The sequence below is a fragment of the Chlorocebus sabaeus genome, chromosome 18 (genome assembly GCF_047675955.1).
Source record: "Chlorocebus sabaeus isolate Y175 chromosome 18, mChlSab1.0.hap1, whole genome shotgun sequence".
Taxonomy (NCBI): domain Eukaryota; kingdom Metazoa; phylum Chordata; class Mammalia; order Primates; family Cercopithecidae; genus Chlorocebus; species Chlorocebus sabaeus.
The window spans coordinates 31,205,872-31,277,960 of record NC_132921.1 but is presented as its reverse complement, the minus strand read 5'-3'; the positions used below and the strand labels follow the sequence as shown (position 1 = coordinate 31,277,960).

Here is a 72,089-nt window from a genome sequence, read left to right as displayed (position 1 = left end):
TTTCCTTTTCAACTGTTTAAAAATGTAAAAATCATTTTTTCCTGGTGAGTCTATAAATATGCAGTGCGTTGGATTTGACCTGGGGCCGTAGTTTGCCAATCTTTGATGTTTATCATTAACTCTGAGCCTGAAATATCAATAATTCCCTGGCTATCCTTAGACCACCAAACTACCTTGATTTTCAGGCATGGTTGGAAAAATCTAATCTTCTCCAATTTGACTTACTGGCTAACAGAACATTTACTTTATTGTTTCCATAAGTTTCATTTTACTGCTGGCTGTGAAAAAATTACTTATCCCTTTGCCAGGTTATAGCAGCTGACGCTAGGCTCTTAAGCCAAACCTGGCCTTTTCCACATTTCCTCTGCCTCTGGCCAACCCTAATTCTGCCATGTTCTCGGAGTCCCTTAGCTGCTGCCAATGCCAAGCCCCCAACCTGTAAACCAGTCTCTTCCAATAAGTATTTCCAACCTCTAGATTTTAAAAATACCCAAGTGCCACATGTAGATTCAATTACAAAATGCAGACATGCATCTAAAAGAGAAGGGCAAAAACTGACTGATGTTCCACCAGCAGCCCTTAGGTCACTTGGCAAGAATGACTCCATTCGATTTAAAGATTATGTTAAATGACAGTGTCTCACTTTTCCCAAAGATCCTTAAATTACAGTGTATGAAGACTTCTTCAAATGCCTGACCAGACGTAATTCTGCCATGAATGTTTTTAGTGCTGGCAAATCATCTAGTGATCAGGTCAAGAGATGTATGGAACCTTAATCTCTGAATTTTCTCCTGGCTATGGAATGGTTAACTCTGTATTCAAACTGTCCTCTCCTTAATAGATAGGAGGCTGGTTAGGGAATGTCACAGGTTCCTAGAAATGACCACCTATGGTCCATAATGTGTGCTGTGTTATGGAAAAAAATAGAATTGCTTCTAACTGGCCAAGGGCATATAGAATATCTGACTCTAGAGCTTACATGTTGCAATTTTAGTCTCAGGCTCTTCTAAAGAAAACTGTCAAGCTTGTTTATTGATCAATCTTTATTTATTATATCCCATGTTTAATGTTCTGCAAAGCTACCAGTCACGTGACTGCATGCCCATATCCTATTTAAAAAGTGCCAATTTATGTTACCAATATCTGTGTCCATCCTAGGTAGCACAGTTACAACAAATGCCTGGAGAATTCCTCAAGCAAGTCTTTTCCAGTCATACCTCTATAACTCATTCATTCATTCAGTCTTTCATTCATTCCATCCAGGAATAATCCTGACTTACATATTGTTTTCATTATTTTTGCACATGTTTTGGTCATCCACCCATTGCAAGAGAAGTACTAGACACTGGGGATAAAAAAGATAAACAGACATAGGCCCATGTTAAAAAAAAAAAAAATAGTATGCATAGGCCGGGCGTGGTGGCTCATGCCTGTAATCCCAGCACTTTGGGAGGCTGAGGAGGGTGGATCATAAAGTCAGGAGATTAAGACCATCCTGGCTAACACAGTGAAACCTCATCTCTACTAAAAATACAAAAAATTAGCCCTGCGTGGTGGCAGGCACCTGTAGTCCCAGCTACTCAGGAGGCTGAGGCAGGAGAATGGCGTGAACCTGGGAGGCAGAGCTTGCAGTGAGCTGAGATTGCACCACTGCACTCCAGGCTGGGCGACAGAGCCAGACTCCGTCTCAAAAAAACAAAACAAAACAAAACAAAAAAATAGTATGCATATTTAGTGGTGGGGGAGTAAGGCATTTACAAAATGTGTTATTTAGTGTGCAAAATGGCACAGCAGAGGTATAGACTGGGAACTTTAGGATGAGTCAGGAAAGCAATGGAAGTTTGGAGGCAGGGTAGGTTATGGAAAGCTTCAGAGGTGGCTTAGGAACTGGGCTGTGAAGAATGAGTGGTCCACCAGGGAGAAGATGAGAAAGAACATTCTAGGCAAAGTAGACAGCACAACCCCCTTACTATCCCCAGAACGGGCTTTCTCTTCTACAACCAGGCTGAGTAGTATCCTCACTTTGCCTGTGACGCTCTCATGTCATTCAGCTTCTCTCCCCTTTCTTTGTATGCCTTTTCTCTCTAGGCTGGCATACAATGAACTAGGAGTAACTAGTGGGAGACAAACGTTACATATAGGAAGGGGCTTAAAAGCCAAGTTAGTCATTTTGACTCACAGTAATGGATAGGTTTCTAAGTAGAAACAAGTCAATGTGAGCAATATTTTAGAAGGATTTGCATGGCCATGGCATAATGTGGTTTAGAGGCTGGGTATTAAAGTCACCTAGGATGCTATGTGGGTGATGTATGCATTCTGCCTCCCATAGAGCTGTGCAGGCTGCATTTTGAGGGAGCAACCAGCCCAAAGTGGGCATCTGGCCCCTGGTGGAGGAAGAGTATCTGCATACCTCCGCTATAGTTCTGATAATGACTGAGAACCAGGCAAGGCCTTGGAGGAGAGGCTTAACTTGCAGCTCACTCAGCCCTCCTGAGAAGATCCGGAATTACTTAGCAATCAGGGAAATTTGGCCAACATGGCAGATGGGCAGGAGCAACACTTCTGCTTGGCCTGAGGTTGAAAATGAGGTAGGCTGCCATCATGCTGAGCAGGGACAGGGGAAGCAGAAGCTCACAGGAAGGATGCAGTAAAAGCTGCCAAGGTGCGTGTCAAGCAGGGCTAACAGAGCTCCAGAAGCCTGAGCCAGCAAGAAGTGATAAGTAGATACAAGGTTCCCTGCAGAACCCTGGCAGATAGAAGAGTGCTATCAGGAAATACCCTTTTCTCACCATGATGGGGAAATTTGTTACTTGCCTGGTTCAGATATTTCAAGAGCTGCTTCCCTTGAAGGCATAATCCAAATTAAGACATCAAGTGATGGCAACTCTGCAACACTTCTGTTGAGCAGATAAATAGGCTCCCAAATGATTTTCAGATCTCTGGGAGACAGTGCAGAGAAGTAGGGGTCAGAAGACCTGGCCCTAGCTCAGCTCAGCCCTCTATGTTTTTGTGACTTTGAGCAAGCCATTGAACTGACTGGACCTCAATTGCCTAATGTGTAAAAGAAGTAGTAGAAGAGGCCAGCTAAATCATCTCTAAAATTTCTTTCATATTGCAATTCAAAACATTGTGATTAAGTGTGTGTGTGTTTTAAATAAATTAGTAAATTTAAAGTGATGGAAATATCCAAATCACTGTTAGTGGGAACAAAAATTAGTACAACTCATTTGGAAAGCAATTTGGCAATCTATGTTAACAGCCTTGAAAATGTTCATACGCATTGACTCAATAATTTCTTTCCTAGAAAACTATTCCAAAAAAGTGTTCTGAAATTCAGAAAGAAAACAATGTGCTTTGTATTACGATTTTTTTTTTTTTTTTTTTTTTTTTTTTGAGATAGAGTCTCGCTCTGTTGTCCATGCTGGAGTGCAGTGGTGTGATCCCGCTCACTTCAAACTCTGTCTCCCGGGTTCAAGTGATTCTTCTGCCTCAGCCTCCTGAGTACCTGGGACTACAGGCGTGCTACACCACGCCTGGCTAATTTTTGTATTTTTGGTAGAGACGGGGTTTCACCACGTTGGCCAGCCTGGTCTCATATTCCTGACCTCGTGATCTGCCCGCCTTAACCTCCCAAAGTGCTGGGATTACAGGCGTGAGCCACCGTAACTGGCCTGTAGTATGATTTTTTTTTTAAGTCAAACATTTTCCAGCAATTGGGGGGCAATGATTCATTGACATTCTATACAGCAGATATTTTTTAGTCATTAAAAAACAATTATCAAGGCATATTAAATAATGATTTTTAAGTAGTAAATAGGGAAACTGTTGAAGTAAATAGGGAATTGTTTATTTTATAATATTTAGTTTTAAAAAAGCAGGATTCCAAGACTAAGAGCTCAAAGATTTAAAAAGGCATAAGCAGACTGCAGGAAAATATTAATTTTAAATGTTTGAGATTCTTGATTTAATTTTTTCTCATTGTTCTCTAATATTCTAATAAACATATTACTTTTATTATGATAAAAACTGAAATAACTCAAGTTTGTGATTATTAGTTGGTCATATATATTAAGAAGCTGTCAGAAAAAAAATAGAAATCACCACAATTATAGAACTTCATTTGTTAATAGAGAATGAATTTATGTTCTCATCATTTCAGTGGCTCAGTGGTTGATGGGTTACTGGAAAGCTTCCTGTACTCATAGTCAAAAGCTCTAGATTTAAGTTGTAGTTCTTACATAGCCCAGTTGTATGGTCTTGAGTAAGTTAGTCCCATCTCTGAATCTCAGGAATGTTATCTGTAAAATAGAAATTTAAAAACATTTATTGAATATCTACCATGTGCTAAGTGTTTGTGATATGAAATAGTGATATTGAATTAAGCAAACTATGATTCATGGTAATAAAAGATTCATCAATAAAAGACACATCAGTAGATGTCTTCACTGAGTCTGAACTTGAGCAATGAGTGGGAGTCAGTAAAATGATACGATAGCTAGAGGAAACAGCAAATCCATTATCAGGGACCTCCTCTTGAAGTGTTTCATGCAAGGAAGTGGCCTGACAGCATGGAATAACAGAAAGACTGTGAGTGTGGTGTTCAAATCATGACTTAGTCTCTTACTAGCTGTGTGACCTTGGGGAAGTTGCTCAACCTCTCTGTGCCTCAATTTTCTTCACCTTAAAGTGGGGATTCTATTACTTATTTCTCATGAGTATTGTGTGTAGAGACAACTTTTGTAAAGTACTTGATAAAGCAGTAATCCATGTCTTCAACAATTATGTATTGAATGCCCAGTATGTGTTACATGTGGCCACAGAGGTTGAGAATAAACAATAACCAGACAACTTCCTGTGATCTTCCATTTCAAATACATATTATCATTCATAATCTAATATTGTTCTTGGAAAGAAGTTCTCAGGATTTTCTATGTGCTACATTGTCCCATCAGTTTTCATTACTACTGTGATTTTCGTATCAGATCATGGGGGAGGGAGGTAGAGATCACATGTTGATGGAAAATGCCTCCCCCCCCCCACCCCCTGATACCCTGCTATGCCCTTCCGCTTTCCTGCCCCACTGAGCCTCACTGAGGGGAGAACAGATGTTCCACTGATTGACTGGGGTGAGAAGGATGGGATACCACAGTAGCCTCTTGCTCACAAACCCCTTCTAGCCCAGGATGGCTGTCACCCTGCCTAGAACTGGGGAGGTGGAGGAAGAAAAAAGAGCCAGACAGCAAACTCCTTCCAAAGGGCTCCTTGGAAAAGTAGGGCGGGGGAATAATTATGACAAATGTTTGAACAGCCACAGGAGGAGGTGAAGGGGAAGGAGGGGGTGGTGGAGGGGAGAGTCTGGTTAATTATGGAACAGATGCCCAGCAGCACCTTGGGGTGAATGCATTAAGAAGGGGGAACTGTCATCTCATTCTCCCCCTCAAATTTATTCACAGGCTCCTGCGGCACCCAGCTGGGGCTGGTTTAGTGTGGGTTTTGCCTCAGTTGGAGAGATCTGCAAGTTCAAAGCCTTCTCCTTATTTCCAAATGGGCTCTCCCTCCAGCCTTCTCTCTCTTCCTTCCCCACTCCGCCTCCCCATTGTGACTCTCCACACACCCCACTGTGCTGCCTCTGCCTGCAGATGACGTTCATTGTTTTGCCTGTACTGGTTCAGGAAAGTGCCCTCCAGACCTTCAGGCAAATAGGAGGAGGGGGCTCCTTCCAGGCATCCTCTGCCTTCCCCTGTCTCCCCTCTGCTCCTTGGCCTGGCCATGGCTGGGAGCCAAGTCCAGCCAGCAGAGTCCTCTCATAGAGGGTGCCTGAGGGAAGCCTTCAAAGCCTTGCACTGTAGACCTGGGGCTTCTGCTTGCAGCCCAGAGATATGTAAATCAGGCAGCAGAGAGCAGAGGCTCTTATTCTATTTGGCTTACAGTGCTGTTTGCTACCCAGATACTGCATGATTTGCACCCCAGCCACATGGTCTTGGGGCCTGAGGCAGAGAGTACAGGACTGGGACTGGTTTGTCCTGGGTTCTCCTTTCCTGCCCTTCAGTGTCTTTCCCACAGCTTTCTCGACTGCATTCTCTCAGTCTGCCAAACGGAGTTAAAACCTAAAAATCAAAAGAGGGAAATGACTTGTACTTCACCTGCTTTCCTCCCCTCAGTATTTTCAAGTATGACTCACCTCCCCAAGGGGCCCAGTTCAAGCCACCTCTGCTATGAAAAATACTCCACCTCTGCAGCACCTCTCATCCCTCTCCCAGCTTTATTTTGTCCCTAAGTGAGCACTGGCTTTTCTGCTAACACTTTCATCAGAAGATCTTTTCTCTCTCTGGCTAAATGGTAAATTTCTGAAAAAACTATGCCCACTTCAGAGCCCACCCTGACACACGGTAGATGTGGTGCTCTGGGCATACATCCTGCCCTATTTGGCACATGTTCACCCTATGGGGGATGTTTATGGTTGACCAGCAAAGTAAAATGCCCTTAGTTATCAGGGAAGTCTATAATCTCTAGCACGAGCATGAAGAAAAAGTGGATGGGGAGATAAACAGGTGATAATTTTTCCTATATAAATAAAATGATTGAATACCGTTAGGGTTCAACAATTTTGTTGATTACTGGTGGCAATCCATACAGGTCCACAGCAACCTCAATTCTTGCCTCCTCAGAAGAAAGAATTCGACTGAGGGGCATAAGGCAGAAAAAGAGATCAAGGCAAGTTTCAGAGCAGGAGTGGAAATTTATTAAAAAGCTTTAGAGCAGGGGAAAAAAAGTACACTTGGAAAAGACCCAATCGGGCACTTTGGAGGTCAAGTACAGCGTTTGACCTTCTGACTTCGGGTGTTCTTTACTGGCATACTTCCAGGATATAGTGTCACTTTTCCCATGATTCTTCCCTTAGGGTGGGCCGCCTGCATGTGCAAGGCGCTCCTTGTGCTTGGGAGGTGAGCATGCGCAGTGTGTTTGAGGAGGTGTACGCATGCTCGCCTGAGGCTTTGTTCCCTTTTCCGGTGGAGTGCCCCCAGAAGGTCTTGTGCTGCCATTTCGTCTCTCTTTTTTAAAATTAATTTATTTTTAAAATTATACTTTATGTTCTAGGGTACAGGTGCACAACATGCAGGTTTGTTACATATGTATACATGTGCCATGTTAGTGTGCTGCATCCATTAACTCGTCATTTACATTAGGTATATCTCCTAATGCTATCCCTCCCCCCTCTCCCAACCCCACAACAGGCCCTGGTGTGTGATGTTCCCCTTCCTGTGTCCAAGTGTTCTCATTGTTCAGTTCCCACCTATGAGTGAGAACATGGAGTGTTTGGTTTTCTGTTCTTGCTATCTTGCGATAGTTTGCTGAGAATGTTGGCTTCCAGCTGCTGCATCCATGTCCCTACAAAGGACGTGAACTCATCCTTTTTTATGGCTGCATAGTATTCCATGGTGTTTATGTGCACTTCATCTCTTAATGCGCATGCTTGAGCTCACTCACCCAACTCCTGAAAGCTGCCGATCACCAGTTACAGGTGTTTTTATTATCTGTATAGGGAGACTGCCTTTCTCTGATGCTGGCTGTCACCAATTATTATTTTATAGAGATAGTTAACAACTGCCTGACTCGCACCTGATGGTCACCTGACTTTCCTGGTGCGGGTATGGAGGAGCCCTTTCCTGCCCTCCTCATAGCCTGGCTAGCTACCTGTTGTAACAATACTGTGAGTAATTCAAAGCAGATATCACAAATGAACTCATTGGAAATGAAGCACTTAATGCATTCTTGGCTTTATCCTTGTTCTGTCATTATTCTCCTAATTTCAAGATGTGGATTATCAATGGGATTCAGAAGCGCCCTTCAAAGTTATTTAGTCCAATGTCCTACCCAAAAGATAGTTTTCTGACTTAGCAAAAGCTAAGGTAAAATGCTAAAGCAGTTTGTACGCAGAAACACATAAGGAATGTGAAATTGGTGTGAGGCATTTGTTGTGCTGTGGAGAAAGAGCAGGGTCTGAAACAATGGGATCTGCCTGGCATCACACTCTGCAATCCATACCCTTCCGTGAGAGCATTTAAAGCAGGGATTGCAAATTGGCTCCTGAAGGGTTGACTCCAACCTGCTGAGGTGTTTGGTTTGGCCTGCATATAATTTATTAATTTTTAAATATCAGTCAACATTTATAATTCAGGAGAGTTCACCTAAAACAAATCAGAATTTGAGTTTTTTTTTTTTTCCCCCTTAATGGAAGATCTGGAAATAACAGTCCTGCTATTGTACTTGGAAGCAATTAGCTAAAGGAATTTCCTTTAGACCTGGGATAAGCTTTAGGTTTACCACAGCCCTCACCACACCCTATTACCTCTTTGTCACTAATGTCAGGTGCCAGTTGCCACTTACCCTTATGCCTGTCTTAAAACGTTTTATCCTCCCTTTCTTCCTTCATTTCCTCCTTCTCTCCCTTCCTTCCTTCTTTGATTCCTTTTTTCTTTCTTTTTTTTTAAAGTAAAAATGGGACAATAAAAGTTAGATTAATATTATTTATTCTTCCAAATGCTACTGCATGCATCTTGTGCTTTCTCTCTATACCTCTTGTATTCATATTACTTATTTCATGCCTGCCTTTGCCTCTGGCCTGTGAATTCCTAGTAGTAGGGGACTGCTTGTCTTGCTCACACCCATACCTAGTGCTGTGCCTAACAGTTCACATTGAATATGTAACTGAACAGCAGGTTAGTTGCTTGCTGCATGCAGAGTCCAGTGAACAAGAGCAAGGTATGGTATAAAAAATGTGAGTTATTCTGAAGCTAGCTTAGGGGAAGAGACACAGATGTCCTGCCTTAAATGTGGCACTTTGCTTTTGGAGCATAAAGTGGGTACTTTTATAAGGCAGAGGAGGAAGCAAGCAAGGACAGGGTGTCCCCATGCTAGCTTGATGCCTTACCTATTGGGCAGTTGAGCTGGCACCTTCCTGGGAAGAAATAAGTTGTAAAAGTGGCCAAGTAAGCATGCTTTCAACATGGCCTCCTGGTGAGTGAAAGTCCTGCAGCACTCCCCTGGAGGGTGAGAGTTCCATGGTGGGCATACTTCCCTCTGCAAATCCATTGTCAACTCCAGAGGAGAGCTCTCTCTTGGAGTACAGAGTTAGATGAATGTCCTCTATAGGGAATATCTGGTGAAGGTGAGGCGAAAGGGTATATTTGCATTTCTAAAGGGCTAAGTAGGAAGCAGGGAACAGGGTGAAATGGGAAAGGAGAAAAGAAGAGATAATGATTTTTTAAAAAGTAACTCATTCATTTTTTCTTAGAAAAAAATGGGGGCACTTGGTTATAAATATATATTGTTGAACTGCTATTATATTCTCTTACTCTTACCCACAAGTAGAGTAACAAGATATCTCATCAGTCAGAATGCACTAAACAAGATAACAAGATGAGTGGGATCCAAAAATTCAACAATATAAATGTGGGCAGTTGGGAGGTAGTGAAAACAGTGCTTTTCAGTTGGTCTGTACTGTCACAAGGAGCTGAATGGAGAAAGTCTAAATGGTCACAAATCAGTCACTTCCTCACTGCCTCTTCCCACCAGAAGATAAGAAATTCACCTGCTTCTGTTTGAGAATGGGGATTAGGCACAGCATGGGAGCCAGTCATTAATCGAGATGTCTGAATACCCATTATCACAGCAAATGCTTCCTTGGGACCCACAATCAAAGGCTTTTAGTGGATACTGAAATTCTGACTGATAGTTGTGGAATCAAAACCCTGCATCCTGACTGGCTGTTTTTGAGGTGCTCCTACAAATGCTGCAGTAAACATTATGCGATTTTCTGTATTGTTTTGTTGCTGTTTCCTTCACTTGCTTTTAAGCCTGAGACTCAGAACTTTATCTCCTGCCCCTAACAGAGTGCTGCCCCCGGGCACCTGCTCAGGAACACTTTCTCCTTTGTCCAGTGTGAACTCTCTTGAAGATGTCATTCTCCTGAGACTCAGAACTTTATCTCCAGCCCCTAGCAGAAGGATGCCCCTGGGCAGGTGCTCAGAAACGTTTGCTCCTTGGTCTGGTGTGAACTCTCTAGAAGATGTCATTCTCTACCTGGCTCTGCTTTCCAGCTTTGAGCACTGAGAGGAAGGTTCTGCCTTCCTCTTGGGTCCTGGACACACCCTGAGCAGGGAACTCAGGAAAGAGTGATCAGCCTTCTCATAGGCTTGAGTCAGAACTCTGGTATATGTCAGGGGTCCCACTTTTTTTCTTTGAGGTTTAGGGGCACATGATTCCCAGCAGGCTCCTCTTAGAATCTACTACCATCTGTTATTGCAGATATTCCTGCAATGAACATCTAGTTTTTGTACTTGGCCACTCTTTCCTCTTTTTGGCCTGTGCTAAACTCCTAGCCAGGCAACCTGGCTGGAGCACTTGAGAATTACTCTCTACCCATTGCCAGGCACCTGCTTCTATCCTGGCACCTGGCTAAGGCTGCTGGCTTACAGGTAGGCATTCAGTATCTGCATGACACCCAACCCTATCTCCTTTCGTCACAGGCAACAACTCAAAGCCGACCTGGAAAACCAAAGAGAAAGTGACTGAATCCATTTTGGCTCTCTGCTTTACGATTGTTTTAGTAATAATTTTTTGTTTTGCTTACTCTTTATGCCCTTCTTGAACACAGCATCTGTGGGTCTTTGAGCAAGTTAGTGTTAAGGCCAAAGGTAGCCTAGCTCTCATGGCGGCTGGAGGTGGGCTTGCAGGAAGCCATGATACATACTGACAGGGCAAACGCCTGAACACAGGTACAGCACACTGCTTCAGTGACACCAGTGATGCTACTACATACCTGCCTTCCACCGGGAGCAGTGATTTTGCATCAGAGAGAGCAGATGGGCCAATTTTGATAATCCAAGCCACGCAGCAAACTTTGATAGCTTCTACAAGCAGTCAGGAAAAATCCCAGCATGCTAAGTAGCTGGTAGGCTTTTCCTAGGATTTAAAGGTCACCTGGGGGTTGCTCTTAATCCTTTCTGATAGAGCATATGCCTTCCACTCTCCCGCCATGTGCTCCCTGCCTCCCCAGATCCTACCTTGTCAAGAACTGCCAGCTTCAACGGTGGCCTTATCAAACGTCACACTGATGCAGTTAGTACCTTATTGTTATCAAAACCTTTTGCAAGACCACTGCCTCAGCTACCTTGAGCCTCTTCCCACTGAGCGCATCCCTTCATTAATGCTGCCTTTCTCTGATGAGTTCCCCCTCTGCCCTGCTTTCTTCATCTGTTTAATTTGTTTGCTGTGCACTTTGAACCCATCCCCTGGAAGACATGACATAACACCATCTCTTTCTATTTAAACTGCTATTTAGGACATGCTTGAAATGTGCATTATTCATAGGCATCATTGGAGATCAGTGCAAATCAGCTTCGTTGCACACCCTGGAGACTGCAGTCAAGTTGCATGTACTTATCAACTGGGTAGTATCATTTCCTGAAAAGCAGGTTTGCTCTGTCTTCTGGGGGGAGATGACAGTTTCATGGAAACTCTGAGAACAATCATGACTTTGAAAGGGATCACGAGGCCATTTCATTCGTCATTGGATGCACATACTTCAGCAAGGCTGGAAAATTTCTCATGTGGTTTGATTCACATGGTTTTGAAATCTTATTCAAACACGGACTTTGGCCAGGACCCTATAGAAGTCACAGGAGAGTTGGAGTTTCAAGACAAAACAATAACAACAACAACAACAACAACAACAATAACAAAACCAACAATCTTCAGTCTTTTGTGTTTAGTGGGGGTGGAAAGGCCAGTGTAGAGAACTTCTTTAATCCAAGGACACCCACAGCAATAAAAGCAGACAGCAGGGAACCAGGACAAGCATGGCTGTGAAGGTAAGTCAGGTGTAACCTTGGTGGCCCGCTGCCCTTTGTATGTCTTTTCTTTCTGTTCCAGGTTCCCATTGTACCCGCGGGCTACACGAGGGACCTCTTGTTCTGGAGAAAGTGATTCTTGTGTTGGGTGGTTGAAGTTTGCCTTACTGCCCCTCCTAGGAACACTTGCTATTAGAAAGATGAATGTGGGCCAGGCATGGTAGCTCATTCCTGTAATCCCAGCACTTTGGGAGGTCGAGGTGAGCAGATCATGAGGTCAGGAGTTTGACACCAGGCTTACCAACATTGTAAAACTCTGTCTCTACTAAAAATTAAAAAATTACCTGGGCATGGTGGTGTGCGCCTGTAATCCCAGCTACTCAGGAGGCTGAGGCAGGAGAATTGCTTGAACCCGGGAGGCGGAGGTTGCAGTGAGCTGAGATTGTGCCACTGCACTCCAGCCTAAGTGACAGTGTGAGACTCCATCTTGGGGGAAAAAACAAAAAAAGACGAATGTGGAACCTCAAGGGGGATGTTTCTGTTGATGGAGATCAAAGATTGTGGCCCTTGGGTGGGGAGACATCTTGAAACAGGAAGGCCTTCCCAGAGCCTCTCTAAATCATACTGCACCACGAAACTCTTCTCAGCATTTGAGTGGGTCAGGCTCTGAGCCAAAGTGAGCTGGACCCTCTGGTTCTATTTTCTCTGCACTCGCATTCCACATGCTTCAATAGTCCCTGGTGGTAAAGGAGGATTTTTGGAAAGACTTACTCTTTGAGGCTTCTGTACAGGTATGTACTAGACAGATTTCTTGACTTTTGAAAAGTCTGGATTAGAAAAGATTATTGAAGTCAGTTTGTTCCAAGAGTTAAAAGTGTTGGTATAAAAGTAGCTGCTAATGCCATCGGTTGGTAATGGGTAGAGTTTATACATCTCTGCCATGGGTTCTGGCTTTGTTCTATTGATAGAAGTTCTTATGTGGAAAGTTTTAAATGAAAGGCCTTTATGGAGAGGAAAAAAAATGAATGGCTGTTTAAAGGATTTAAAGAGGAAATATATTTCTATATGCATTTAGCTCCTTACATTAATATCTCACATGGTCAGGGCCCAATAAACCTCAATCCTTAATTGATTCATTCATACATTAATAAGCTTATTATTTTATTCATTTAATTCAAAGTTTGTAAATGTTTACTGCACCATGCAACGCTATGCTAGGTACATGGAATAAAACAGGTAAAGGATTCTCTGTTATGTATGAGTGTGCATGTGCACGTGGGCACATGTGTGTTGCAAGGCGTAAGTCTAAAAGTTATGACTCAGTGGGTTAAGGGGCGGGATGGAGGGAAGGTAATAGTCTATGGCAGTGAGGAGGATAGAACTACCCAGTCTAGCACTGGTGGAGATAGTTGGGAAGACAAGCCAATGAAACCGATGCTTGAGTTGAATCTTGAAGAATGATGAAGATCATTGATGAGAGAGTCTGTAGCTTAGTCAAAGCATAGGGAGCATTTGTATAAAAGCACTGAGGGAATGAGGCTGTTTAGGGAAACTGAAAGCATTTTTATAATTGGGAGTTCTGAAGCACATTAGGATTTTGATAAAAGAGAAGACTAGAGAGGAAAACCGAGTCCAAACAGGAGGTGCTGAGGATTTGAGACCTGATCCTCCAACTGAATGAAAATTGCTGCAGATTTTAAACAGGACTGTGCATTTTTGAAAGATCATTCTGGAAATGGTGGGGGCAGGGTTAGAGGAGAATGAGATGACAGCCAGAGAGGCCAAGTAAAATGTTGTAGCCATAGCCCGGGTGGGAAAGCCTTCCCCAGAACAGTGGCAAAAGGGGGATAGAAAGGAGCAGAGGGGCCAGAGTCACTGAAGAAGGAGAACTGGCAGAGCTGGTGAATGGGGCGGATGTTGGAGAGACAGAAGACGACTCTCAGGCGTCTGGTCTGGGTGGTGGTGATAAGCGGACCAATCCTAGAGACAAGGTTCCTTGTCTTGAGGAGGCTCCGGCATTAAGAGGAAGAGACCCAACTTGGAAGAATTTGCATCCCCTCGGGAAATGATTAGACCACAAAGATTTGCTTGCATTAAGCAAAGGGAATTCTTAAAAATATATAAGCCAAATAGCCCACAACTGTGCGTGCAAGTGCTAGACTCAGTGGAGCAGCCATCTTCAGTCATCTGTCTCTCTCCATGGGGGACAAAGAACACTGATATTTAAGATGATGACCCTGTGGCCTTACAGATCAAAGCTGAAATATTAAATCATATTCATTAAAGCAGAAAGGTGAACTTGGGCATTTGAATTTGAATTTATTCCAACTCTGCATGCTGCCCACTTTTGAAACAATTAGAGCCAGTTTATAGATTTGAACTGTTCAAGATACATGAGGAAGGCAGAGGAGTAGGAGATTCTCAGGCCCTGAAGTTGAACGGACATCAACATTTGGTGATAAAATACCATGAGACAAAAGTTTGGGTTCTTTCCACTAAGGCAAAAATATTTAATAAACTCCTTTTTGATAATATAAAGCATGCACTTTCATCAGTTATTAAAAAAATTCTACAATGAAATTTTTTTTTAATTTTGATTTTTGTTGGTACATAGTAGGTATGTATTTTTATGGGGTATGTGAGATACTTTGATACAGGCGTGCAATGCATAATAATCACATCATGGTAAATGAGGTATCCATCCTCTCAAGCATTTATCCTTTGTGTTACAAACAATACAATTATACTCTCTAGTTATTTTTAAATGTACAATTAAATTATTGTTGACTATAGTCACCCTGTTGTTCTAAATACTACATCTTATTCATTCTTTCTATTTTTTTGTATCCGTTAGCCATCCATCCCCACCCTGCCACCCACTACCCTTCCCAGCCTCTGGTAACAATCCTACTCTGTATCTCCACGAGTTCAAATATTTCTGTTTTTAACTTCCAGAAATAAGTAAGAATATGTAAAGTCTGTCTTTCTGTTGCCTAACTGATTTCACTTAACATAATGACCTCCAATTCTATCTATATTGTCTGCAGAGAAATTTAAACAAAAATCCATTAATAATTACTTCCGGGTAAGGCAACGTCAGCCTTGAAGTCATCCAAAATTTAACCTAGAGCTTTTTGTCTTCACCCGTCAGGCTAGAGAGTCATCCTTTAAACAATCTTTTATTTTTTTGACGGAGCCTTGCTCTGTCTCCCAGGCTGCAGTACAGTGAGGCGATCTCAGCTCACTGCAAGCTCTGCCTCCCGGGTTCATGCTATTCTCCTGCCTCAGCCTCCCGAGTAGCTGGGACTACAGGCACCTGCCACTACACCCGGCTAATTTTTTGTATTTTTAGTAGAGACAGGGTTTCACCATGTTAGCCAGGATGGTCTGGATCTCCTGACCTCATCATCCGCCCAACTCGGCCTCCCAAAGTGATCCGCCCACCTTGGCCACCCTCAGAGTAAATCTAAAGTCCCTACAGGCATGAGCCACGGTGCCCAGCCTAAACAACCATTAAGAATCTCTTTTCCTTCTATTCCAAGCCCAGACCTCCCTCTCCGCATGCCTGGCCCTCTGCCTGGCATACTGATGGCACTCTGCCTTCACTGTCTTCCCTCTCTGACCCATCTTGTGTGCAGCTGTGCTTGTTCACTGATACACAGATGACACCCTAATTGATATTCCCAACCCTCACCTCTCCCCTGAACCTACCCAACATCTCCATAAGAGATGTTTAAGAGGCATTTTCAACTCAACACAGTACAAAGTTAACTACTGATTTTATACCCCAAAAGCCATTCTCTGTCTTCTCCAGTATCTCCATTACTTGTCAGCTCTGCCAGTTCTCCCTCCCTGGTGATTCTGGCCCCTCTGCTCCTCTCTTTGCCACTGTTCTTGGGAAGGCTTTCCCACCTGGGCTGTGACTACAGCATCTTAACTGGCCTCCCTGACTCTCGTCTTGCTCTCTTCTAATCCAGCCCCCACCATTTCCAGAATGACTTTTCAAAAACACACAGTGCTTTTAAAAATCTGCAGCAATTTTCCCTCAATGTAAGGATCAGGTCTCAATTCTTCAGCACCTCCTGTTTGGAGTCGGATTTCCTCTCCAGTCTTCCCACTTGAATCTTCTTATCTCAATGCAATTCTGGACTTCCAGTTGCCTATTTTAGAAAATTATCTTGGTTCTACCTGCAAAACCTATCCAGATTCTGATCACCTGTGACCACCTTTACCTCCACTTTCTGGCATTATCATCTATCACTTGGATCGAGTAAAAGCCTCCTGTTTGGTTCCAAGTCTGCCTCTGGCTCCTTCATAATGTGCACAGAGGCATGGCCAGAGTGATCTTATTAATACATTAGATGTGCTCCTCCCCTGCTCAGACGCCTCTGGCAGCTCCCTCAGCCTCAAAGTAAATCTAAAGTCCGTGCAGGGGCCTCATGGCCCTTTCATCTGGTCTCTGGGTTCCTCCTTGTTTCCTGCCAATCTCCCCTCACTCCTGGTGCTCCAGCCACACTGACTGCCTTTCTTTCCTTGCATCCGGATCCTATCTGCCTCAAGCGGGAATTCCCTGTCCTGTTCTCCAATCTCGGCACACACTGTTCTCCCTGGAGTCCTTCCCACCTGCCCAAAGCTTCCTCTACTTTCGAGCTCACCTAAACTCTTTCTCCATGAAGACTCCCTTGACATCTAGTGATCTTCCTTTGTCTCCAAACGCCAGTGTTCTATTTTGACCCTTGTGCTCATCTCCTCACTGGTAGGAGGCCGCCTGGTTTCTCTTCCCTGTGTGATACAGCTGGCTGTATACCTGCCAGCCAGTGGGATGATCACTTTCCTGAGGCCAAGGACCATTTCATTTGTTTTGATCTCCTAAAGAGCCTCAGTATGGTCCACCTGTACATAAGCCTCTTAAGGATTCCGTTAGTTTGCTTTTGCCTCTGCACCAAGCTAGGAAAAAGGCACAGGGGAATGGAGGAACATGGTTCTTACTATGGTTCTGACATCTACAATGAAGAGGGGTGAACCACTGATACATTCAACCGTATGGGTGAATCTCAAATGCATTATGTTAAGTGAAAGAAGAGGCACCCCCAAAATACAAAGAGTATGATTCCACTGAAATGACACAGTGGAAAAGGCAAACTGGAGCAGTGGGAAATGCACCAGTGGTTGCCAGAGGCTGACAGTGAGGGAGGAGTTGACTACAAAGGAACAGCAAGACTGAATTTTTTTTTTGTGGAAGGTGATAGAAATATTCTCTATCAATTGTGATGCTGGGTCTGTGACACTATGCATTTGTCAACATTCATAAAACTGTATACCAAGAACAGTAAATTTTGTTTCTAAAATAAATTTAGAAAACACAAAAAAGCAGAACACTGCCTAACACATCTAAGTGTTTAATAAATGTTTCTGTTACTAAGAAAAAAGAATTCTGCCTTGCAGGACATAAAAAATTACCAAGGGCAAAAACTTATTTACTTAGGGAGTATTATCTGAAAAACAAATAAGATTGGCTGCAAAAAGATTTCCTAGTTTGTAAAATACCCCAGTTGCACAGGGATCATATCGTATCTTTAAAGTACTAAAAGAAAAAATTGTGAAAACATGGCATCTAAGTGCTAATTTCTTTAGATAATCTAAAATGAAGCAATGTGCTTTAGTTTTAAAAAGTTCTGGTGTCCAAAGAAATACATTTTCATTGTTATTAACTATATGCAAAAAAATTATAAACACATATATACACAAACATAAATAGTTGTTTTCTCATTTTCCAAAGATAAAACTGTAGGGAATGAATACTGAGTCCTGCTTGTGCGAGGCACTGTTGTATTCATTAGATCTTATAATAACCCCATGAGGAAAGCCATATTATCCCCATTGTATAGATGGCAACTAGGAGACCCAGGGAGGTGAAGTGAGTTAAGAAAGGTTACAGGGATGGTAGCATCTGCTCCAAGATGCAATCCAGGTCTGCCTGACTCTGCGGATGCACTTCCCACAGACACACACTCCTTCAGGCTGTACAAATGGCAGGCAGCCAACAGCTCCAGCTCACAAAGACAAGGCTCCCGCCTGAACAGCATGCAGCTCTCTCAAGCGTGGCCTCTGCCGAGAACCTCTGTCCCGCCGCCGGACCTGCAACCCCAAGGCTCCTGCCCTGTCAGTGGCTTCAGTGTGGTCACTGTGGTGAGGAAAACCTGTCCCTTTGCGAAGTCACTGAGGCAGGGCCTGGATCTAAGCTGTATCTTCCTCAGTGCCAGCACAAAAACAGACAGCCTCTTAGGGGGCCGTTCTGTCAGGAAGATAAATGCTGTCTCATTGATTCCCCCACCGAGGAGCTTGTCCAAAATGGCAGCTGCTAGACAGAAACGCTTTGAAGATTGAACCCAGGAGTCCAGTTCCAGCCTCTCTTGCAGTCTTGAATAGCAATTCAAACTTGCATGACAAATTTAAGTCCGTGTCACTGGCTGGGATAGAAAGCAAAACGGGTGAGTGACACAACTCACCAGGGAGATCCTTAGACTGTTGCCAGTAACAGGACAGATCTTACTGGCTATCCCTGCCATAGGATTTACAGCCAGTCCCACCCCAGAATTTACATAGGTCACAATGTCCTTCAAGGGCAAAGGGAAGTCCTGAAAAGACAATAAAGTTAAGAAAGGGAGAGTACAGAGCCTCTCCCTTGGCAGGACATGGGAAAGGGAGAAGGGTCCCTCGGGGTCCTATGTATGTGTGAGTGACACACACACTCATGAATGTGCGTCGGGGTCCTGTGGATGAATGTGTGAGTGATACATACACTCATGAATGTGCGTCGGGGCTTTTGTTTTTGTTGTACCAGCCAGCAGCATCACACCAGCTGTTCCTGTGTCGCTGTCTTGTGTCAGCTGCTGCTCGTATCAGAGGGCGAGGACTCAGGCAACTACCCCCAATTCCCTGTGCGCCAAGGAAGTGGCCTAATGTCCTGGGTGAGATGGGGTATGAGCAACAGCAGATGATCACATCCAGGGGCGCACCCCGCCCTTGGCATTTCCACCTGGCCCCTCGGTGGAGGAGGGTAGCGCACTGAGAAATTTCTCCACCAGGTGGCGCTCATAGTTTAGCTTTATTTTTATTTTCATTGATGGAAAAATTCGCCCTGCTACCGCGGCCGGAGAACACACATGACTTATACGTTCTAATTCATGTGCAGATTTCATGTACTGTCATGTTTGGGGTTCTAGTGAATTTTGTACAATTACAACTTGTTCTTTCCCTCTGGGACCTTGGCAAGCAACACTATACAGGGACAGGCATTATAACCTGTTGGGCGGGGGTGTGGGGGGGTCATTTTTTTTTTAATCACACGTACAGAAACACACTCACATATACATACTTGCTTTAGGGATAAATTCTGCCATTTTGTTTTTTCCTCGTCCTCATCGTGGTCAGAATGGTGTGACCAGCTGATACCCTTTGTTTACTGGAACCTAGTACAGCAACACCAGTTCAGTATTCATGTCCATTATATGGTGGACAAAGCTTGGATCGGCAGCCTCAAAAAATGCTCATCCACACTGAGGCTTAGAGATCAAAGCTCAGAGGAAAACAACTGATGGCAGGCTTGTCTTTAAAGGAGGATATCAGAACTGGTATGTGTCTGAGATGCTGTGGCTGGGTTTTACATGGTGACTGTGTCTGAGGAAGCTACTTGTAGGGCTGAGCTGACTGAGGAGCTTGGAAGCCTTGTAGTAATGTTAATGGATATGATCCAGTTATTAGAGTTTAAGATAACAGATGTACAATATCATCCCTTTCCTCAAGATAAAATCCAGTCTACTAGAGAAGATAAGAAATTTGGTCACTCCAGTAACACAAAAGGTAGTTTCTGCTAAGTACATCGTGCCAACAAATTTGCTCTGAGAGTTCATAGGAAAACCTATCCATGTGTCTTGGAAGGTTGGGGAAGTGTTCAGGGAAGGATAGACCTAGGTCAGGCTTTGACAGGATTAGGCATCAGGCAGGGTAGGAGAGGGCATGACCAGGGAAGTGGGAAGGGATTCTGTAACAGAGCATCCATGTACACCTGGTAAACCTCAGAGAGCTGAAGCTCAATTAATTGGCACCCTCAGTAATAGATGGTTCCTTTAAAAATTCTATATCATGAAAAGACAAAATCGCAGTAAGATGACAATTCCTTAATGTATAGAAGGATGGTGTCCCTGAAGCCCAGCAGAATAATTAATCTTTAAGGCAGTATTTATTTTTATTTTTATTAAACACTGAGAGTGACCTCATTCATTCAACACACTTTTTTAAATTTTACTTTAAGTTCTAGGGTACGTGTGCACAATGTGCAGGTTTGTTACATAGGTATACATGTGCCATGTTGGTTTGCTGCACCCATCAACTTGTCATTTACATTAGGTATTTCTCCTGATGCTATCCCTCCCCCAGCCACCCACCCCCCACAGGCCCCTGTGTGTGATGTTCCCCACCCTGTGTCCATTCATTCAACACATATTTATGGAGTATTTTCATTGTGCAGAATGTTTTGTGGGAAACTAACATATATCAGGCAGGATTGTCTTCTCTGGAGACTTTATGGTAGGAGAAAAGACAATAAATGTGAATATCACGATAATGTCAGAGAAAAGACAAAGACTCTATGGTGGGTACAGAAAAGTATAGAGCAAGACAAAAATTATTTCAACTGGAGGTTCAGTGGTAGGATGTGTTGGTATAAAGATAAACGGAGAGGAAGAGATTTTTGCACCGAGAAACGGCAAATACAAAATAAAGAAGTCTGCAAGAAGAGACTGACTGGGGAACACAGAGTAGGAGAGCAGAAATAGAGAAATAGAGAGCAGCAAGGCTGCTGCAAGCTTAGGTGAGAGCCACACGTCAGGCAGCTTCAGGTTAAAGAGTTTGAGTTCGACCAGGCGCTGTGGCTCACGCCTGTAATCCCAACACTTTGGGAGGCCGAGGCGGGTGGATCATGAGGTCAGGAAATGGGAGATCGAGATCTTCCTGGTTGACACGGTGAAACTCCGTCTCTACTAAAAAATACAAAAAATTAGTCAGTTGTGGTGGCGGGCGCCTGTAGTCCCAGCTACTCGGGAGGCTGAGGCAGGAGAATGGCGTGAACCCGGGAGGCGGAGCTTGCCGTGAGCCGGGATCGCGCCACTGCACTCCAGCCTGGGCGACAGAGAGAGACTCCGTCTCAAAAAAAAAAAAAAAAAAAAAAAAAAAAAAAAAAAAAAAAAAAAAAAAAAAGAAAAAAGAAAAGAAAAGAAAAAAAAAGAAAGAAAAGGATGCTATACACTTTTGAGTTGACGGATAAATTGATCTTTAGAAAGACCTGCGTTTCAAAAGATTAGCACATGATACCAACATAAAAGATGGATTGACCAGGGGAGGGAAAAGAGATAGAGGATTTGGTTAAAAGGCTATCCTACAGGCCCCAGAATGAATAGGACTTCATAAATCAACATTTATTGTTATCATTTGGGGACTTATCAAAATCCGTTCCTCAAAATTAAAAAAAAACAAAGCATATATAATTCACCAGATCTGAAAATAATGTGTTAAGGGTTACCAAAACTGGCTGAGAACAGGAAGAAATGATGCAAGAAGAAGTGAAGAGAAGAGGCATGGAGAAGTCGGGGTGGGGAGGGGGTAGCTATTTCAGAATGCACCAGCATTTCCTGAAGGTGAGAGATATGCCCAGGAGAGCAGATACTAGATTCTCTATTTACCACACTGAATGTGGGAACAGGTTTAAGCAGAGATGCTGGCAGAATGAATTTGGTAGAGGAAAGTGGGGGACAGGGACCTCATCCAGAATTGTACCTACAACAAAGTGACTATAGTTAATGATTATATAGTTTTGAAAAATGCAGAGAGAGTGGATAAGTGTTGTCACAGCAACAATGATAACTATGTGAGATAATAAATTTGTTAGCTAGATGTAACCATTCCAGAATGTCTATATACTTCAAAACATTAATATTGCACATGATGCTTACACTGTCAATTTTTGAAACACATTAAAACTTAAATTTAAAAAATGAAAAATAATTTTACCTATGAACCACATTTGCAAGAAGTTATCTTTTCTGCAGCATCGCAGATTGCATTGTAAATATCTGCTAGACAGCCCCTCTCCCATAAAGAACATTCCTCCCCAGATTAAAATGACTTCCTGCAAATAGCTGGCCCAGGGATTCAATGATAACTAAGAAAAATGAAACCAAATACTAAATAAATATAAAGGTACTTTAAGAATAAATGAGGCAAAAGAGCATCAAAACCACTAACAAAGGATGAATATTCACTGGAAAGAATGTTTCCACAGAGTAGAAAAAAACTGTGACCAAATATTTTACTGTACATTGAAAGAAAAACATACACAAAGTATCACCTCTACAAATAAAGAATTCGAAAAAATATGTAAGAATGCAGGAAAGAGATGGTAAGATAATACGACAACACAAAGTATGAGGGGTCACATCTTAGAAAGAAGTAGAAAAATAGCCATCAAACAAAGGAAAACAAAATTATAAGAAACAGTGGATGACATGTTTCGTGAAAAACACAATAAAGGACATAAAGGAAGAAATGAGAGAAATTATAAAAATAAATGTAATTTTAAAAAATATATAGAGGCATATATGTTTTACTGTAATTAGAAAAGAATGGCAAAGGAGTCTCAACACTGGCATAATTGGTGTCTCTGAGATGAAAATTTTTAAAAGTGGAAAAGTTAAAAAAAAAAAATTAAGGCTGGGTACAGTGACTCACACATGTAATCCCAGCACTTTGGGAGGTCAAGGTGGGCAGATCATCTGAGATTGGGAGTTCAAGACCAGCCTGACCAACATGGAGAAACCCCATCTCTACTTAAAAAAAAAAAAAAAAAAAAAAAAAAAAACACAAAATTAGCCAGGCATGGTGGTGCATGCCTGTAATCCCCACCTACTTGGAAGGTTGAGGCAGGAGAATCGCTTGAACCCAGGAAGTGGAGGTTGCGGTGAGCCAAGATTTTGCCATTGCACTCCAGCTTGGGTAACAAGAGTGAAACTCCATCTCAAAAAAAAAAAAAAAAATAAAATAAAATATAATTTAATAAAATTTTATCTAAATGAAAATGAGTTAAAGACCTGGTGAGGTGGCTCATGCCTGTAATCCAGCACTTTGGGAGGCCAAGGTGGGTCAACCACTTGAGATCAGATATTTGAGACCAGTTTGGTGAACATGGTGAAACCTCATCTCTACTAAAAATTCAAAAATTAGCCTGGCATGGTGTTGGGTGCCTGTAGTCCCAGCTACTTGGGAGGCTGAGGCAGGAAAATTGCTTGAAGCTGGGAGACAGAGGTTGCAGTAAGCCAAGATCACACCACTGCACTCCAGCTTGGGCGACAGAGCGAGATTACATCTCAAAAAAAAAAAAAAAAAAAAAAAAAAGAAAAGAAAAAAAGAAATGACTTAAATACCTATGTCAAAAGTTCACACCACATGATAGAAAACATAGATCTAGAATGACCAATACTGAAACATAACCAAGTAAATCTGTGAGGTGTAAATATTTTAAAACATTTTCAAAAGTTCATAAAAAGGAATTAAATTGGTCAGTTCTCAAATTCCTCTACAGCAGAATTTCATGTCAAAATTTAACAGTGAAAATCTTTAAAAAAAGAAAAAGTCAAGGAAAGAAAATATGTTATGGATTTTTTATACAGCAAAACTGTCCAAGTATACAAGCTATGGACTATTAAAAGGAAAACTTCAGGCAAATTAAGTTTAACAGAGTTTAACTGAGCAAAGAACAAATTGAGAATCAGCCAATCCCTCTCCCCACAGCTAGAATAGATTCAGAATGACTCTGGCGTTGTCACATGGCTAGAGAGGATTTATGGACAGAAAACAGAACCGAAGTGCTGAAACAGCTGGATTGATTACAGCGGGCATTTGACCCATTTGAGCATAGTTTGAATAGTTGGTCATCTTTGATTGGACCAAAACCCTGTTATTGGTACAAGAATGAATAGTCGGTTTACATATCCAGTTAGGTTACAGTTCACCATGTACGAGGAAACCTTTGGACCAAACTTAAAACATGTAAGAGGCAGCTTTAAGCTAAACTTAATTTAACAGTACAAAAATTACAAATATTCAGGAACTAAGGAAATAGAGTTTTTATGCGCCCTTTCTGAGGAAACTTTTAGAGGATAAACTTATGTTAGCTGAGGGATAACTAGGAAGATTAAAACAAAAGGCAGGAAATATTGAATATATTTCACTCTAGAATTAACACTAATACAAACTTGGAGATTAGAGAAATGAATTCTAAGTCTCATGTGTTCTGACCATGTAGGAGTGCTACAACTAACAAACAATTGAAGGAAGTTAGAAGGAAGATGAGCAGTAGAATAGTTTTGCTGACGGTTCCACTGAATATTAGGTAAAGGCCGTTTTTTAAAGCCGAAGGTATTAGGAAAATTGGCAATACTTAAGTGTACAAAGATAAACATTAAGAAAGATAATATTGGGGGGGCGGAGCAAGATGGCCGAATAGGAACAGCTCCAGTCTCCAACTCCCAGCGCGAGCGACACAGAAGACCGGTGATTTCTGCATTTTCAACTGAGGTACTGGGTTCATCTCACTGGGGAGTACCGGAGGATCGGTGCTGGTCAGCTGCTGCAACCCGACCAGCGAGAGCTGAAGCAGGGCGAGGCATTGCCTCACCTGGGAAGTGCAAGGGGGAAGGGAATCCCTTTTCCTAGCCAGGGGACCTGAGACACACAACACCCGGAAAATCGGGTAACTCCCACCCCAATACTGCGCTTTAAGCAAACAGGCACACCAGGAGATCATATCCCACACCTGGCCGGGAGGGTCCCACACCCACGGAACCTCCCTCATTGCTAGCACAGCAGTCTGTGATCTACCGGCAAGGCAGCAGTGAGGCTGGGGGAGGGGCACCCGCCATTGCTGAGGCTTAAGTAGGTAAACAAAGCTGCTGGGAAGCTCGAACTGGGTGGAGCTCACAGCAGCTCAAGGAAACCTGCCTGTCTCTGTAGACTCCACCTCTGGGGACAGGGCATAGTAAACAATAACAAACGCAGCAGAAAGCTCTGCAGACGCAAACGACTCTGTCTGACAGCTTTGAAGAGAGCAGTGGATCTCCCAACACGGAGGTTGAGATCTGAGAAGGGACAGATTCCCTGCTCAAGTGGGTCGCTGACCCCGGAGTAGCCTAACTGGGAGACATCCCCCACTAGGGGCAGTCTGACACCCCACACCTCACAGGGTGGAGTACCCCCTGAGAGGAAGCTTCCAAAGCAAGAATCAGACAGGTACACTCGCTGTTCAGAAATATTCTATCTTCTGCAGCCTCTACTGCTGATACCCAGGCAAACAGGGTCTGGAGTGGACCTCAAGCAATCACCAACAGACCTACAGCTGAGGGTCCTGACAGTTAGAAGGAAAACTATCAAACAGGAAAGACACCTACACCAAAACCCCATCAGTACATCACCATCATCAAAGACCAGAGGCAGATAAAACCACAAAGATGGGGAAAAAGCAGGGCAGAAAAGCTGGAAATTCAAAAAATAAGAGCGCATCTCCCCCGGCAAAGGAGCGCAGCTCATCGCCAGCAACGGATCAAAGCTGGACGGAGAATGACTTCGACGAGATGAGAGAAGAAGGCTTCAGTCCATCAAATTTCTCAGAGCTAAAGGAGGAATTACGTACCCAGTGCAAAGAAACTAAAAATCTTGAAAAAAAAGTGGAAGAATTGATGGCTAGAGTAATTAATGCAGAGAAGCTCACAAACAAAATGAAAGAGACGAAAACCATGGCACGAGAAATACGTGACAAATGCACAAGCTTCAGTAACCGACTCGATCAACTGGAAGAAAGAATGTCAGCGATTGAGGATCAAATGAATGAAATGAAGCGAGAAGAGAAACCAAAAGAAAAAAGAAGAAAAAGAAATGAACAAAGCCTGCAAGAAGTATGGGATTATGTAAAAAGACCAAATCTACGTCTGATTGGGGTGCCTGAAAGTGAGGGGGAAAATGGAACCAAGTTGGAAAACACTCTTCAGGATATCATCCAGGAGAACTTCCCCAACCTAGTAGGGCAGGCCAACATTCAAATCCAGGAAATACAGAGAACGCCGCAAAGATACTCCTCGAGAAGAGCAACTCCAAGACACATAATTGCCAGATTCACCAAAGTTGAGATGAAGGAAAAAATCTTAAGGGCAGCCAGAGAGAAAGGTCGGGTTACCCACAAAGGGAAGCCCATCAGACTAACAGCAGATCTCTCGGCAGAAACTCTTCAAGCCAGAAGAGAGTGGGGGCCAATATTCAACATTCTTAAAGAAAAGAATTTTAAATCCAGAATTTTATATCCAGCCAAACTAAGTTTCATAAGTGAAGGAGGAATAAAATCCTTTACAGATAAGCAAATGCTTAGAGATTTTGTCACCACTAGGCCTGCCTTACAAGAGACCCTGAAGGAAGCACTAAACATGGAAAGGAACAACCAGTACCAGCCATTGCAAAAACATGCCAAAATGTAAAGACCATCAAGGCTAGGAAGAAACTGCATCAACTAACGAGCAAAATAACCAGTTAATATCATAATGGCAGGATCAAGTTCACACATAACAATCTTAACCTTAAATGTAAATGGACTAAATGCTCCAATTAAAAGACACAGACTGGCAAACTGGATAAAGAGTCAAGACCCATCAGTCTGCTGTATTCAGGAGACCCATCTCACACGCAGAGACATACATAGGCTCAAAATAAAGGGATGGAGGAAGATTTACCAAGCAAATGGAGAACACAAAAAAGCGGGGGTTGCAATCCTAGTCTCTGATAAAACAGACTTTAAACCATCAAAGATCAAAAGAGACAAAGAAGGCCATTACAGAATGGTAAAGGGATCAATTCAACAGGGAGAGCTAACTATCCTAAATATATATGCACCCAATACAGGAGCACCCAGATTCATAAAGCAAGTCCTTAGAGACTTACAAAGAGACTTAGACTCCCATACAATAATAATGGGAGACTTCAACACTCCACTGTCAACATTAGACAGATCAACGAGACAGAAAGTTAACAAGGATATCCAGGAATTGAACTCATCTCTGCAGCAAGCAGACCTAATAGACATCTATAGAACTCTCCACCCCAAATCAACAGAATATACATTCTTCTCAGCACCACATCATACTTACTCCAAAATTGACCACGTAATTGGAAGTAAAGCACTCCTCAGCAAATGTACAAGAACAGAAATTATAACAAACTGTCTCTCAGACCACAGTGCAATCAAATTAGAACTCAGGACTAAGAAACTCAATCAAAACCGCTCAGCTACATGGAAACTGAACAACCTGCTCCTGAATGACTACTGGGTACATAACGAAATGAAGGCAGAAATAAAGATGTTCTTTGAAACCAATGAGAACAAAGATACAACATACCAGAATCTCTGGGACACATTTAAAGCAGTGTGTAGAGGGAAATTTATAGCACTAAATGCCCACAAGAGAAAGCAGGAAAGATCTAAAATTGACACTCTAACCTCACAATTAAAAGAACTAGAGAAGCAAGAGCAAACACATTCGAAAGCTAGCAGAAGGCAAGAAATAACTAAGATCAGAGCAGAACTGAAGGAGATAGAGACACAAAAAACCCTCCAAAAAATCAATGAATCCAGGAGTTGGTTTTTTGAAAAGATCAACAAAATTGACAGACCACTAGCAAGACTAATAAAGAAGAAAAGAGAGAAGAATCAAATCGACGCAATTAAAAATGATAAAGGGGATATCACCACCGACCCCACAGAAATACAAACTACCATCAGAGAATACTATAAACACCTCTACACAAATAAACTGGAAAATCTAGAAGAAATGGATAATTTCCTGGACACTTACACTCTTCCAAGACTAAACCAGGAAGAAGTTGAATCCCTGAATAGACCAATAGTAGGCTCTGAAATTGAGGCAATAATTAATAGCCTACCAACCAAAAAAAGTCCAGGACCAGATGGATTCACAGCTGAATTCTACCAGAGGTACAAGGAGGAGCTGGTACCATTCCTTCTGAAACTATTCTAATCAATAGAAAAAGAGGGAATCCTCCCTAACTCATTTTATGAGGCCAACATCATCCTGATACCAAAGCCTGGCAGAGACACAACAAAAAAAGAGAATTTTAGACCAATATCCCTGATGAACATCGATGCAAAAATCCTCAATAAAATACTGGCAAACCGGAATCAGCAGCACATCAAAAAGCTTATCCACCATGATCAAGTGGGCTTCATTCCTGGGATGCAAGGCTGGTTCAACATTCGCAAATCAATAAACATAATCCAGCATATAAACAGAACCAAAGACAAGAACCACATCATTATCTCAATAGATGCAGAAAAGGCTTTTGACAAAATTCAACAGCCCTTCATGCTAAAAACGCTCAAGAAATTCGGTATTGATGGAACGTACCTCAAAATAATAAGAGCTATTTATGACACCCCACAGCCAATATCATACTGAATGGGCAAAAACTGGAAAAATTCCCTTTGAAAACTGGCACAAGACAGGGATGCCCTCTCTCACCACTCCTATTCAACATAGTGTTGGAAGTTCTGGCTAGGGCAATCAGGCAAGAGAAAGAAATCAAGGGGATTCAGTTAGGAAAAGAAGAAGTCAAATTGTCCCTGTTTGCAGACGACATGATAGTATATTTAGAAAACCCCATTGTCTCAGCCCCAAATCTCCTTAAGCTGATCAGCAACTTCAGCAAAGTCTCAGGATACAAAATTAATGTGCAAAAATCACAAGCATTCTTATACACCAGTGACAGTCAAACAGAGAGCCAAATCAGGAATGAACTTCCATTCACAATTGCTTCAAAGAGAATAAATTACCTAGGAATCCAACTTACAAGGGATGTAAAGGACCTCTTCAAGGAGAACTACAAACCACTGCTCAGTGAAATCAAAGTGGACACAAACAAATGGAAGAACATACCATGCTCATGGATAGGAAGAATCAATATCGTGAAAATGGCCATACTGCCCAAGGTAATTTATAGATTCAATGCCATCCCCATCAAGCTACTAATGAGCTTCTTCACAGAATTGGAAAAAACTGCTTTAAAGTTCATATGGAACCAAAAAAGAGCCCGCATCTCCAAGACAATCCTAAGTCAAAAGAACAAAGCTGGAGGCATCACGCTACCTGACTTCAAACTATACCACAAGGCTACAGTAACCAAAACAGCATGGTACTGGTACCAAAACAGAGATATAGACCAAGGGAACAGAACAGAGTCCTCAGAAATAATACCACACATCTACAGCCATCTGATCTTTGACAAACCTGAGAGAAACAAGAAATGGGGAAAGGATTCCCTATTTAGTAAATGGTGCTGGGAAAATTGGCTAGCCATAAGTAGAAAGCTGAAACTGGATCCTTTCCTTACTCCTTATATGAAAATTAATTCAAGATGGATTAGAGACTTAAATGTTAGACCTAATACCATAAAAATCCTAGAGGAAAACCTAGGTAGTACCATTCAGGACATAGGCATGGGCAAAGACTTCATGTCTAAAACACCAAAAGCAACGGCAGCAAAAGCCAAAATTGACAAATGGGATGTCATTAAACTAAAGAGCTTCTGCACAGCAAAAGAAACTACCATCAGAGTGAACAGGCAACCTACAGAATGGGAGAAAATTTTTGCAATCTACTCATCTGACAAAGGGCTAATATCCAGAACCTACAAAGAACTCAAACAAATTTACAAGAAAAAAACAAACAACCCCATCAAAAAGTGGGCAAAGGATACGAACAGACATTTCTCAAAAGAAGACATTCATACAGCCAACAGACACATGGAAAAATGCTCATCATCACTGGCCATCAGAGAAGTGCAAATCAAAACCACAATGAGATACCATCTCACACCAGTTAGAATGGCGATCATTCAAAAGTCAGGAAACAACAGGTGCTGGAGAGGATGTGGAGAAATAGGAACACTTTTACACTGTTGGTGGGATTGTAAACTAGTTCAACCATTATGGAAAACAGTATGGCGATTCCTCAAGGATCTAGAACTAGATGTACCATATGACCCAGCCATCCCATTACTAGGTATATACCCAAAGGATTATAAATTATGCTGCTATAAAGACACATGCACATGTATGTTTATTGCAGCACTATTCACAATAGCAAAGACTTGGAATCAACCCAAATGTCCATCAGTGACAGATTGGATTAAGAAAATGTGGCACATATACACCATGGAATACTATGCAGCCATAAAAAAGGATGAGTTTGTGTCCTTTGTAGGGACATGGATGCAGCTGGAAACCATCATTCTCAGTAAACTATCACAAGAACAGAAAACCAAACACCGCATGTTCTCACTCATAGGCGGGAACTGAACAATGAGATCACTTGGACTCGGGAAGGGGAACATCACACACCGGGGCCTATCATGGGGAGGGGGGAGCGGGGAGGGATTGCATTGGGAGTTATACCTGATGTAAATGACGAGTTGATGGGTGCAGCACACCAACATGGCACAAGTATACATATGTAGCAAACCTGCACGTTGTGCACATGTACCCTACAACTTGAAGTTTAATAATAATAAATAAATTAAAAAAAAAAAAAAAAAAAAGAAAGATAATATTGTTACCTAAAACACAGGTGGTCAGGGAAGAGGAAATGTGCTAGTTTTATCATCGCTCAGAATAATAAATTAATATATATAGTCTAAAGAAACAAAGAACAAAGGGAATTATGTGCAATTACAGATAACATTTTTCTATATCAGAATAAATATATCCAAAAATTCAAGCAAAAAAAATACTACATAATAAAAGAAAACCTTAGAAAAAAAGAGAGAAAAAACCCATAAAACTAGGCTGGGTGTGGTGGCTCACACCTATAATCCCAGTACTTTGGGAGGGCAAGGCAGGTGAATTACTTGAGGTCAGGAGTTCGAGACCAGCCTGGCCAACAGGGTGAAACCCTGTCTCTACCAAAAATATAAAAAATTAGCTGAGTGTGGTGGTACACTCCTGTAATCCCAGCTACTCAGGAGGCTGAGGCAGGAGAATTGGTTGAACCAGGGAGGCAGAGGTTGCAGTGAGCTGATGTTTTGTCACTGCACTGCAGCCTGGGTGACAGAGCGAGAGTCCTTCTCAAAAAAACAAAACAAAGCAAAAAACAAAACAAAACAAAAAACAAAAAAACACAAGCACTGAGGGATTTTGATTCACCTCTTTCAATCTTTGTTAGAGCAAGTGGAACATTGTGGGAAATGAAATAGTATGATTCACAGGTAGGTAAGATGGATGTATCTCAAACTATACTTTGAAAATAGAGAACGCACATTTCTTCCATGTTCCTAGGGGATATTTTAAAAAATTAACTATCGAATATGTCATAGAGAAAATCTCAATACATTCCAGGAGTTGATACAGACACAGTCATTTTTCACAGTATAATAAGAATAAAGCTTAACAACGAAATCAAATAATAAAAAGTGCCTTCTAACAGGAATTTTTTTAAAAGCTCTCTTATTCAACTTCTCAAGCAATAATATTATATAATCAAAATATCATAATTTCTTAACAATAATTAATACACAGTGATTCAAACAGTTTGACATGTAAAATTAGGCAAAGAAGTAGGGAAAAGAAAATTCACAGTTTTAAATATTTATATCAATAGATATGCATGAATAAAATAAATTAGATATCCAATTCAAAAAGTTAGTAAAACAGCAATAAAGTACATGAAGAAAAGCATAGAGAAGAAATTATTATAAGTAAAATTAGATATTAATCAATTGGAAAACTGAAAATCACAAACTTAAGCTACCTCCAAAAGCTGACACTTTATAAAATAATAGAATAAATAAAGTAGCAGGTAATCTAAACAAAGGGAAAAAATATCTGCTTCAGGAGAAGAGACACGTAAGCCAAATATATAAAATAAGAAAATGAAAAAGGGAAATAACTACATAATTATAGAAAAATTTAAATCTACTTATGTTTTACCCAACTTTACATAAATAATTTTGAAAATTTGGTTTTAGTCAATTATTTTCTAGTAAAATATAATTGATCAAAATTGACCCCAGAAGAGATAAAACTTATAACTTTGTTAATTTGAACAGAAGAAATAGGTAAACACACCAGATTCAGTTTTTCATACAGAGGAATTCAATCAAACCTTTAAAGAACATTTCAACTCTTCAAGATCAAAGAATAAAAAAAATCCATATTTTTAATGAAGTGAATAAACTGTTGATATCGAAGCCTGATAAAGAATGTACAGAAAAGAAAGTTATAGGAAACTACCACATATGATGATGAACTATCCTAAGTAAATCACAAATAAGCAGAATTTAATACATCATTAAAAGAGTCATGTATCTGAGCAAATAGAATTATTTTCTGGGAATACAAGGTCCTCAGTATTAAAAAATGTAATAATGTACCATCATAATTGACTGAAGGAGCAAAACAGACACCGAAAATGTTGACAAAATTCAACAATTATTATTGCTCAAAACAGCAAAAACATCAATTTTCAACACAATAAAATATAACTATCTCAGCCCAAAGTCAACAGGATGTTTAATGAGGAAAATACTAGAGATAATTCCTCTGAAGTCAGAAACTAAACATGGACGTCTAGTATAATGACTAGGTAACATTAGTTACTGCTGGTATTCACCAATACAATTAGAAAAGAAATTAGGAACCTAGAAACAAAAAATAAACCTATGAAAATTTGTATTTGATATGATGAATAATCTAAGGTAAGAAACAGAAATATACAACAAACAATAATTCGATAAAATAGTGGAGTAAAAAAATAGCACACAGAAATTCATAGCTTTCATATACACAACTTCTAGTTAGAACATATAATGGAAGAAACACTCCATTTACAAGAGTAACTATAAAGGGAAAATAATAAATGTATACAATCTATAGGAAGAAAACTTTGCAACAGCTCTAAAAGACATAAAAGAACAATGGAACAAATGGAAAGAGATTTGATAGTCCATTAATTATATCTGTGCTACCAGGCATAAAAAAGTTGAGCCTAAAATGTGTAATAAGGTAAGTATATTAAAATTAATTTAATTTTCATTTAAGAATCTGAGGCAGGTATCCATTGTAGGAGGGTGGTCCCAGACTCCTTCCATCTTGTTGATTTTCCATCTCCTAGAACTGTGTGGTTGTCCACCTCTAGATTGCAGAAAGGAGAAAGAGAACATGGCATAGACACCCTCTTTGTGAATACCTTGGCCTGGAAGTGCACAATATATCTGTTCACCTTCCATTGGCAAAAACTAACCACAGGATCCCACCTAGATAAAGGGTGGCTGGAAAATGTAGCCCATAGCTGGGCAGCCACTTTCCAGCAGCAACGTTGAAACTATTTTGGTGATCAATTAACTATCTTTGTCACACACATATCCTTGTATAGGCAGAATCAATGTTATAACAGTATCAATGATCTCATGTTAATTTTAAATTTAAAGTAGTTCGGCATTATGAATGGTTTACTGAAGTAGACAAGGTACTTTTAAAGCTCATATGGGAAACTAAAAAAGAAGTATAGCTAGGGCTGGTTGCAGTGACTGTTGCCTGTAATCCTAAAACTTTGGGAGGCTGAAGTGGGTGAATTAGCTGAGCTCGGGAGTTCAAGACCAGCCTGGGCAACCCCATCTGGTCTCAAAATGGTGAAATACCATCTCTATTAAAAACACAAAAAATTGACCAGATATACCAGATACAGTGGTGCACACCTGTATTTCCAGCTACTCAGGAGGCTGAGGCATGAGAATCATTTGAACGCGGGAGGCTGAAGTTGCCACAAGAGGAGATTGCACCACTGACCTCCAACCTGGGTGACAGAGTAAGACTGTCTCCAAAAAAAAAGTATAGCTAGAAAAATTTTGAAAAAAGAACATAAATGAGAGGTAAATAGCTTTGATATGCATGAAAATTTATTATAAAGCCACAATAATTATAATAGTGGGTCAACAGTGCATGAATTGATGAATAAACCAAAGGAAAATGAATGAAAACCTAGAAATAGTTTTAAATGAATATGAGAAAATTTAGAATACAATAATTCAGTATAATAAATGATATGTTTGGCTGTGTTTCCACCCAAAATTCATCTTGAACTTTAGTTCCCATGATCCCCATGTGTCATGGGAGGAACTCTGTGAGAGGTAGTGGAATCATGGAGGGGATTACCCCCATGCTGTTCTTGTGATAGTGAGTGATGAGTTCTCAGGAGATCAGATAGTTTTATAAGGGACTTTCTCCCCTTTGGTCAGCACTTGTCTCTCCTACTGCCATGTAAAGAAGGATGTGTTTGTGTTCCCTTCTGCCATGATTGTAAGTTTCCTGAGGCTTCCGTAGCTATGTGGAACTGTGAGTCAATTACCCAGTATTTGCTTTCTAAATTACCCAATCTCGGGTAGTTATTTATAGCAACGTGATAACAGACTAATACAATAAATTACTGGGGAAAATAATACAACAGCAGAGTAAACTCTGAACAGATTATAAATTTAAGGATAAGAAATGAAACCATAAAAATAAAAAAAATTGTGGGAACATTTTAAAATCTTAGTTTGGGGAAGATCTTTCTGGTTGTAATTCAAACTTTGTGAAGTCATAAAAATTCTTGCCTAATTGAACCACAAAAAAAGTTAAAAATGTTCTATATAGCACTTTTGGTCTTCTAGTACATTGCCTTTCGTTTCAGGCCTAAACAAATGATTCAATTTAATTGCAGTAATAATAATGGAACATTTACAACCAAGTTAACGCATGAATAGGCAATACCAATTACATTAGAACTACCAGCTGGTTGACAGTTTATTGATTGTAAAATCAAGATGTAGAAAGCTTTTGAGATAGAAGTGTCAATATTAATGATATCTATAGTACAAAACATATACTTGTATTATTGAAAGCAGAACAAGCATTCTATATACCAGTTTGATTCTAAGATAATTAATATTTAATTAATTGGTCATAATTTCAGTTCCAAAATGGTGTTGTAAACACAAGTTGCTCCCACCATAGAAAACCAAAGACAAATATACAATGCCAAGATTATCACCAGCAATATCCCAGAACTCAAATATGAAAATGAGTCAGTTCCTGGGCCATAGAGAAGTAAAAACAACTCTGAGCAGATGGTAAAAGAATCAGATATCCATATCTGCAAAACCCCTCCCCGACATCTGCCCAGCACCAAGCATGCAAAAAATTTCTTCTGACTCATGATTTCTACACTGGAAAAAGTAGTTTGAGGTGGACATCAGGTTCCCCAATATCTTGGGTTTACTGGCAGGAGACCTGTTTCTGCCTCAACCCATGGGCAGCATCGTGAGTGCCTGAAGGGAGAAATATCTCTGAGGACAGCAAGAGACAAAGGAGGGAGGTGGGACTTCCATCCAGCCCTAGAAACCCTGGTCCATAACTCAGGCAAAAGAGACACCAAATCAGAGTGACTGTTCAGCAGCACCAGGCTCTAGGAAGCATGTTCCACAGGTCCCATGGGCACAAATCCCTAGCCATCCTTTTCATACTGCTGTAGTATGCCCTTTGGGACCTCCCACATTCTGGAGGAACAGCACTCTGATTGTGTGCTACAGCCAAGGCAAATCTGGGCTTAAGGTGCCATCTAATGCTGACAGTGACCTAGCAGAAAACAAAAAAAAAATTAAGAAATTCAACAGGTAAATTACTAAGAACCTCTAAGCAAACATATACAATACCCACTACCAACAACAAAAAGCAAGACAGAGAAGATGGAAATAAATAACTAATCTTTTAATGCAAAGACATATATTTATCTCCACAAAAAACAACAGCAGAGAACCATGACCTCCCCAGATGAACAAAGCAAAGAACCAGCATCAGATAGAAAGATGGCAACTTGTGAGCTCTTTGACCTAGAATTCAAAATAGTACTTCTAAGAAAACTTAGTGAATTACAGCATAACAACATAACACACACACACACACACACAAATCAATTCAGAAATTTATTGGAGAAATACAACAGAAATTAAAATAATAAAAAATATCAAATGGAAATCTTAAACTGAGAAATATGTTTGATAAATTTAAAAATTCATTAGAGGTTCTCAACAGCAGAATGGATCAATCAGAAGAAAGAATCGGTGAACCTGAAGACATCTTACAGTGATAAGAGGAAAAGAAAAAAGAATGAAAAGGAATGAACATTGCCTACAAGATGTAGGAAATTATCTCCAAGGAGCAGATCAAAAAATTATTGGTGTTCAAGAGGGAGTTGAACAAGACAAGAGGGTAGAAAGTTTATTCAAAGAAACAAAAACAGAAAACTTTTCAGAAATTGAGAAAAATATAAATATCCAGTTACAAGAAGGTTAGAGAACATCAAACAGATTTAATCTAATGAGACCACCCCAAGGCATATAATCAAATTCTCAAAGGTGAAGGAAAAAGGGGATCCTAAAAGAAGAAACAGAAAAGAAATAGATAATATATAAGGAAACTCCAATTCATCAGGCAATAATCTTCTCAACAGAAGCCATACAGGCCAGGAGGGAGTGGGATGGCAGTTTCAAAGTGCTAAAAGAAGAAAAACTTGGCATCTAAGAATATTGTATTTAGCAAAGCTTGCCATCCAGGAATACTGTATTTAGCAAAGCTATCCTTTAAATGTGAAAAAGAGATAAAGTTTTTTTCAGATAAATGAAAGCTGAGAGAATTCACCACCACCAGATCTGACTTACAAGAAAGGCTAAAAGGAGTTCTTAAGTCTGAAAAACAAATACTAATGTGCAAAAAGAAAATGTTAGAAGGTATAAAATCCACTAGTAAAATTAAGCACGAAGGTAACTCCAGAATATTCCAATAATGTAGTTGTGGTATGCAATCCACTCATAACTTTGGTATGAAGCCTAAAAGACAAATCTATCAAAAACAATAATAGCAACAGCAACCTGGTAAGAGACAGGCAATATAAAAAGATGTAAATTGAGACAATGAAAGGTCAAAATGTGGACATGAAGTTAAAGTATAAAGTTTTAGTTTTCTCTTCATTTGTTTCTATTCTTTTTCGTGACTTAAAATGAGTTATCATCTCTTTGAAATAACTTGTTATATCTATAAGATGTTTTGTTGTAAATGCCAGAGTAGCCATGATGCAAAAATCTGCAATAGATACACTAAAAACAAAAAAGTAATGAATTATAATATACTACCAGTGAAAATAACTTAACCAAAAAGGAATATAGTAGGAAATAAAGAAAGGAAGAGAGGAGTTGCAAAACAACCAGAAAACCAGCAATATAATGGTAGTAGTAAGTCCTTACTTATCAGTAATAACACTGAATATAACTGGACTCAATTCACCAATTAAAAGCCACAGAGTGACTGAATAGATGAAGAAACAAGACTGAACTATATATTGCCTACAAAAAACCCATGTCACATATAAAGACATATAAGAACTGAAAGTAAGGGATAGAAAAGATAACCCATGCAAGTGAAAACTAAAACAGAGCCGGAGTAGCTACACTGATATCAGATAAAACATACAAGTCTGATACCATAAAAAGAGACAATGAAAGCCATTGTATAATAATAAAAAGGACTCAATTCAACAAGAGGATATAACAATCATAAATATCTATTCACCCAACACCAGAGCACCCAATTATATAAAGCAACTATTAATAGATGTAAAAGGGTAGAGTAGACTGCAATGTAGTAATAGTGGGGGTCTTCAACACCCCACTCTCAGTAATGGGCAGATCATCTAGACAGAAATTCAGCAAAAAAAATCAGAGTTAGCATTTTACCTAACTGCTGCAAAATATATTATTTTTATCAGCACATGGAACATTCTCCAGAAAATCAAATTTTAGGCCACAAAATAAGTCTCAACAAATTCAAAAAAGCAGAAATCTTGTCAGCTATTTTTCTGAACACAATGGACTAAAATTAGAAACCAATAACTAGAAGAACCTCAGAAACAATGTAACCACATAGAAATTAAACAACATATTTCTGAGTGACAAATGGGTCAATGAAAGAAATAAGAAGGAAATAAAAACATCATTAAAACAAATAAAAACAGGAAGACAAAATACAAAAATCTATGGGATATAGAAAAAGCAGTAATAAAAGGGAAGTTTATAGCAATAAAGGCTTACATGAAAAAAGGAGAAAGACTTCAAATAAAAGACCTAATGATGCACTTCAAGGAATTAGAAAAGCAAGAACAAAAATCAAATCCAAAGTTAGAAGAAGGGAAGAAATAATAAAAATTAGAGCATAAATAAATAAAATTGAAACTAAAAAAATATAGAAAATCAATGAACTGAAAAGTTATTTTTTTAAAGATAAACAAAATTAACAAGCCTTTAGCTAGACTAAGAAAAAAAGAGAGAACATCCAAATAAATAAAATTAAATGAAAAAGAAGATGGAGCGACTGAGAGCACAGAAATACAAGGAATTGGAGACTATTATGAACAACTATATTGCCAACAAATTGAAAAACCTAGAAAAAATGAATAAATTTCTGGAAACATACAACCTATCAAAATTGAACCATGAAGTGATAGAAAACTTCAATAAACAACAGTGAGTAATGAGATAAAAGCTGTAAGAAAAAGGCTACCGTCAAAGAAAAGGCCAGGACCTGACAGCTTCACTGCTGAATTCTACCAAACATTTATTTATTTATTTATTTATTTATTTATTTATTTATTCATTCATTTATTTATTTATTTATTTATTTACATTTATTTATTGAGACAAAGTCCCACTCTGTCACCCAGGCTGGAGTGCGGTGATGTGATCTCAGCTCATTGCCACTTCCACCTCTCAGGTTCAAGAGATTCTCCTGTCTCAGTCTCCTGAACAGCTGAGATCACAGATGTGCACCACCATGCCTGGCTAGTTTTTGAATTTTTAGTAGAGATGGGCCTTCGTCATGTTGGCCAGGCTGGTCTCAAACTCCTGATCTCAAGTAATCCACCTGCCTCGGCCTCCCAAAGTGCTGGGATTAACAAGTGGGAGACACCATTCCCAGTCCTCTACCAAATCTTTAAAGAAGAACTAATACCAATTGTACTCAAACTCTTTAACAAAACTGAAGAGAAGGTAATACTTCCAAACTTATTCTATAAGCCCAGCATTACCCTGATACCAAAACCAGACAAGGGCGCAAGTGAAAAACAAAACTACAGGCCAACATCACTGATGAACACAGATGCAAAAATCCTTAACAAAACACTAGCAAAGTGAATTCAACAACATTACAACATATTGAAAAGATCATTCACCATGATCAAGTGGGATTCATTCCAGATGCAAGAATGGTTCAATGTATGCAATTTAATAAATATAATACATCATATTATTAGAACCAAGAATAAAAGGCTTATTATCATTTCAATAGATACTGAAACTGCATTAGGTAAAATTCAGCTTGGCTTTATGATAAAAACTTTCATCAAATATGTTAATATAAGGAGTTTAAACAACTCAGCAGCAAAAAAGCAAACAAACAATTCAATTAAAAAGTGGACAAAGGATACGAATAGACATCTCTCATAAAAAAAAGATGTACAAATGACCAACAGGTATGTAAAAAAATGCTCAACCTCACTAATCATCAGAGAAATGCAAATCAAAACAACAATGATATATCATCTCACCCCAACTAGAATGACTTTTATCACAAAGACAGGGAATAACAGCCGCTGGTAAGGATATGGAGAAAGGGGAACCCTTGTATACTGTTGGTGGGAAGGTTAATTAATATGGCCACTAAGGAAAACAGTATGAAGTTTCCTTTAAAAACTAAAACTATAGCTACCATATATGCAGCTGGGTATATATCCAAAAGAAAGGAAGTCAATATGTCAGAGAGATATTTGTACTTCCATATTTATTGGAGTTGTCTGTATAATAGCCAAAATAAGAAATCAACGTTTGTGTCCATCACTGGATGAATGGATAATAAAAATGTGGTATATATATATGATTGAATATCATTCAGCCATGAAAAATGAAATCCTGTCATTTGCAGCAACATGAATGAAACTGGAGGTCATTGTATTAAGAGAAATAAGCCAGGTAAAGAAAAGCAAAAACAAACATCACATGTTCTCACTCATATGTGGGAACTAAAAAAGTGGATCTCATGAAGATGGAGAGTAGATTGGTGGTTACCAGAGGCTGGGAAGGGTAGAGGAAGAGAAGGATGAAGAGAGGTTGATCAATGGGTACAAATATACACTTAGAAGAAATAAAACGTAGAGTTTGATAGATCAGATGGGTGACTGTAGTCAGTATTAATCAACTGTACATTTCAAAATAGCTAGAAGAGAATAATTAGAAAGGATTAATATTTAAAGTGTTGGATGTCCCAATTACCCTGATTTGATTATTTGAAGGTGTCAAATTATTGCAAGTACTATGAAAAAATATATATATTTCTTATATACCTATAAAAATTAAAAAATTGATCATTGACAACATGACTATGGTCTCAAAAGATTGTCATAATATTTTATGTATCACTCATTGAAAGATTAATTATACTAATAGTCTTAATAGATCAGTAATAATCTTTGCTCTGTATTAAAATTTTCAGAACATTTGTTATACTCATTTGCTAAACATTTGCTAGATGCTATTATTTGTGTTTGGTAAAAAATAATGAGTGGAGTTCTATTTTGTTGACTATTTATATTCACACACACAGGCACGTGTACACCCACATGCACACTGCTGTATGTACACAACACTCTTTCTCAGTGTGTTCCAGGGTGGAGAAAAAATAATGTCCACAGCAGGGAAATATTAAAAGCATATTCATGAGTCAGAATTCTGTTTTTAGTTCTATTGTGAAGGATAATTGTTTGTTACCATAAATAATAGCATGTGCCTTGGTTGCAGTTTTCAACCTGGGGAAATATTAACTGCATATATCCCTCTGTGAAATGCAAGCTCTTTTGATTTACTTCTAAGTAAATCTAACACAATATCACTTAATATCAGGCATTGATTACTTACATAGGCACAGAAGACTTTATTTCACCCAAAATAAACAACAAACATCAACAGATGTAGCACAGTGGTCCAAACCTCTGGACAATCACACGATAAGCTCATTAGGAAGTTTCCAGTCACTTTTTTTTTTTTTCAAGATAGATGATTGACCTCAAAATCGAATTTCAGGCGGTGTTTTCTTATGCAGGCACAGAAAAACAAAAACAGACATTATACGTTCTCACTCATATGTGGAAACTAAAAAAAAAAATCAAATTCCAGGTGTTTTCTTATGCCCTTCAGGGTTACACATTTGATCCAAACCATTCAATTCTTTAGAAATTTATTTTAGAGTAAACAACCTGTCATGGGCAGAATACCAAGCAATTCTGTAGAAACTAAAAGAACACTTTGCTTGGTCATTGAATAAATGTGTTAATTGCTCTTTTCTGCCATAGATTTTAGTCTAACTTTTGTCCTTCACTCTGGCATATCTGAAATGCTGATTATAAATCTAAAGAACTAGAACTGTAGAGCTGATGGCTGCAATATTCAATTTATACTATCTAATACTAACAACATAGGTCTTCCAGAAGTGGCTTATAAATATTGATTTTACAATGGAAACCTCCAGAAAGAACATAAAAATAATTCTACATGCAATATTCTAGAGATTTTTTTAATGTAAGGACCCAAAGCAATCTACTCTGAGTGTGACTGATGTCCTCATTGCCCTTGTCTGGGAGCTGGTGGCCTCCTGGTCTGTTGCCACGGCCCGTTGCTAAAGAGTTAAACCTATTGGCATGTGTGTCGTACCCCTGCCCAACGGTCCCTTAAGCAAGCCACAAATCTTCCTTGCTCTGGATGACAGTTAATGAACTGTAAAAGTCTTGCACCAATATTTCTACTTCATCTGCAAGCTCGAAGAAGGCAAATTTGTTTTTCACCCTCGAAAAGAAGCCACTGTATTTCTCAGGCAGACAAAAATGATTTGTTTGTGCGGATCTCTTTTTAGTTAAGAGAATATCTTTGGAGCTTGGAAATTTGATTCAGAATAAAACCACAAGCTTCTAATTATTTCAGGGTGTTTTATGTGCCTGGATGTGTTTTATTAGCCCAACTATATTGCAAGCTCTTCTAACTCTGTGACCTTGAGCAAGCCACTTAACCTCTCTGGGCTTATTTTCCCTCTGTAGCATGAGGATTACAATACCTGGTGTTATTACCTCACAAAATTCCTCAGAAAATCAAATGATGGTCACTATTATGCTTTCTTAAAGATCATTTAAAATGATTTGATTAAACATGATATTAATTCTGAAGAGCTTTAAATTACATTCATCATAACACAATTTATGTATATATATACTTAAATACACATGTTTGCATATATATCTCTATGTGTATTTAGATATATATGATATATACATGTATTTAGACACACATATATCCCCTTACACACTGAACAGGTTCTATGATGTATTGATTTTGCAGATTAAGCAAAATGAAATATAACTGGACATGAGAAAGCAACTGATTAGAAGCAAGTGTAACCATACATTTCAAGAAATATCTACTGCACATTCTGGAATAATTACTTTAGGCATATTCCTAGTAATTACTTTAGGCATATTCCTAGTCATATTCTTTGCTTAACTTTTGACTGGAGCCGCTTCATAAATTCTAATGTCCTTCTAAATTGTTGCCTCAGTTGTGTTCTGTTTAAGATTTACCAAAATGGTACCATTAGGAATGCTGCTAACGTTTTATTCCTTTTCTCATGTATCCTTCTGTGATTTTAGAAAAAAAAAAAAAATCTGTTCCTTTCAGTTTCTTCTCTCTTTTCCCAGCTGGCACCATCTCTTGTCTTAGGCAGCTGGGATGGGGAGCACAATGTTCTTGAAGCGAATGTTCAAGTTGATTGTTGATACATACTTCTCAGAGGCTGATCTTTTTGAGAATCCTACTAATTTCACTACAAAATTTACAAGATAATTCCTGGGTCTCTTTTAAAGCAGATTTAGCTCCAGCTTGTGCTGGAGAACTTCATCAATGTAGGTTTTACAGGTTCTATTACCAGTCCAAATCACAACTTTCAGTGTGGTGTAACAGGTCCACCAGCGGAAGGCATTCTCTGCATCTACTGTAGAATCCAAAAGAGCTTCTTGTATGGCAAGATTGTCCCTTCCAGTTGCTGGGTCTGAGGCTTCAAAATGTTGATATTAATAAAGCTTTTGTCATTGTCTATCTCTTCTTTTGAAATTTCTTCATTCACTTTTTTAAAAATTCACTACAGTGCATACTTTATACAGATTTGCTTAGTTTTTACTTAATGCCTTTTTTGTTGTTGTTCCAGGATCCCATCTCAGAAGCCACATTCCATGTAGTTGTCATGTCTCCTTAGGCCCCTCAAGACTATGACAGCTTCTTGGACATTCATTATTTTTGATGACCTCGACAGTTTGAGGGGTAGAGTACTTTGTAGAGACTATCCCTCGATTTGGATTTTTCTAATTTTGTTCATCATGATTAGGCTGGGGTTATAGGTTTTTGGGAGGAAGAGCCCAGGGGTAATGCAGTTAGCCTCATTATATTATCCTTCAGTATCTCACTAAATCATATCGAAGGTACACATGATTCACCTGACTTAACACTATTGATGTTGACCTTGATCACCTGGCCAAGGTGTTGTTTGTCAGATTTCTCTATAGCAAATTACTTCCTGCTCCCCATTCAACTTTCCATACTGTACTGTTTGCAAAGAAATCTGTATAGATAGCTCACACTTTGATGGGGGGGAGTAATGCTCCATATACTAGAGGTGGAGCATTCACATAAATTACTTGGAATTGTTCTTCACAGATTTGTCCCTTTTACTCCAATTACTTATTTTTAAAATCATCTATATCTGTATAGACTCATGGATATTTATTTTATAGTTTGGGTTATAATTCAATGACTTTGTTTATTTTGGCACTCAGATTGATCCAGAGTAGGGCATTGGGAACTCTTATAGTTGTCTCCTATTGATGTATCCTATTACTGTGAACCCCCCGTCTCCACCCTTTCCCTCTTTTCCCCTCCCCTTCCCTTCCCTTCCCTGTTTCCTCTCCACAACCCCCCTTTCTATTTCTTCCTTAGCACTTTCTTACTTTTTGGCACTATAAGGTGCTGCTCCAGGCTCATCTTCTGTGTTTCCTTCACCAGTCCTAGAACAGGCAATTTCTTCAAGGATCTCTGGTTCTTTTTATTGTAGAATGATATAAGGAACCAAGATCTGAGCACTAGGTGTGCTACAAAGGTGTTGTTTCTTTTAGGGTTTCTTAGCTGACAGTGGAAAGAATTATATGTATATGTGCTAACCTGTGTATACACACCAATTCACAAATATTTGTACATTTAACTATATTAAGCTGAAAATGAGCAATTTTTTTTTTTTTTTTTGAGACAGAGTCTCTGTTTTCAGGTTGGAGTGCAGTGGCATGATCTGGGCTCACTGCAACTTCCTCATCCTGGGCTCCAGTGATCCTCCCACCTCAACCTCCCAAGTAGCTAGGACTACAAGTGTGCACCACCACACCCAACTACTTCCCATATTTTTGTAGGGACGAGGTTTCACTATGTTGCCAAGGCTGGTCTTGAACTTGGGCTTAAGCAATCCTCCTGCCTTGGACTCCCTAAATGCTAGGATTGTAGGCATGGAAGCCCCCACACCCAGCAGAATTAATTCTAACGTCTTTAACTCTAATCTATCACCATATGAGTCATTCTAGCCTCCTCCACTTGCCTATAACCTCCATAGGAAAGACTTTATCAGTTTGGATACAATACTTGTGTACAGATTCTTTAGCCTTTAGTCTTATGGTCTCTGCTAATTTCCAAAGTTGCTTAAATCAGCACCTTTTCTCCATATCTCCTTCAGTGAGGTTGTTTCATATTCTTGTAACACAGTTGATTGTCTCTATTCTGCATTCCATCCTGTAATTCCCTGACTTCATTAATGATTTTTAAAAAATTGTCTTCATCCATTTATACACTTTCTAAACTATAGTTTCTTGGCCTTTTCAGGCACCAACACATATATGTGTAATACTTCTTTATCTAAAACGTCAAGTACAAAGCATGTTGCTCTTTGCATTAATCTGTGCTTTTACTTGTAGACAAAAGAATCCACTTTAGCTAGTTCGAAATATATTATTAATAATAATAACAACAGAAGCAACAACAACCATAATGTAACATTAATGTTTACCATGTGTCAGGATGCATTCTAAATGCTTTACCTATATTAACTCCTTTACACTGTATGAAAACCCTGTGCAACAGCTACCTATATGCCCCACTTTTCATATAAGGAAACTGGCATAAAGGAGTGAGATAACTTGCCTGAGATCACGCAATTATTAAGCGGCAGAGCCAGGATTGGAGCCCAGGCTACTTTCCCTAGCTCCCAGAGTTACAAAAAGAACTAGAGGGAAAATTCTAGGCTGATTTCCAGTAACAACTCCTGGAAACACCCTGAGGAACTGGCCACTGATCCCAGGACCCCACGGCCCTATCCATGATAGCAAGTGGCCTCTCCTGCTTCCCCCACTTCCAGTCACAGAAACATGTGGCCTCTGCCACCTGCCAGGCTGCAAAATGGAAACCCCATACCTGCCGTTTCCTCACTTCCAAATCATAGGCCCTTGCAGGTAGGTCTGGTTGAAAGAACCTAGATCACATGCCTGAACCTTAGTATCTCAAGAGACTTAGACTTGTACTGTTATAGTAGAACCATCATATTCTTAGTGCTGCTTCAGTGGGTGTTTTTGTAATTAGCTAAGCAACAATAAAATAAAACATTGTGTTTTGGATTCTCATAACAATCCTAGTTCTAGATGAGGAAACCGAAGCACACAGAGTAAGATGACTTTTCCAAGGTCACACAGCTAATAAATGGATAAGTCAAGTTTTGACCCTGGTAGTCTATTGTAAAAAATTAAGCTCTTAACCACTCAGCAATATTGCAAACTATTTTTCTAGATAGTGAGGTAATGCAAAATGATGCATGGACAAGAGATTTTGCATTTTTTTCTGTTGCTGTATTTCTGGTAGCTTAGCTACTTCAGCTGAGTGCTGTCTCCCAAATTCATAAGCCCACAGACACCACCTCCCAGGCTGCGTACCACCACAGCCCTGGGTACTGCACCTCACAAGCTTGAGAACATGAAAAATGTATTTAAGGACAGAAAGATCTTGGCGGCTTCTTGGTTACAGAACTGCTTCTATAGCTCTGGCCTCCTACTATGAAGCAACTTAAAACATTCAAGGTGCTTTAAAGTTATAAAATGTTATCATCACTAGCAATAATTTTGGAGGGGCAGGGATAGTGTCTCCTTATTACTTTTGACTTCCCTATAGTGCCCACACATTTGCAACTAGTAGGCCCTCAATCACTCCTGGATACAAGAGGGAATAAAGAAAAAAAATTATGAACTCCCTTCAAGGGCTGCAGCGTGCTGCAGGCTATAGTTTGCCTGAGCCCTGCCGTCTCCTCACAAATCTTGAGTTTGCATCCTGGGAGAATGGGTGAGGCTACTGCAGAATCAATAGTTGGAGAAGGCAGTGAAGTCTCACGAGATTTGCTCTCTCTCATTCCCTGTACGAGGCTTAGAATTCAGCTGGGAGTAAGAGGTTATTCATTTGTCCCTATGTGAATGAATCACTTTTGTGGCCAGCCTCACCTTATTTAGTTGACGTTCATCTCACGCTCCTCCTCACTGTCTTCTTCCCATTAGTTGCTGCGTGCATGGGGAATACCAGGCAACCTTCACAGTGATCTCAGTGAAGTGCAATCAAGAAGGGAACTATGCTGGCTACAGAAATCACAAACAGCATTAAGTATTCAAATATCAATGAGTTTTGGATTATTTGTGCCACTGCATACCCAATTTTCCCTCTCCTGCATGAATAACCTACAAGACATCTAATGCCCCAGGGAGGGGTTGAGGATGGTCTCTTTAGTGGACTCCAATTCAAAGCACATTTTACAGGACCACTCCTTCCACCTGAGGCAACTCTCTCCTCCTTTTACATTTCAACCTCCTCCACCCCTTTCTAACTCTAAAGGAGAGTTTTTCAGAGGGTCGAAAGGGTGATATACTCTCACTTTAAGGCCAGGTCTAGATTAGGACTTCTACAGACCCTATGTACACTCTCTGGTTGATTCTATTATTTCTCTCAAGTATGTGCTTTCTCCTTCTCTATCATGCCCTCTATACATGCCCTCTCATGGCCATGGGACTTGTAGTCCTCCTGAGGGAGCAGCTTACATCCCTCTTTACTTGGCCATGTGACAGGCTTTCGTCAAAGGGATGTGAGCAGAAGTATCATCTGCCTTGTGTGAGCAGATGCTTTAAGAAGCCCCGTGGGTTCCATGAATTCTCCCGCTCTGTTTCCTCTTCCACAAGTATGCCAAGTCCCAAATATAGGCTGCTTCTTCAGCCTGGGTCTTAGAGAGAGAAAACATGGGGAACAGGGTTGCGAAGAACCACCACAAATGGCTTGCAGCTGCCAACAATTAAAATTCATGAGCAATAAATGCTAGTTATTATAAGCCACTGGAATTTGGGGGTTCTTATGGCAGTAAAACTGACTGATATTCTCATGTATAATTCAAACTAAGAACTTCCTAAAGGTTAGGGATGCCCAATAAATTGTAATTTTCTCTCCCAACCACAATGATTACTTCAATGATTTATTGGAACTCACTGAATATCAATTTATTTATAACATTTGTTTCCTCATTTTGTTATGGCCACCTGCTGTGTGTGTGTGTGTAGGGGGGGGTGTGCTCCAAACATGAGCTCTGTCTCCCTCTTGGGTAATTTGAAGAAACCATGCTTAAATGGACAAAAGTAACACTTCCCAGTAAGTCAGGATACCCAGTGGCTTACGTATTAATCAGCTTTGTGTGATTTTTCAGCAAGTAATAAAACCTGACTGTTACTCAGATGATTCATTTTTTAAAAGTAGCAGCTTAGACCAAATAACTTCAGGTTGGATTCAGCTATAAAATTTATAAGGTCTGGGGGGGGGACTAATAAATAATGCCCCATTTCCCTACCCATGTTTGGAATCGATTGTAAAAGAGCCACACTTAGGAATTATAAATGATGGAGATCAAAATAGGTTTTATTGTGATAAAAGTTCTACTGGAGGCCATGGCTCAGCATGCAGCCAAAGGAGCCACTAACCCTCCTCTGAATTTATCTTTCCTCCCCAAACTGTGTGCCTTCTCTTGCCATAAGGCTGGTGCAGAAGAGACTGTGCACTGCCTGCAGATGCCCACAGCCAAGCACGGAAGGGGATAAGCCCAGGGATCTCACCCTCTGGGCCCAAACTTTCCAATCAGTTGTCACTCTTTCTACCCTCTGTTGGGGAAAATGGGTTAATGTAGATAGAGGTAGGGCTGTTACTCCTCACTTGGAAAGATGCATCCTGGGGAAAGGAAGTTCCCCCTAAGAGAATTCTATAAATCTGTAATTTAAAATCAGGTTCAGAACACAGTGGAAAGAATGCGTGGCAGAAAGACCTATACTCAAACCTGGGTTCATCACAGGCTTCTGTAAATTCAGGCAGGTCAACTCACCTCTCTAGGCCTCAGTTTTCCCCTCTGAAAAATACGGATAACAAGAATACTAGCACTGCCCAGCAGATAAGATTGTTCTGTGAATCTAATGAGACAATATGTGTGAAAAAGTTTTCAAAATGATGCACTGTATAAGATAAGGTTAAAGTGAAAAGGATATATTATCAAGTCATGGAAATTAGTGACTGTATAGCTACAATTTCTAGCCACAATTTTAGCTTTACTAAGAAAAGCAAGTCAGAGGATGGAGGCAGTTTTCTGAATGCTATGGACACACAGTCCAACATCCTTTTCACCCCACCATCATACTGATAGTTCCTGAGTCACACCTGGAAGCCAAGGACTCCAGTCCCAACAAAAATTCTCTTTTGTTCAGGCTTCCAGGGCAGCCGAACATTGAGTCCACTACTGTTCCCCTGTGTTACGTTGTTTTTCTCCCCTTGGACCGGGATGGGCAGTTTCTGTCCTTTTTGGGTGCCCTCTTTCTTCTCAGTAAAGTGAGTGGGGGTAACAGGCTAGAATGCTCTGCCAGGGGAGAGCCAGGAGTGGGGGAGTCAGGATCAGGAGACCCAAGAGCTCCCCTAGGCTCTGCCTTCGCTCAGCTTTCCACACTGCTTTTGGCATTGGCATAAATTTAGCATTTTCCAAAGTGTATTTCTCAGATTGCCAGTTCCCCAAGACACCCAAACTCAAAAAGTTTCTGTGGTTAAATTTGTTTAGGAAAGGCTCCAAGTATAATTCCCCCTCTTTGAGAGTTTCAATGTCCCTTAACACACCAAAGGCCCTTAAAAGTCCGATAAATCCTCTAGCAAATAAAAGTTGTTTATTATTTGCTGTTGTTTAACCCAGAACTTGTAAAATATATTTGGCACTGAAACACTTATTTTCAAGAAGCACTACTGACATCCTGGTTTCATGTGGTGACCGAATCCGACCTTCAAAAATCCCACTCGCACTTCACCTCCACGAAAAAGGTCTGGGGAGAGTTTTCAACCTTGGTTGTGCACTAGAGCCATCTGGGAAGCTTCTAAAATAGCCGATGTTTAGACTTCCCCCAAACCAATTCAATGAGCATCTCTGGGGTTGGGTCCCAGGCATCAGTACTAGGTAAAGTTCCCTGAGTTCCAGGGTAAGACCAAGGCTGAGAACCACTGGATTAGAGAAAAACACTTTGGTGATAACTTTCATTGCCATTGCCTGCCAAGGTCAGGTGAGTTAACCTTTCATATAATAAGGCCATGCTTATTGTTTCACAAGAAATAGGAAAAATGTAAAATGCTCATAGTGACTAAGTGAAAATGCCTACTGAAGGAAACTAATAATTGCAAACATTTACATGGCACATAAACATATATCCCAAATACTTTTCATATATTATTGAGGTGATGTCATTTGTCTGGGGAAATACTCAAGGTTTGTTGTCTCAAGCCAAGTAAATCAAAGACATGGACACACAAGCAATGGGTTTAGGAGCAGAGATTTAATAGGCAAAAGAAAGAGAAAGGAGAATAGCTCTCTCTCTTGCAGAGAGAGAGGGCATCCAAGTGGGACTTCTGGTCCACAGTCCGCGGTCCATGGTCCATGGTCCACAATGGAGTGCGAAGGGTGGGAGGAAGTGGGGAGAGATTTGGGGTTTATAGACTGGCTTGAGGAGGCGGTGTCTGATTTACATAGGGCCTAAAGATTGGTTGGAGCAGGTGTGATATTTACATAGTGTGTGAAGAAGCTGGCCACCCCACCCTAATCTTTTTATTATGCAAATAGGTTTTCTACCTGGCTAGCGCCATGTTGTCTGCTCCTTACTGCACACGTGGTTGACAAGGAAAAGGGAAGATGGAGCTGCCATGATGAACTTGCCTAGCCCCCAAGTAACCTTCTCCTATTGGCACAGCTGCCAGCATTCATCCATGCAAGCTTCCATGCTTCTCCATGCTTGTGGCTTGGTTTTTTAGCTTGCTTTTTGTTAGAAAAGAAATGATTTGGGGCTGCTTTTCATTGAAGGGAGAACCTTACTAAGGACTTCCTTACCCTATCTGCCTAAATAATTTCTTTTTGACTCCTACATCATTATCACACTTCCACATGTAATAACATAATTCTCTTGACAGTCCTTAAGGGGCAAGCATTTTTAATCACCATTTTACAGGTGAGAAAACTGAAGTGTGGAGTTAGGGGTTCAACTACTTAATGAAGAGCCAGCCAACTTAATAAGTGAGAAAGCTGGGATTGGTCTTGCTCCCAAATCTCTAACCAACCTTATTGTGGAGTCCTGATAAGGTAAGTAAGCAACAATGAGGAAAAAGTTCCAGGTGAAGGAGAACAACTGTCCTGAGAGATAGCATGATGGTTACTATTGAGCGTCAACTTGATTGGATTGAGAGATGCAAAGTACTGTTCCTGGGTGTGTCTGTGAGGGTGTTGCCAAAGGAGACTAACATTTGAGTCAGTGGACTGGGAGAGGCAGACCCACCCTCAGTCTAGGTGAGCACCATCTAAACAGCTGCCCGTGTGACTAGAATAAAGCAGGCAGAAGAATATGGAAGAGCAGACTTGCTTAGTCTTCTGGTCTTTATCTTTCTCCTGTGCTGGATGCTTCCTGCCATCAAACATCAGACTCCAAGTTCTTCAGCTTTTGGACCCTTGGACTTAACCAGTGGTTTGCCAGGCGCTCTCAGGCCTTTGGCCACAGACTGAAGGCTGCACTGTTGGCTTCCCTACTTCTGAGGTTTTGGGACTTGGACTGATCCACCACTGGATTCCTTGCTCCTCAACTTGGAGATGGCCTATCATGGGACTTTACCTTGTGATCGTATGAGTCACTTCTCCTTCATAAACTCCCTTTCATATCCACATCTATCCTATTAGTTCTGTCCCTCTAGAGAACCCTGACTAATACAGATGGCTAATCGCAAACAACCTTTTGGCACAACTACTTCGCTCTGCAGGAAGCCCCAGCAGCATGACCTCGTTCTGCATGGAGCCCCCTCCAGCATAAGCCCATGAAACTTCCCTCCAGTCCTTGCTGTAAGGTTCTCCGCGGGGCCTGAAAGCTTAAGATGAATAACTCCTCTCTTCTCAGGCCCAGTCCCAAGGCACAAGGCCACTTGCATTAGCAACATGCGCCAGCAAGATAGAAGCAGGAAGAGAGCCAGCTGGAAGATATGTACCCCTGAAGATCAAGAAAAAGGCCATCTGGGTACAATGTAGCAGTTACCTCAGACGAGGACACTTCCCTTTTACAGGAGACTATAAAACCTTTGTCCTGTCCTCACTCAGGGCTGACACCATTTTAGGCCTTGGCCCACCAGGCGCTCATTAAAACAGCATGTTGCTCCACACCGCCTCGTGTTGTCTGTTGGTGTGCTCTCGGGGTTCGAACCGATACAAGAACCTTACATCTGGTGCCAAAACCTGGGAGGGGCTCAGGTGTGTGTCCCCCGTGGACCTACCCCTCCACCCCGGAGAGCAGGCCACAGCAGCCGGACAAAGGAAGCTCCTCAGCCTCCAGTCACCTCTCTGTACATTCACAGTGGTCACTGATCTCGCCTACTGGTAAGTTTCCCCAGGAGCCCGGTTAACAGGGAAAAATCCGCATGGCCTCTCTTGGTTCTTCCAGTCTGAAAATCCAATGTTGGTCCAAGAAGGCTCTGGCATGTGCCAGGCACTCGCTGAATCATCTGGTCTTAGGGGGATGCCTCTAGGCCATTTGATCACGTTCAGGAATGAAAAGGCAGCAGTGATGATCGCTTCTTTTATCATCTCCCTCCAGCCATCCAGGAAGGTCTCCTTTTCCCCTGTTCTCCCAAGCCTACCCTCAGTTATGGGAAATTCCCAGTCCTCCATTCCAAAAAACAGTCCTCTAGGCTGCCTCGTAAAAAACCTGCAAACCTTAGGCCTCAGGGAAGATATCCACCCTAAGCACCTTGTCTTTTTTTTGCAATTCAGTCTGGCCACAATACGAATTGGATAATGGGTTCAAATGGCCCGCAAATGGAACATTTGACTTTACAATTTTAATTGATTTAAGCAATTATTGCCAAAGACTGAAGAAATGGTGAGAAATTCCTTATGTCTAGGCCTTTTTGCACTCAGATCACAACCTCTGCAGTTCTTGCTCACCTGTTCAAATCCATCTCCTCCATTCTCACCACCCTGATAGCCTTTCTCCTCCCCACCTACCTCTTTTTCCTCATTTGATTCAGTTGGCTGCTGTCCACCCCTCCCAGCCCCTACCTCTTCCTCTCAAAGCCTTCTTTAACCCCCCAAGCCTCCTCATTGTCTTCTCAGCTGCCATATTCCCAGACGCCAACTTCTCAGCGGCCACCTTCCCAGCCACCATTTTTCCAGCTGCTATCTTCTTAGTCACCATCTTCCCAGTTCCACTTCTTTTCCTACACTGTCCCCTCCTCAGGACAATTCTAGTATTGCCTGTTCCCATTCTCCTTCCTCACCGCCCTCTCCTGAAGACTGTAAGCCCATCCCGCCACCTTATGCCTCTATCTATCCTCCACTGCCTGTTAACTTAACTCCCTTTCCCCTTCAAATCCTCAGCAGAAACCACTACTTTGAACCTTTGGTTCATCTCTCAGTCCACCCCCAATATTCAGTGCAAGCTTCAGAAGCTTGATGATAGCCCTCAAACCCCACAACAAGACCTTCTTAATTTAGCCTTCAAAGTCTTTAACAATTGTGATGAGAAAAGTAAAAGGCAAAAAGCAGGTAGAGTTTCAAATGCTCGCCTCTGCCATCAGGTGCCCTGCAGGCCCACGGGGCTACAGCTTCATACGGAAGCCTCCTAACAATCCACCTCCACCTGGCGCCTGTTTCAAATGCTGCAATGAAGGCCACTGCTCCAGACAATGTCCAAATCCAGGTAAGCCCACCAGGCCATGTCCCGTCTGCAGAGGAGCCCACTGGAAGTTGGACTATAAGCAGCCCTCTTACTACCACAAGGACCACCCCCATCCCTTCTTAAACTGTCCAAAACCCCCTACTTGGATCTCATCAGCCTTACCACTGAAGACTGATGGTGCCCTGGGATGGACGCCCTAGCAATCACCATCTCTTCATCCAAGCCAAGGGTAACCCTGATGGTGGCAGGTAGGCCAGTATGTTTTTAAAAAATTAATATCAGGGCAACCTACTCTGCTTTACCTAATTTTTCAGGACCCACCCAGTCCTCCCAAGTCTCTGTTGTGGGAATTAATGGATAAGTCTCCAAACCCCAAGGCCCCTCTCCACTTTTCTGCTTCCTGTGCACTTTTTCCTTCACTCACTCTTTCTTAGTACTGCCCTCATGCCCAACCCCGCTCCTAGGCAGAGATATCCTTTCAAAACTCCACACTACTGCACTTCCACATTCCCCATGGTACCCAACACATCCACCCAGACCCCTCCAGTACTTCTAGCTTTCTTCTACTCCTTCACCCTCCCACTCTAAAACATGCAACTTTTCCTTATCCCCCATCCCCGCTGTTAGGATACTTCCACACCCTCGGTCACAGAACACCACACCCCTGTCTGCATTATCCTTAAAAAGCCCACCCAGTTCCTATCACCGAAGCAGTATCCCATCTCCCAAGCAGCCTAAAGTCTATATTTTTCACCTCCTTGTCCATCACCTACTCCACCCGACAGACTCCCCTTTTAACACACCAGCTCTATCTGTTAAAAAGTCAGATGGAACTCATCTCTTAGTACAGGACTTAGGCTCATTAACCAAGCTGTACTCCAGTATGTCCAGTAGTTCCTAACCCATATGCTTTACTTTCTGTAGTTCCCTCCAATACCACCCATTTGTCTGTCCTAAACCTAAAGAATGCTTTCTTCACAATTCCTTTGCACCCTGTTTCTCAAGACCTCTTTGCCTTTAGGTGGGGAAACCCTGACACCCACCTTTTGTGTCAGCTCACCTGGTGTGTACTACCTCAAGGTTTCGGAGACAGCCTCCACCTTTTTGGACAGGCCCTTGCTCGTGACCTCTGTACCTTATCCCTAAAACTGTCCACTCTTCTTCAATGTGTTAATAATCTGCTCCTGTGTAGTGCCTCTCAAAGAGACTGCAATGTCCATACTATCTCTCTCTTTTAAACTCCTTGGCAGAATGGAGGTATTAGGTCTCCCCTAAGAAAGCACAAATATGCACCCCCTCAGTCACCTATCTAGGCCTAGCTCTTACCCTGCGGACCCAAGAGCTCACAACCGACCGCATATCCCTCCTCCAGTCCCTCTCGTCTCCACTAAGCAAGAAATTCTCTTTTATAAGACTAGCAGGATGTTTTAGACTCTGGGTTCCCTCCTTTGCTCTACTTGTGAAACCGTTACGCCAAGCCACTAAAGGCCCTTTCCATGAGCCTTCAAACCCTGCACAGCCTATTACCTAACTTTTCCGTCTACTCCAGAAGGCTCTCACCTCAGTCCCCATCCTCACTCTCCCAGACCTCACCAAACCTTTCTCCCTCTACACCAACAATGGCGTGGAGTTGCACTGGGTGTTCTAACCCGGTCTAAGGGACCCACCCTCCAGGCTATTGCTTACCTCTCTAAATAGCTTAAAGCCACAGTTCTCAGATGGCCTGCCTGTCTCTGAGCATTGGTGGCAGCTGCTGTCCTTACCCACGAAAGCCTAAAAACGATCTCTCCATGACAACCTAACAGTTTATTCAACCCATAACATCAAAGACATGCTAGCTCACCGCAGTGTACTAAGTCTCATCTCTGCCCCACGGCTCCCACAACTGTATGCTCTATTCATAGAAACTCACCACATCACCATGCTAACCAGCTCCTGTCTAAACCCAGCCATGCTCTTACCTAAAGCTACAACCACCCAAGACCCGACACATTTCTACGTAAACACTGTTCAAACCCTTCTTATACCTTTTCCAAAACTAACAGACCAACCCCTTCCAGATACCTCCTTTACTTGGTTTGCAGATGGCAGCTCCTTCTTACGTCAAGGATGCCGGCATGCTGGCTATGCTATAATGTCACCCCTCCCCACACACTGTTGAAGCCAATCTGCTCCCCCTAGGCACCACATCCCAAAAAGCTGAACTCATCACCCTCACTCAAGCTCTCACTCTAGCAGCCAGACAACAGATCAACATATATTCAAACTCTCATTATTCGTTCCACCTAGTGCACTCACACTTGTCCATCTGGAAAGAATGGAATTTCCTAACTGCAAAGAACCCTCCTGTCATAAATGACTCTCTCATCAGCAAACTCCTTCAAACTGCCAGGCTTCCACAGAAAGCTGCCATCATTCACTGTAGGGGTCGCCAAACCCCAGACAATCCTATATCGGCTGGAAATGTGCTAGTAGATCACATAGCCAAAAAAGTAGCCCTACAATCCATGCAAGGCCAGTTTCTGTCTCTGTCCTCATTCTCTCCTCTTTACTCCTCAGAAGAAAAGGAGGATTTCTGAGCCCAAAACCTTCAAAAGCAAGGACCATGGTATGTCAAGGAAGGGCAGTTCATTCTTCCTCACTCTCAAAGCCTTCTTCACCTCCAAAGCCTCTACAACTCTTTCCATGTCAGTTACAAACCTCTCCTGCAACGTCTCCGCCCTATCCTCATTTGTTCTCACCTTTCCAGCTGTGTTCAAGGGATTACCCAGTCCTCCTCTCTCTGCCACTCTGTGACACCCCAGGGCTCCCTCCAGCCACTGCCTTTTCCTACCCACCAAGCCCGGGGCCAGTTACCCCTGCAAGAGTGGCAAGTAGACTTCACTCACATGTCGCCTGATAAATGGCTCCACTGTCTTCCAGTCTTCGTCTGTACTTTCTCCGGGTAGGTAAAAGCGTTCCCAACAACTTCAGAAGGTGCAAATGTCATCACACAAACTCTCATCATGCATATAATTCCCCGTTTCAGTCTCCCAACATTCATCCAGTCCAATAATGGGCCCGCCTTCATCAGCCAAATTACCCAAGACGTCTCTACATCCTTAGGTATAAAATGGGTTCTCCACACACCCTACAGGCCTCAATCTTCAGGCAAAGTTAAAAAAATTAACTCTATCCTTAAAGCCCAACTCACCAAGGTGGCTTAAAAATCTGCCAATCATGGACAAAAAGCTCCCTTTTGCCCTCATGAGACTCTGCGCAACACTAAAAGCACCCTCTTTTTATAGTTCCTTTAAAATCATGTATGACCGAACTTTTGTTTTAGGGCCTCTATCCTTACCAGACTCTAAACCACTCAAGAATTACCTCCCCTCCTTAATCCAGACACGATCTTTCATTCGCGAGGCAGCAGATAAGGCCATGCCTCTCCCTGTTAACGCCACCTTGTCCTCTCAACATAACTGTCATGCAGGCACAGACGTGTTTATCTGCCAACCCAACCCTCACCCAAAAGCTGGGTGGACTGTCAACCAAAGTGGACAGGCCCATACACTGTGATACGCAGCATGCCAACTGCAGTGAAAGTCCAAGGACTCCCCCACTGGGTCCATCACACCAGGGTCAAGCTCACCCCCAAGGCTACTCCTTCCTCTAAAACACTAACAGCGGGCAACACCCTCAGAGTCCCTGCATATAATAACCTAAACAAAGAAAAACCATCCTTAAAGCTAAGAGGAAGCCAAAGATGGCAAGGGGATGAATGGCCTCCACAATGCATTATCGAATATTACGGTCCTGCCACTTGGGCTGAGGAAGGTTTATGGGATTATCGCACTCTATATATGCTAAATAGCACAATTAGACTACAGGCAGTTATAGGGATAATCACTAACTAAACCTCGTCAGCCCTGGAAATGCTCGTGTAACAACAAAACCAAACGCACATGGCAGTTTATCAAAACAGGCTAGCACTAGACTATTTATTAGCAGAAGAGGGTGGAGTCTGTGGTAACTTTAATATCTCTAATTGCTGTCTTAACATAGACAATAACGGAAAAGTAGTTCTAAAAATTGTTTCAAACATCAGAAAAGTAGCCCATGTACCAGTCCAAACCCAGAAGGGATGGAACCCAAAAAACCTTCTAGGAGGGTGGCTGTCTAGGAGGATTTAAAACGCCAGTAGGGACAGTAATCTTCATCATTGGGGTCCTCCTGTTTCTCCCCTGTGTTATCCCACTGATAATAAAAGCCATTAGAACTCTTGTTAAAACTACAGTTAACCGCCAGATAATCCAAGCAATGCTCCTGCTACAACGACACAATGGATACCAACCCGCCTCTCAAGAATACACCAAAAATTAAGTTTTTCTTTTTCTGAGGTGCCCACGCCACCCCTATGTCATGCCTGAAGTGGTTATTGAGAAAGTTGTCCCTTTTCCCTTTTCTATAACCAAATAGATAGGAATGTAAGATTCTCTCAGGGGCCTGAAAGCTTAAGGACATGAATAACTCCTCCCTTCTCAGGCCCAGTACCAAGGTCCAAGGCTACTTGTGTAAGCAGCGTGTGCCAGCAAGATAGCAGAAGCAGGAAGAGAGCTGGCCAGAAAACACGTATCCCTGAAGACTGAGAAAAAGGTCACTCAGATACAACATAGCAGTTAGGTCAGACTAAGACACTTCCTGTTTACAGGAGACTATACAACCTTTGTCCTGTCCTCACTCTGGGCTGATGCCATATTAGGCCTCAGCCCACCTGCACCCAGGCCCTCATCAAAACAGCACGTTGCTCCACACCGCTTCGTGTTGTCTGTTGGCATGCTCTTGGGGTTCGAACCGATAGAAGAACCTTACATTTGCCTCTTTGCAGACAACCCTTTCTCTTCTGTGCTGCCCATTGCACCCTTGCAACAGGTCTTTGTACTTTCTCTAATAAATCTGCCTTTCTTTACCTACAACTGTCTTGGTAAATTCCCTTACTGCCTGCAAAGGAAGTCACACCATGACACTTATTTCCTTTTCCATGAACCTCTGGGTACTGAGATGAAACTGGTCACAGAAACTTTAACAAAACATCAGTTATAATTCAGACGGAGAGCCTCAACATATGCCTCATCTAATCCATTGTCTTGATCTCTATGAACTAGACAGGGTTTTTGCCCCATGAAGCCAGCAAATACGGAGACCAGAGCTCACCCAGAAAACTGTGTGGAAGAGGAAAGCTGTGGATATTTATTAAGAGCTCGAGGCTGAGGCATTCTCCTAAGATGCCTGGAATCATAGTTTGCCAGAGGGCTTGACACATTTGAGAGGAGCAGGTAGGGGAGTGGGTGGAACATATAATCAGTAAGGGCTGCAAAAGGGAGAGGACTCCAGGAGGAAGAGGGGAAGGGAAAGAGTCTCAAGCCTTGCAGGGGAATGTGTCTGGACAGGTTGCCACATCTTCTGAACACTTTGGTAATGAACAGTTCCACTCCTCATTGTAGGAGGGGCGGGTAGAGTAGTATCTGGAACAGAGAGGGGATAGGCAGGTTCCACAGGCTTTTGGTAAACTTCAAAGGACCACGTGTTGGGCAGTGAGGAGTAGCTCCCTGCAGGCAACCATCATCAGATAAACAGTAAAGTCAATCCACCAACTCCCCTCCCCAAAGAGAGAACTAGTTAGAGCATCAAATCATTTGGAAGGCCTGTTAAAGCACAGATCACTGCCTCTCACCCCCCAAGAGTGTCTGATTCATAGGTCTGGACAGGGCCAGGGACTTTGCATTTCTAACCAGCTTCTAGTGAAGTCCATGCTGCTGGTTTGAGACCGCTGAGCTGGAGATGCCCCTGTGGGATCTCCAAAAGGGGTCAGCCAGTAGGGATGCACTTTGGACAAAGTTGCTCTTGCCCACTCTTTCTTCTGTGTCCTTGCCCAGAAGGGAGACTCTCTGCCATGAGCCAGGCCTCCTACTCCTTACTCCAAGGCTGTTGTGACCTCTCTAACCTCAGGTGTCTCCAGGTCATTTTGTGCATCTGAAGTCTTAACTGTAAAAAATCTCCTTTCTTTCAAGGGAAATCCTTCCATTCCGTAAGAAGCAGAGGAGGAATCCCATCAACAGGACTCAGTGTCATAGTTCCACAAAGTCCTTGTCCCTCCTGACAGCCACTGCATCACTGCCTGTTGCTGGCTGAGGGGAGTTCCCCTGACAGTGCTGTCTTCTCTGTGGGTTGCAGTGGTTCAGGAACTAGTACCTCTTTCCAAGAGGAATTTTTGTTTGAACATAGTGAATGTCACTAAACCCCCAAGTCCCTTTCACCGGCCTGCCTCAGAAGTTCAGAGGGATTATGCAAATGAGGCCCCAAGGTTTGCCTCCAGCACATGGGGGTTCCCCCAGGCAAGTATGCAAATGAGGCCCATATAGTGACCCCTTAGCTCGCAAAAATGAAGTTTCAAGTTACTTGCTTTATTCTGTATTGCTTTTGTCTGCCTCCTTTCTTACCTCAGTCTCCCCACCTGGGAAAGATGCATGTTTGGTTTATACACTATAATAATGCTGCTGAGGCAGCTTGCTAGTTAAGAATTACATTGCATTAAGGTTTCCTACACTGTATTATACTAAAAAAAAATATGTCAGTGGGGTTTGAGAACAGACAGGAGGGCTGAAGGAGATAGCCTCAAATGGGAAAGGCAGAATGGAAAATCTGCACCTCCACTCCTCATAGAATTCCTAATTTGTAGTTCACTATACTCTACCTTTCAGATGCAATTTAATGCAGACAACCTGAAATTAAGATAAAGAGAGAAACAACTAAAGGGAGTATCCCTTACCTTTTCCTGTGTGGATTTGATGACTTGTACCAGTGTCCCGTAAGCCTCCAAATGTTTAGCAATGGGAGGGAAGGAGGTGGGTGGTGTCAGGCTGATTTACATATTGTCTATTGTTCAAGTGCTGCACGAGGAGGAGCAGGCATTTGCTTTTGGTGGCATTCTTGGTCCTTTCTACATACAGGGAAATACAGTAATACATATAAAGGGTACATCTATTCATAGGACACTCTTTAAGTTACTTTGCATACAAATCCCATGCAATCTTTACAATATCAGCAAGGGAGGTACTATTAGCTCCATTTTCCAACAGAAAAAGCAGAGGTTTAGAGAGGTTGGGGAACAGGTATAAGCTGCAAAACTGGGACTTGAGGTCTTATAGCCTTCAGGTCCTTTGCTGCTGCCCCTGTCCATTTGCTAAGTGCAAATGTGTTTCCAGGTCCCTTAATCTCTTTTCATCCTCCTAGCTGACTCTAGGTTCTTTGCTGCCCTGGTCTCTCCCAGAATTCCCCAAATCCTCTTTTCCCACTCACTGCCTACTTCTCTTCCTCTCTCGGGGCTACCCTTATAAATTGAAAATTTAGGCTGCTTGTACCTGCTGTGTAAGGGATGACTCATATTACAGGGGATGTGTATTAGCATAAAAATGATCTGTGGAATAAGGTTTTAAGAGTCCAGAAGAAAGGAATTCAGAGCACAGAAGCATCTTGAGCCAAGAAACTTGTCCTCCTCCAAGAGAAGAGAGAGGATGAAAAGTTGAAACTAATGCAGAAAAATTTCTTGGCAAATGTGGAGAAAGAAGTTGGGAGAGTTCATACCAAAGTTTCATTATGACTCAAATCAGCCCCTTGAAAACTTGGGGATAGTAGTAGGCTTCTACTTGGGTAATTAGAGGTGTTGTTTCTGGTGGTATCTCCTTTTAGGCCTCATTTTATTTGAACATCTGCCTTTAGCCTGCACCAACGTTTTGAGCAAGACAGGCTTTTGAGGGCTCCTTGCCATACTTCCCCGAAGGGAGGTCCTGCCTGAGATTTCTGAATCCTGTTATTTACTGAACTAAGTATTAACAACCACTGAGGGAGAAGTCCATTCAATTTCCTAAGGGAATCTATAAAGAGACTTAGAAAATTTTTCTTTAAAAACATCACGATGAACTATAAGCTAACCAGACACTAGGAAAAGAGGCAGTATATCCAGAGGATTAATTACTTGTCTAAGAACCAACTTAAAAAACAATTAATCTTTTTGCCACATGTGGTGGCTCATGCCTGTAATCCCAGCATTTTCGGAGGCCAAGGTGGGTGGATGGCTTGAGCCCAGCAGTTTGAGATCAGCCTGAGCAGCATGGCAAAACCCCATCTCTACTAAAAAATATAAAAATTAGCTGGGCATGGTGGTGCATGCCTGTAGTCCTAGCTACTTGGGGGCCTGAGGCAGAAGGATCATCTGAGCCCAGGAGGTTGAGGCCGCAGTGAGCTGTGATCATGCCATTCCCATATGGGCAACAGAGCAAGATCTTGTCTCAAAAAAAAAATTAATTTTTTTGAATTAAAAAAAATTATAGCATGCATTGAACTCTCCACTTTCTCTTGGAAGGAGGGAACTACACATAAATGGATCTTTTATTGGTCTAGCTGTGGGCCCAAATCTTCCTATATTCATTATTCATTAACAATCAGACTGAGCTGTGATAGGAGGAGTCTCAGGGCTATGAATGTTTCAGGGCTACTCATGTAATCACCCAACAGATATTCCTTGCCTGGTGCCTAAACTGAGACAATTTATCAAGACAGGGGAATTGCAATAGAGAAAGAGTTTAATTCATGCAGAACCAGCTGTATGGGAGACTAGAGTTTTATTATTACTCAAATTGGTCTCCCCACAAACTCAGGGATTGGGATTTTTAAGGATAATTTGGTGGGTAGGGTGGTCAGAAAGTGGGGAGTGCTGATTGGTCGGGTTGGAGATAAAATCATAGGGAGTCGAAGCTGTCCTCTTGCACTGAGTCAGATCCTGAGTGGGAGCCACAAAACTGCATGAGCCAGTTTATTGATCTGTGTGGTGCCAGCTGATCCATCAAGTTCAGGGTCTGTAAAATATCTGAAGCACTGATCTTAGGTTTTACAATAGTGATATTATCCTGAGGAGCAATTTGGGAGGTTCAGAATTTAGCAGCCTCCAGCTGCATGACTCTTGAACCATAATTTCTAACTTTGTAGCTAATTTGTTAGGCTTGCAGAGGCAGTCTAGTCCCAGGCAGAAAGGGGGTTTGTTTTGGGAAAGGGCAGTTATCATCTTTATTTCAAAGTTAAACTATAAACTAGGTTCCTCCCAAAGTTAATTTGTTCTATGCCCAGGAATGAACAATGACAGCTTGGAGGTTAGAAGCAAGATGGAGTCAGTTCGGTCAGATCTCTGTCACTGTAATAATTGTCTCAGTTATAATTTTTGCTAAGGCGGTTTCACTCAGTCTTCCATTAAATGGCACAAGGCTATGAAATATTAGTTGGCTATTGTGTCAGCTATTTAAATCTTTTGGCTGTTTCTGTTGGGTATGCTCTGTACAGTGTGTAATACATGTGTACATAGATAAATCAATAGTAATACATGTTGCTATGAACTTTAATGACAGATTATTATTATACTAAGTATTAGCTTTCTCAAAATTGGTCATGAGCTTTATTATCTTTACTGTCTTTTAGTGGATACAACCATAGATAAAACCCGAAAGATTGTTTATAGACTATGATTGGTGACTGCGTAACTTTTAATTCCTCTTCTTTTGGTACCAACAAGTGGAGGTCACCATTTTCTTCAAATAACACTAGGGCTTCATGCCAGTAATTGATTTTGTAATCAGTACTTCTAGTATCACTTTAAATGAATGTTCCTACATCAGGATTTAATTGGAATTTAATAAGAGTGCATAATAAGTAAAAACATATTTACTGAGGATTAACCACCACGGAGATATAAATCTATTATGCATAAACCCTGATAAATATTTTTGGAATATTAAATTATATGTAAACATTGTGTATCACTTTAAGTAAATCCAGATCTTTAGCTATATTTGCTATTCTCTTTTCTAAGTAAACATAGCTGTTTATTATAACTAAACTCCATCTTAATCTTATTAACTGATTCAGTACAGTTTAGGATTGGGAAGGAAAAATCGTCACTCTTAATGTAAAGCAGACTTTCTCAGTCAGTAAGCCAAGGATGGGACCTGAGAATCCACATTTCTAACTAGTTTCTGGGTGATGTGGCTGGTCTGTGAACCATACTTGGAGAAGCACTGAGGTCAAGGATTATCTTGTTTTAAAGTTATAGATACATTTTTCACTCTGTCTGCTCTAATTTAATGTCTGGTCTTAGCTAAAATCTGCACTCATAGGTTGAATATGGCCACACATTTTTTGTCACTGTCCCCATTGAGAGGCATGGGTTATTTTTCCTACCCTTCAGTCTAGACTAGTTCTGTGATTGCTTAATCAATACAATGCAGGGGAAGTGATGCTTTAACAGGACCAGTAACTTCTGCCTCCTCCCTCTTGGGCCCAGCTACCATGCTATGGGTAAGCCCAAGCAGAAAGGTCCACCTGGAGGAGAACTGAGGCCACTGGTCAATAGCCTGGTTGAGCTTCTGGACAATGAGGACCAACTTGCCAGCCATGTGAGTGAGCTGCCCTGGAAGCTGAGCTGCATCAGTTTATATAACATAGAGCCGAGACAAGCCATCCCTGCTGAGCCCTGCCCAAATTGCAACCAGAATAAATAACATTACTGTTGCTTTATACTGTTTTGGGATGGTTTATTTTAACAAGATAACAAAATTTTACCTGTCTCTAAACTTTCCAAGATAAGTCAAGCATAGATTTCAATTTGTCAGAGTTTGTGTTATAATATCAAAACAAAAATGTTAACAAGTGACATTTTATGAATGGGCAAAGGTTTATTTCAGAATTTGGCTTTTCAATGACTTTATTCTCCACAGGCAGAGTTTGACTTTATGTGGGGCAAAATCAGTAACTATCAACAAAGGCATCATTTCAGGGAGTTGGGAGAGTCTTTTTCTCTCCTTAACATATGATCTCAAGGGTCACTGATGCCTCCATTTCAATAACTATAACTTAATTCTTTTGTCTTGCATAAATGAGACTTTGCTAGTAAAATGCAAAGAACAATAATGATTTAAAACCTTAATGTTTAGTAGCCATTTACCACCTACTATCATGCCCCACTTGTTCTTCTCTAAGAGTAGGCATATTTGGTTTCTTCACCATGGGCAGGTGTGACCTCTCATAACCACAGTCAGGAACCTTGTGTGTATTGTGCAGGAATTTTGCTCTTTTAAATATAGACTTTGTTAGAAATCCAAATTCTCAGGTCTCACTTCAAACTTATTGAGTCAGAAACTGAAGGTGAGACCCACCAGCAGCCTGTGTTTTAACAATTCCTCCCACTGATTCTGATGCATGCTAAAGTTTGAGAACCACTGATGTGGGGTTAACAACTCTTTTAGTATCAATTTCATTGAAAGAAGTAATGAAGTTGAAAACACATTTACTCATGGAATCAAAGTCATACTTGGGAAATTTACACTACTGATCACAAAACTTATACAACTTTTAAAATGCATGCCCATTAACAGCATACTTAGCAATTATCATTTGTGTGAGCATAGAATTTATTTGGTGTTTAAAATTTGATCAAATAGTTTATACTGTATCAGTTTCAATGTGACCTTAGACACCCAATTCATGAAAGTAATATATTGTGTGCTTTGTAATATGTTCCAACTGTGTTTTCATTACAATCATCAGAAAGTAAAGTAGTATTTTTTTTTTTTTTTTTGGAGATAGGGTCTCACTGTCGCCCAGGCTGGAGTGTAGTGGCGTGATTTCGGCTCACTGCAACCTCCGCCTCCGGGTTCATGCCATTATCCTGCCTCAGCCTCCTGAGCAGCTGGGACTACAGGCATCCACCACCACGCCTGGCTAATTTTTTGTATTTTTAGTAGAGACGGGGTTTCACCTGTGTTAGCCAGGATGGTCTCGATCTCCTGACCTCGTGATCTGCCCACCTTGGCCTCCCAAAGTGGTGGAATTACAGGTGTGAGCCATCACGCACAGCCAGCAGTATTCTTATAATAATAGAGACAAAGAAGTTTTCTTAAGGTATTCAACGTAACAATAAAAACAAGATTCCCTTACAGTAATGTAGCAATTTATACCTTATAAAACAGCTTTGCACATGTGCTATCTTACTCGACTCTTGCATCATGTAGGACAGGGATTCTCAAAGTGTGTTTCCCAGACCAGCAGCATGAGTATCTCCTGGGAGCTTGTTAGAAATGCAAATTCTCAGGTCTCACTTCAGATTCACTGAATCAGAAACTCTGTGGGGCGAGACCCACCAGAAATCTTAGTCTTAGCAGATCCTCCCCTGATTCTGATGCATGCTAAAGTTTGAGAACTGCTGATGTAGGATAAACAATGTATCAATACTTTTGATTTCACATACAATAAAAGGAATTATTTAAGTTGGATCTTATCACGTCTCTAAAACTACACCAGGAAACCAAATTCCAAATCCACATTATTGTAGCTTTAATATGTAACTTTCTTTTGAATTGCATCTTGAAGAATGGGTAGGATTTTCACAGGTAAAGATGATTGAGTATTAGAGGGCGTGAAGGAGGCTGGAGTTATTTCAACTAGGTGAAAAATTATCTTTGAGATTTCAAAAGATTGATTTGGGGAAACAGGCTTTTAGGCTCTTTTCCCCAATGAAATATGTTCTAGGATGTTTATTTTGCTTGTCTGTATTTCTTGTTGAATACATGCAGAGATAACTCTTTGCAGTGCATTTGGGTTGAAATTTCATTTCCGTCAAATGTTTGGGCCTTTACAAGTCTTATACTTCCTTTTCTTGCTATGCTACTTTAAGAATAAATCTTAAGAATCAGAGACTAATCCTATTTATTCCTTTACTTCAAAGGATGACATTTTTCAAATTTGTAAGTGACTTATAATAAAGGATCCTAAACTCATCAAATGAGGGGATTTTATGCCTTTGGTCTTCAACTAGTGGAAATCAGAGATAAATTTGGGCCAGTTCCAACAGATTGAGGCAGGGACCTCTAACACTCACTGGTGATAGCCTGCTATTTCTCACTGCATCGAGAAGACTGAGGCTCTTCTGGGACATTTTCAGGGTTGATAACTTGGCCAAAGATTCTTTAAGGCAGAGCCTTAAAAAAAGAAATTAGTTCCTGGTCATTTTATTGTAACACTGTTGATATGGGATAAATGTGACCTGATTTAAGTTTCCAGTTGACTACTGCATATTGATTTTGACATTTATCACCTGTTTTAATAACTTTTTAAAAATCTTTTGAAATTTTACTTTCTTTTTACATATAGTAAAATGAATTCTTTATGGTGTACTGTTCTATGTGTTTGACAAACACATGTAGTTCTACAATTACCTTCATAATCCTGATATCAGGTAGTTCTATCACCTCGAAATATTCCCTCACATTGTTCCTTTGTAGTAGCCCTTTGGGCTCTCCCCAGCCCCTGGGAACCAGAGTCTGTTTTCTGTTCCTATAATTTTGCATATTCTAGATGATCTTATAAGTGGAATCATATAGAAGGTAGACTTTTGGATGGCTTATTTTGCTCACATAATGCATTTGAAATGTTTCTTTCTTCTTTTTTTGATGAGTAGTATTCCAATGTATGTTTGTACCACAGCTGGTTTATCTATTTATGAATTGTTGGACATTTGGTTGCTTCAGTTTTTAATAAGTATAAATAAAGCTGCTTTAAGCATTTGCGTACACTTTTTGTATGAATATAAATTTTCATTATTCTTAGGTAAATACCTGGCAGTGATATTACTGGGTCATATATTAAGTATATGCTTAACTTTATAAAAGACTTTCAATTTTCCAATGTGGCAGGACTATTTTACATTCTCACCAGCAATGCAGAAGAATTTCTGATGCTTCATATTTTTGCCATTATTTGGTGTTATCTGTAAAGCTTTAAAAAATTTAGCTATTCAAATAAAGGAATGGTGGTGTCTCATTGTGGTTTTAATTTGGATCTCTTTAGTTACTAATGATATTGAGCATTTTTTCATGTACTTACTTGCCATTTGTATATCTTCTTTGGTGAAGAGTCTATTCAAATCTTTCGCACAATTTTCATTGGGCTCTTTTTTTGTTATTGGGGTTTGAGGATTCTTTATATACGATATGGTTAGGCTTTGTGTCCCCACCCAAATCTCACCTTGAATTCTCATCCCCAGGTGTTGAGGAAAAGACCTGGTGGGAGGTGATTGGATCATGGGGGTGGTTTTATAAATGGCAGTTTCCCTGGTCTTTTCACTTGCTCTCTCTCTCCTGCTGCCATGTGGGAAGGTCTAAGCTTGCTTCCCCTTCGGTCACGACTGTAAGTTTTCTGAGGCCTCCCCAGCCATGCAGAACTGTGAGTCAATTAAAACTCTTTCCTTTATAAATTACCCAGTCTTGGGCATTTCTTTATAGCACTGTGAAAACACACTAGTACAACATATTCTCCATAAATCATATTTAGAGATATGTTTTGCAAATAATTTTAGCAAACATTTGGAGACTTAACACATTCCCCTCTCCTTTGCTCTGTGATATAATAAAAACCTCACAGTCTTGTCCTAAGTTGTTGAACTGTTATATCACTTGGCCCACATCTGCATCATGATATGATTTCCAATAAGCCAGCTCTCTCTTTGTGATTTATTTTGTGCAGTGACACAATCTCGGCTCACCACAACCTCCGCCTCCTGGGTTCAAGTGATTCTCTTGCCTCAGCCTCCCGAGTAGCTGGGATTACAGGCATGTGCCACCACGCTCGACTAAGTTTTGTATTTTTAGTAGAGATGGAGTTTCTCCATGTTGGTCAGGCTGGTCTCAAACTCCTGACCTCAGGTGATCTGCTCGCCTTGGCCTCCCAAAGTGCTGGGATTACAGGCCTGAGCTACCACACCCGGTCTGAGATTTCTTAAGAAGGTATTGGCATTCAGATTGAAACTAGGTACGCAAGGACTCAGAAATGTTATGTAAAAGGGTGGCAGGGGCCTGGGAAAATAGAAAGGCTAGAAATAAAGTGATAAGCCACATGCTCTTGAGCATATTAAGAAGCAATTTGACATCATCTATTTGTGGGATACCTTTCATATGTCATAAATACATTTGGTGCAACTGGTAGAATGTCTCATTAGGGGGTATGCATAATGGTAAAAAAACCAACTGTATTTGGATATATACCAGTGACTCCCAGTTAACCTCTCAATATTGTCATTGCATATTCTTTGGGGCACCGAATTATCGTTTTTAAGGTTTTCCCATCTTATCTTCAGTTACTGATAACAGACTCTTAGATTTTTAATGACCCTATGGCCTCAATCGTATCATCTTTACTCATTTGTAAAGATACTGATGATGTTCTAAGGTTAGCACTGTGAAATGACTTCCTTGTGAAAAGTAAAGGCTTCGTTTTTTATATGACTATTAATATACCTCTATCCCTTGGCCATACCTCTACTTGAATAAAGTTCAGTCAGATCTGGCCTTGGAAATAATTGGAGTAGGGCTGCAGTGTGTTGCTGTCAGTGACTGCTCTAGGCAACAGACCTCAATGTTCAAGAGACTTTCTTTTTGTTCTTTCCCAGCTATGCCCAGTTGAACTGATGCCTTTAACTACCAAGTCCAGTAGCTAGCTCTCAACAACACTGGCACTTAAAAAAAGCAGCGTGTGTGGTGCCACCTGTTGGTCATGTCTGCCCTATGCCTAGGTATGCTCCCTGGGCAACTGCATGTTCCTCCAGCTTGGTCCTTATTCCTATCTTTGTGTTTAGATGACTGCATTCTGCTTTTTCTGTATGCATATATGTATTTTTTAACCAGAGTCTTACCTGCACTGAAGCTGGCTGGAGATTGAACATGCTGTCTAGCCATTACCAGCCTCATTTGCCAGGGCTAGTTCTTGAATCTCATGTGTTTCATACCTGGCTTGGATTTTGCTCCCGATCAGATAGGCCTGCTGAACCAATAATACTCCTGCCATTCCATCTCCACTCTAAGTCCTGCAGAGGGATGTTTATTCAGAACATAGGCTCCCTCCACCCACCTAATGTCTGTCACTCTTGGAAGGCAGTTGCTATACATTGGTGTTTGACCAATTTCCTGCTTTTCCATGGACCACAGATGTTGATTTTTCTCTTTAAAGCTTTTCCAAAAGCAAACCACTTACTACTTAAACAAGAGAAGATTTATTACATTTAACCAAAAGGATAAAATGTTTCTATAGGAATGTTCTACACATCAGCAAAAGTATCATCCCAGCTGCAGCTGAGTCAGCTGTCAACGCCTTCCGGAACATCCCTCTTTCTACCATGGCTGTGCAGTAACTGTGGGTCCAGGTTTTACTCCCCAGCATATAACTATGAAAGGGATGTCAGATGTCAGACACCACTGCATTCCTCTGCTGAGATGACCTCCTGCAACGTAAGCCGGTTTCTTAATGCAAGTCAGTTTTATGGGTTTTGCTGCCACTCAAGCTGGCTCTTGGCCATTTATTTGCTGGTCAGTCTGAGCATGGTATCCAAATGTTCCTCAAATTATCAGAAAGCAATGAGGAAGTAGTAAAGTCAGATATTGGTTGTATTTCAGGCATCAGCTCCAATCTGGGATTACTTGCAGGTATGGAGTTCTCAAACAAGTTAGACTATTTGTGTACTTCAAGGATTAGAAAGTCTGTACATTTTCTTTAAGAAAAGGAAAATTTTTCACTTAAGAAAAAATCTCTTATTGAGACACGTCTTCGATTTCTTCCTACTTGAGAATAAAACTCAGTTTTTCTGCTTTCGATAGCCACTTGGAACCTTATAGAATACAGTGGTTATATCAACCTAGACATATAGAATCCAAAATATATGTGTGTGTGTGTGGGTGCGTGCATATATGCACATATGTGTTATTTGTTGGAAAGAGCCCTTGAAGTCTGCATTAAGCCTTATAGACTTAAACCCTATAATTGTTACTGTCTAGGGAATCCTATTGCTCTATAGTCTTTGAGTGCTCATGGGTGTGGCTGTTGGCTGAGTTTGAGCCCAGCTTGTTCAGACCTTTCTGAACAACCTAATAGGCACCATTCATTATCCACTTCTAAAGCAGTGAACTAGAGATGGAGCGGTGTTCCTGGTCCAGCCTTTTCCTGCCCTGCCTTTTTTCTCAGTAAGCCTGTATTGCAAAGGTCCTGGGAAGGTCAAGGAAGGGGAACACTGTAATCCACTTGATTGTTATCCATTTGACTGTCTGCTATGATATTTGTGGGATCATTGGTAAAAAAGGTCATTTTGCAACCAGATTTGAGTTTTTATTTTCTCTCCTTCATACCTTCCTCCTCATCCCTTTCTTTTGGGAAAAAATAACCATTTATATTTTTTGCATAACAGCCCAACAAATTCCAAATGCTGGCAAAGATGGCGCTGGCCGTGTTTAGTCTTGTCAACATCTCTTTCCTGAGGCTTCTTTCTCCCTTCTTTATGTTCATTCTCATTTAAAATTAAGTCTATTAAATACCCTGGACAAATTTAGAGATTCACTACTTTATGCACTAGAAGAATAACAATGAGAAATATGGCCCTGCTCTTTAGTTGCTAAAATGCTAATATCTGGGTATAGTTGAAAAATAGGAATAAAGATACAGCTTTTAGCTTTTCACTCTAAAATGAGATCAAAGCTAGGTAGAACAGTGGAGACTTCGGGTGGCTTACCCTTCATTGTTCTATGACAGTCTCACCTGAGTCTTCATTTAAACATTTGGTTTCCCTGGCTCTTCCCCTGAAGATTTTGGGATAAAGATCAACAATCTGTGTTTTTCTAAACCAGTGCTCCTACATGATTCTCAGGGTCTTTCAAATTCAAGGGACACTGACCTAAAGGAGCTAAGCCTGAGTCTTATGGAGTTGGGGTACTAAAAGGATCTCAGCAATCACCACTTCCCCTCATTTTTCAGATCCATAGTCTGGGGTACAGGGAGTGTCTGGGCCCTGCTAAGGTTATCCTACTCACTGGTCGAGAAACTGTCTTGAGAACCTGGGTTTCCAAACTCCTGGCAAGGTGTAGGGTACTTTTTCTGCCACACCACCTGAAGATCGCCAAGATGGATGCATACACCTGGCACCTTCGTGGAGCTCAGAGGAGGACCAACAGCAATGCGTTAATCTGAGAGAATGTGCCTTTCCGATAATATCCAACCGGCCACTCATGTGATCACCCAGTACCTCAACAGTGCCATCCACCTCAGAGGACTGGACAGATGGCACCAACTAATCCTTCATGCTTGTTCCCAGAAAGAGATGGTGCTGGCCATGTTCAGTCTTGTCAACATCTCTTTCCTGAGACTTCTTTCTCCTTTTTTTATGTTTGCATCTAGGGAGTTACTCAAATAGATTGTGAATATTGGGCAAATATTGTATTTGATTTTATGTTCTGTATACAGCCAATGATAGGTCCTCAGAATATGGGGAAAATGATACAAAATTAGCTTTTTCTACTCTTTTAACTCAACTGAATTTTACTATGTGCTCTTTAACTCCAGTATCTGTAAATTATTGCTGGGATATCTGGTATCTTTAATGAAGAAGTCCATTTATTTTAAGGAAATGTATAAAAATAAGGGAAAAATCATTTACTGAGAGTATAAAAATCTGTTTAGCTGTTCTGAATACATTATATGTATTATAAACTTGGTAGAAATA

General features: G+C 41.0%; 1 pseudogene; it reads left to right on the top strand.

The window, feature by feature from the left end:
- The first annotated feature begins 18,606 nt into the window (after nt 1-18,606).
- LOC140709034 (transcription factor NF-E4-like) lies at nt 18,607-54,317 on the top strand (annotated as a pseudogene).
- Nucleotides 54,318-72,089: the final 17,772 nt, after the last annotated feature.